Raw genomic sequence first — 70,691 nt, forward strand, 5'->3', positions numbered from 1 at the left:
GCACTACTGTAGCCCACTGTTGTACGCGTACCTACGCCCCAAACCCTGTCTTCCTAGCTCTATTTGCAGTGAAGCTATAGGCATTCTACGGTCCAGTGAGGCCCTTATTCAAAATTATTACACATCCCAACACTTGGGTACTACGTATCCACCAAACGTCAATTTTCTATGTTCACTTGCGGCCAATCTATAGGCCCTTTTCTATGCTGTCAGGGTGTAAGTGGCCCTTTTAATTAGGTTTAATGAACTATCCATGGAGCTAACTAAACATTTTCTTCACTCAACGTTATCCTCATTGTCCTATCTATCGTGCACAACTGTTAACTAGAACCATTACTATATTTTTATCCGAGATTTTTTTCCCGACTTCCGGTTCATGATGTCAGTGTGGAGTGCGCGCCCATTGGCGCAGGCTTTTGTACATCCGCCGGAGCAAATGCCGCGGACTTCTAAAGTGGTATTTCAGTTTATAACAAGATGCTTCCACCTAGGAGGCCAATGCGCTCCCTGTGGACGATTTTGGGGGCAAACGCCCGCTCTGATCACACGGAACCGACGCGTTGGATTTGGGCCCGCCAAAAGGTTAACGGCGCCACGAATACCATACTTTTGCTGATATACATATAGTTCTTATATTGCGGATCTCTCGATCCGCATGCATTCTCAGCGCATGTTGAGGCAGATTCACGAGATCATCAAACCACAGAACAAACGGACATGCACCAACTGACTTTGGGACACTAAAGTTTGAATCAGCTCAGACGGATAAATTATACTTCGAAAGCTCTACTGCCGTTGGTTTCACGATCGCACGTTTATCAATAGAAGATAATATAAAGGTAAAAAATTTCTTTTATAAATCTCGCGCGAAAGTCTCCATTGGTGACGTCACGGATTTGAAAATGTTTTCTGGCGGAACAATAAAGTTGTTATCATCATCATCATCATGTTTTTGAATGGTATGCTGAGTCTGTGGCCCACTCAGAAGGAAATTTACTTCCATTTTACCAATTAATTGGGCCATGTGTCAGTTAGAAACTACGTAGGCATCTAGTGTACGCAATTAAAAGCAGTGATGTCACGGAGATTTAAATGGCGGGAACTTCAAGTTGGCATTGGTGGCATCGCGCTGTCGCTGGCACATTTCCGTTTCTCACGTTTTCTCGCTTACTGAGCGTCTTCTCGCAGCAAGTGTGGGGACTTTGGTATTGTGAAAGAGTGATCTACTTGAGGAAAATAGTTTTTCTATTTGGTGTTCGTTCAAGCATTCGCGCCAAAAAAAAAAAAAAACTTATTATGACGTCACTTCCGCTTCTGATTATGACAGCAAACATTTTTGTTTATGTTTTGCTTCCTTTTTGTTATGTCTTGCTTTTCACAAATTGCCCAAAGTTTTGCCCCCCGACACTCGGAGACTCAGATTACACTAGTCTATTTCTGTGGAGCTTTCGTTAACCTTGTACACCCCTTGGAATCAAGCATACTAGGTGCTACGTGGGATTGTGCGGTAGGGGTGGTATATGAATTGCCACTGAGCTGTGGTAAATCTTACATCGGCCAAACGGGCAGGTGTTTAAACCAAACGGGCCCGTGTGCATGAGTTGACGCTCACAAATGATAAGGGGGCATCTTCCTGCGCACTGTGCTGTGTGTGGCTGTGTGCCTTTGTTTGCTGGTTTGAAGGTACTGGGACGAAGCAGAGAAACGGTTGCTCGCGAACTGTTTGAGGCGTTCTACATGAAAATGAAGGGCGCAGATTGCGTCAGCCAGACGTCATTGTGTTTGCGGAAGCGGGAATTTCAATTGCTTTGCCGAAATATGCAGTAGATTTTCTGATGATTCGCTTTGCGATGCGTGCGCAGGCGCGCTTGTGACGTACGCTCTGTATATTTTTCCCCAATTCTTTCGTAATAAAATCAGTTGGTAGAGAGCGCCCGTCCCGTCTTCTTGTCTCTTGTGTCCGATCTTTTTTGCGCTCTGCTTTTATTTTCAGACAATGCACCAACTCACCCAGCAACGCATTCTATTAAGCTTTCACTGGAAGGCTGGCCCTGGTTACGGCAGGCGCCAGTGGCATCGGTGAGACAGTCTGCAGCACCCTCGCCGCCGAAGGCAGCATCATAGTGGTCGCCGACAGGCAGTTACATGCAGCAAAGAAGTTTGCAGAGTCTTTACCAGGTGAGTTTAAAAGAGGTCATCCTAATCCTGTTGCTTGTTGCTTTCCTTTCCCTTGGTGTGCAATATATTGTACAATGAAATCCTATGTCTGCTTGGACTCCCCTCATCTCTTACCATAGTCTACTGTATTAACCGTAACGCAGAGAAGGAAGGTATTCACTGAGAGACAATCAAAGCGGTGGAAAGCATGAGAAGGGCAAGATCTTTCTTTGTTGCAGGTTCTCATAGAAATGGTCGAAACAAAACAATTGTGAAGAAATTTATCAAAACCAATTCGTAAGATGTGGAGGGTACGGTGAGTGATATCAGCAGAAGCATCAACATATAAAAAATACCAGAAAACTAGCCCAAAGAAGTCTTCTAGGGTCCCACCTGTTCATTTTGTTCACTTGGCAGTTAGAAGAAAATATACGTTTTAACGCCTTACAAGGTGTTTGCGTGCATACCTACTGGTCCCAGCTGTAAGTGATTTTGAAACTGCGTATAGCTGAAGGGGGCCACAGAGAGATCAAAAAGGAATAAAAGGATGCACGGTACTTATACGAGGGTGTTGTTTATGTGATGGGCTATCTTTTTTATTAATTGGCACATAGCAAAAAAAAAAAAAAAGAAACCCGAAAAACAGGGTAACTGAAACTATCACCTTGTATGCAAGTTCAGCCGTGTACAATATTGTTGGCAGCAGGTGACTTTTCTGCTGTGCACTTTGTGATATTCTGATTAAGCGGCTGCATTCCACATTATGGAATGCTCATTTAGGTATTACTCATTCGGCAGCTAGCAACAAATGGACGTCTAATGGTACTGCCGGACGTCAACAATTTACCACTCTGTACCTCCACTACTACCTTGCCTCTTCCCGTAAGTACCAGGTCGTGCAATCCTTGCAAGTGCGACAACGGAGAAACAGTTGCAACAGATATGCCTTGACTAGCGGATTACAACTTTCTCTTGTATATGGACCAGTCGATAGCTTTTATCCGAGTGACATCACAAATATTATCCTTACGGTAGCATAACACATGCGAAGAGCAGAAGCCTGGAAAGGATTTTTTTTTTTGCAAGTAATCAGAAGTATTACCAACTTGCTCAGCAGGGCACTCTTAGTTATCAGAAGTGGTTTAGGGAGCCATTTAGGTCATGAGAGTCTGTACTTAGCATTCTTTGCACAACACTTTCAAAGCGGCAGATGTATACAGGCGTGAGTGAAAGTATAGTGGCCACAGGTTCAATAAAAAATTGAATGAATTGATACAGTTCGGACCAGGGGAGGGGGCAGAAAGTGATGCTGGCTAGTACATTGGGAAGTGCATTAGGACAAGTTTGAACTAGAGTTCTAAATTTCAATTTACACAGATAGGTATAGTAGGCAATCGGTAGCAAACCAGAAGCTTCTCTTTCGGTTGACGTCCCTGCCTTTCCATATTTTTTTCTCTGTCTCTGCCGCCTTTAGGATGGTATTCCTAGTTCATATGTGTGCGCTCAGTGAAGTGGATTTCCGGGTGTATATTTTCTGTACGTCGCTGCGACTACAATCTCTTAGTACTGCCCATTTGACACCACACAACAATCATCATTGCATATTAGAGCCTAAGTTCTTACTGTTAGTCTTGCTACCATGCATTATCTGTTTACACGTGTAACTATGCAACAAACACCCAGATCGGGATTACAGTGCTGGACTTGCACAGCTTAACAGACTGTTTCACGCTTGCTGTGCAGGTGACGTCAAGAGCCGTTCATATTACGTGGACGTTGGTGATTCTTCGTCAGTGGAGCAGCTCTTCAGTGACATTCGGAACACATTCTCCGAACCGCTCAGCATGGTCGTCAACTCTGCCGGAATTTCGTGCAAGTGTTCCTTCATCGACTGCCATGATGAAACCTTCGATGACGTCATCGGGGTAAATCTCAAGGTGCGATGATGAGAGTTATGTCTTATCCCAGTGATACTGCGTAATTTATAGTAGAAAGAAATAATCCATTTACCCACTCTACTAAAGCCTATGGTCATGCAAAAAGTGCATACTTAGGCAGAGTACTGTCAAGCAACACTAAAGAGTGTTGTTGTTCTGGTGGCATGTGATGCCTTACATTTATACCTGACTCCCTCTGCATGCAGCATTCTTCCTGGGTGCTATTTCCCGAGGCTAATCCGTATCAATATGAGCAGCATACCTAGATAATAAGGACGAAACATCAATAACAATTTGTTTATGGCATGAGATGTAACTAATAATTGGCTAATTTTAACATTTATTTTTCGTGAAGGACAGATATTTCAAGGGTGAATTTCCACTTAAACTTGTAGTCTGGATGCTGGCATGTTGTGCAGTCACGGTAACTTGTGGTAGTCAGCGGTACACTAAGACGTGCAAGCATTGCTGGCCCGATGTATTGGGTGTCACAGTATCTCGTATCATGAAAAGTTTAACCTCTCTATTATTCCCACATTCTTTGTGTAATGCACTACTGATCTTTGCCTTATAATTGAATGTACGTACATAAATTTAATCAAGGTGTACATATTCACACGTTTGAAAATTTAAAATGAATGCGACAGCATAATCAACTTTTACAATGTGAAGATTTACTCAGATTCCATGCTTACTTTGTAATTTACCAATGAGAATGAGGAAAAACGCAACAGAGTAAGGCTATTGCATGAGGCACATATTTGCAAGAAGCCAGAATAATGTTCCGCTGCAAACATAACGCGTGCTTGCGAACAATTACAGCCATGTGACTTGAGAGGAGTGCCTTTGGAAATTGAAGTTGGCAAGGCCTACTGTGATCTAGGTAAGGCAGCATGTATGAATCAAAAGTCACGGTGAAAAGCATAAAATTTATTCTGACATCTTGGCCAGCGACAGGACTTTATCGAAGATGAGATTTGTACATTGGGATTGAATTTAAATGTACATTCCCGTAATACGTACACTGACACGCACACTGGAGCAATTTGTTCGAATATGAAAAAGGGCGGGGACAAAACAAACAAAATAAATAACAAATAAAGAGGACGAGGGATACGTCTACACACACACACACACATATGTGCGTATATATATATATATATATATATATATATATATATATATATATATATATATATATATATATATATATATATATATATATATATATATATATTGAACTACATAACACATTTATTTCCAGGCATATATGCATTTTCATTCATGAGAAGCGATACATTACTATTTCTGAAAACTTCATTTGTGACACAGGCCAAACACTGACGCAAAAGCGCATATTGAGCAAGAACTTTATTCGAATGCTTAGAGTGGTGTACACTCCTTTCTTGCTTATCAATCAATAACTACTTATTGATTATCGGTAACTGTAGAGTTCTTTTTTTCCAGATCTTCATTTTCCCGTTTTCTCATCCATGCTTTGTAGCGAGCTGTCAAACAAACGAGAGAAACGAGAGATACACCTAACAGTAATATCTGGTATCTGCAGTTTCGTCTAAACGAAATGCTATAACCACATGCTTGTTGTATTTTTCTTGTAGTTGCATATATCTGCGCAGGCCACTTTCCTGATGACACGTCAAGCAGGAGCTCTCACACGTTTCACTTAAGTCAGGCGATTCCAGAGGCAGGCTCAGCTACCGTGAATGTCACGAGTATCATTGGCAAAAGTGGCCAAGAAAATGTAGATGCATACTCCAAATCCAAGGGTAGTCTTGTAGCACTCGATGTACATGGCGTCGCAGGAACTCGATGTACATTGGCGTCGCAGGAACTGGTGCCTGACGGTATTCACTGCAGTGCGTTAATTCATGGCTTGACTGAGACCCAGGCTCCTGCAGACATGAAAGCAGCATCAAGAAACCATCAAATTTCTGTGCTCGCCAATGTTGAGCTCTTTTGTCATGAGTGCCACACTCTAAGTCGCAGGTTGTTGCGCATGTGATCTCCCAGCTTGTTTTTGTTTCTGCACAAAACAGGTGGGAACATTTATCATACGGTCTCAGTACCTGGGACTGTCGTGCCCGTACCTGTACAGATGCCAAATAAAGTTCTTTTCGTTTTTTTCCCAGTGAATGATTGGCAGCCAGAAAAAAAAAACATTAATGAAAATTGCATGTGCGTACAACTGGCGTCATGCCCATTATACAGCTCCGGAGAAGAACGATGTAGGATAAATTACGCAAAGAGGATAATTCATGCGCATAACGTGCACAAACCACGCTATTACGCACATGTATTGAATTGAAGCCTTTTTCTGTTAATGCCTCCCACCAAGTAATATCCTCCTTGAGGGCCTTTAAAGGTATACTGAATAAATCAAAACATTTAGCTGATACCAAGTGCCTTGGAGATATATCGAGAGCATTCTTATATATGGTTTGTAATTCACAGGAGGTCGAAGTACACCCGTGAGCGAAATAATGCGGACCACGGAAGCACGAGCCTAAATAGCTGTCTACGCCGTCTAGTCTCGAGCCGTCTGCTGTCGAGAGCATTGCTTTGTCGGAATAGCTGTCGAGAGCATTGTTGTGCCAGAGCACCTGACCGAACGTCGAAGCAGGGATCAGCCCCTGCATGCTTTGTCTGCAATCCGGGGAAAACGGCGTCTTCACCCAGCCGGTCCCGACAACTGACGCCAGTCGTTCTTCAAAGCTGCCCAGCTATGGAAAGGCTGCTCAACATACAAAAAGGAGCCAACACCTGCGGCCGGCGGACGCTCAACAGATTAGAAGAACGTCAACACCTGCGGCCGGCGGACGGTCAAGAGACTAGAAGACCGTCAACACCTGCGGCCGGCGGACGGTCAAGAGACTAGAAGACCGTCAACACCTGCGGCCGGCGGACGGTCAAGAGACTAGAAGAACGTCAACACCTGCGACCGGCGGACCGTCAGCTGGACAATGGACGGCTAGGGGATTTAAGGCCGTGCCGGTCCATCGATCGGAGATGGGAGAAGGAGAACGACTCGAACGGAGTCGAACCAGCCGACGTGGTCGGGCTGGCAGTCATGTTGCCTGGTAGCAAAAATATGTAAATAGCCTGTATATAAAATCTTTTCCTTCTTCACCTTGCCCTTACTAACTACTCCGAGCACGATACACACCCGTGTTCGCACCGGCCACGCAACCCGAGTCCCAACAGCGGTTCCAGAGGAGGGATGCAACGACGCGTATTCCCAGCAGCGAACCTGAGGGACGACATCGGAACCCAAAGGTGGCGGTAGCGATGGGCCACGATACCTCATTCCTAACAGTGGTGGCAGCGGTGGGATGCCACGACCTCGTATCCTACGCCGCGCACCCCAGGGGCCCTACCCCAGTCGTAACAGCATTGACGGAATTTGTCAGAGAAATGCTCTCGACAGAAAAATGCTCGCCACTAGACGGCGCAGACTGCAAAGGCATACGGACGGCAGTGGTCCGTATACCTTTGCTCACGGGTGTACATCTTGTAGTTCAAACATCCTCCTTGAAGTACATTATACGTGTGTATAGCCAGGTGGTACACCATAATATGAACAGGCTACATCAACAAATTAATTGGTATGGGTCGTCTGGTGCAATACTAGATGCAGAAACCGTGTCAGCAAAGTTCATTAATTGTACACAAATAAGAGTACTGTGATTAACGCTAAGTATCTATACTTAGCGCAGTCGTAGCCCACTAAATAGCTCATTCATGCACCAGCCACATCACTATGATGCATTCCAGTGACCTCCACTCTGTGATGTGAAAAGAATTGACACCAATGTCAAGTTGCTGAAAGGTCGGGCTACCTGAAGGATCTGAGTAAACAAGAAATTACTAGCAGAAGAAACCATATACCGATGTTTTTCAATCACTTCGAGTAGCCCTGCCTGTGGCCTATAAACTTGGAAATAGTGTGTTTCTTTATTTCTGGATGTTTCAGAATTCGTCAACCGAGTGGTGGGCCGCGCCACGAATCCCGAGGACCTCGGCGAGCCCCTGACCTCCTATCACGAAATAGCCCAGCACTGTCGCCTCGCGCGTCGAACGAAACCACCGCCGCATCCCAAACTCACGAAACCACAAGAGATCGCGTGGCGTCGCCTCCAAACGAACTTCTTCCCGTGCCCACAGGTTTGCGCACACATTTACCCCGATCTGTTCAGTCCACACTGCTCGCAGTGTGGCTCCGTCGCCTCCCTCTATCACATATTATGGGAGTGCAGCGAGGATCCACCCCCGCCTGATCTCTTGACCACTCCCTCGCCCGAGGCGTGGGAAAGTGTACTGCGCTGTACGAGCCTCGAAGTACAGCTCCGGGCCATACAATGAGCCGAGGAGGTGGCGGCCAGGCACGGCCTGACCGCCATCCCTCTGTGAAAATATTTTCACTTCAATAAATTCGCTTCTCTCTCTCAACTTCATAAAACTATTTGTGGGTGCACTTCCGACCAAAAAGGTAAGGAAATCTCGTATTTTTTATGTCGGAATATTTCGTCGCAATCAAATAAATTTAATTGTGGGTGCATTTCTGATCAAAAAGGTAAGCCTATAATAGCCTTAGGAAATCTCATATTTTTGGATTTATCACCCATGGTAACGCTAAAATTTTGTCTGACGTCGCAACTTGCAACGATGCACCTAGTAGGCGTATTTTCAGAGCCATAGTTTCCCTGATGCGCATGCTTCGCTGCATAGACGTCGGAAAGCAGTAAAAAAAGTTGAGGCCCTTATCACCCATGATAAGGCTCAACTTTTTGTCTGACGTCACACCTTGCAATAATGCACCTAGTAGGCGTATTTTCAGAGCCATAGTTCCCCTGATGCACATGCTTCGCTGCGTAGACGCCAAAAAGCAGTAAAAAAAGTTGAGGCCCTTATCACCCATGATAAGGCTCAACTTTTTGTCTGACGTCACACTTTGCAACCATGCACCTAGTAGGCGTATTTTCAGAGCCATAGTTCCCCTGATGCGCATGCTTCGCTGCATAGACGTCGGAAAGCAGTAAAAAAAGCTGAAGCCCTTATCACCCATGATAAGGTTCAACTTTTTGTCTGTGTCACACCTTGCAACGATGCACCTAGTAGGCGTATTTTCAGAGCGATAGTTCCCCTGATGCACATGCTTCGCTGCGTAGACGTCAAAAAGCAGTAAAAAAAGTTGAGGCCCTTATCACCCATGATAAGGCTCAACTTTTTGTCTGACGTCACACCTTGCAACGATGCACCTAGTAGGCGTATTTTCAGAGCCATAGTTCCCCTGATGCACATGCTTCGCTGCATATACGTCGGAAAGCAGTAAAAAAAGCTGAAGCCCTTATCACCCATGATAAGGCTCAACTTTTTGTCTGTGTCACACCTTGCAACGATGCACCTAGTAGGCGTATTTTCAGAGCCATAGTTCCCCTGATGCGCATGCTTCGCTGCATAGACGTCAAAAAGCAGTAAAAAAAGTTGAGGCCCTTATCACCCATGATAAGGCTCAACTTTTTGTCTGTGTCACGCCTTGCAACGATGCACCTAGTAGGCGTATTTTCAGAGCCATAGTTCCCCTGATGCGCATGCTTCGCTGCATAGACGTCAAAAAGCAGTAGAAAAAGTTGAGGCCCTTATCACCCATGATAAGGCTCAACTTTTTGTCTGTGTCACGCCTTGCAACGATGCACCTAGTAGGCGTATTTTCAGAGCCATAGTTCCCCTGATGCGCATGCTTCGCTGCATAGACGTCAAAAAGCAGTAAAAAAAGTTGAGGCCCTTATCACCCATGATAAGGCTCAACTTTTTGTCTGTGTCACGCCTTGCAACGATGCACCTAGTAGGCGTATTTTCAGAGCCATAATTCCCCTGATGCGCATGCTTCTCTGCATAGACGTCAAAAAGCAGTAAAAAAAGTTGAGGCCCTTATCACCCATGATAAGGCTCAACTTTTTGTCTGTGTCACGCCTTGCAACGATGCACCTAGTAGGCGTATTTTCAGAGCCATAGTTCCCCTGATGCGCATGCTTCGCTGCATAGACGTCAAAAAGCAGTAGAAAAAGTTGAGGCCCTTATCACCCATGATAAGGCTCAACTTTTTGTCTGTGTCACACCTTGCAACGATGCACCTAGTAGGCGTATTTTCAGAGCCATAGTTCCCCTGATGCGCATGCTTCGCTGCATAGACGTCAAAAAGCAGTAGAAAAAGTTGAGGCCCTTATCACCCATGATAAGGCTCAACTTTTTGTCTGTGTCACACCTTGCAACGATGCACCTAGTAGGCGTATTTTCAGAGCCATAGTTCCACTGATGCGCATGCTTCGCTGCATAGACGTCAAAAAGCAGTAAAAAAAGTTGAGGCCCTTATCACCCATGATAAGGCTCAACTTTTTGTCTGTGTCACGCCTTGCAACGATGCACCTAGTAGGCGTATTTTCAGAGCCATAGTTTCCCTGATGAGCATGCTTCGCCGCATAGACGTCTAAAAGCTGCAAAAACAGTTGAGGCCCTTATCACCCATGATAAGGCTCAACTATTTGTCTGACGTCACACCTTGCAAAGCTGCACCTAGTATGCGTATTTTCAGAGCCATAGTTTCCCTGATGAGCATGCTTCGCCGCATAGACGTCTAAAAGCTGCAAAAACAGTTGAGGCCCTTATCACCCATGATAAGGCTCAACTATTTGTCTGACGTCACACCTTGCAAAGCTGCACCTAGTATGCGTATTTTCAGAGCCATAGTTTCCCTGATGAGCATGCTTCGCCGCATAGACGTCTAAAAGCTGCAAAAACAGTTGAGGCCCTTATCACCCATGATAAGGCTCAACTTTTTGTCTGTGTCACGCCTTGCAACGATGCACCTAGTAGGCGTATTTTCAGAGCCATAGTTCCCCTGATGCGCATGCTTCGCTGCATAGACGTCAAAAAGCAGTAGAAAAAGTTGAGGCCCTTATCACCCATGATAAGGCTCAACTTTTTGTCTGTGTCACACCTTGCAACGATGCACCTAGTAGGCGTATTTTCAGAGCCATAGTTCCCCTGATGCGCATGTTTCGCTGCATAGACGTCAAAAAGCAGTAGAAAAAGTTGAGGCCCTTATCACCCATGATAAGGCTCAACTTTTTGTCTGTGTCACGCCTTGCAACGATGCACCTAGTAGGCGTATTTTCAGAGCCATAGTTCCCCTGATGCGCATGCTTCGTTGCATAGACGTCAAAAAGCAGTAAAAAAAGTTGAGGCCCTTATCACCCATGATAAGGCTCAACTTTTTGTCTGTGTCACGCCTTGCAACGATGCACCTAGTAGGCGTATTTTCAGAGCCATAGTTCCCCTGATGCGCATGCTTCGCTGCATGGACGTCAAAAAGCAGTAGAAAAAGTTGAGGCCCTTATCACCCATGATAAGGCTCAACTTTTTGTCTGTGTCACACCTTGCAACGATGCACCTAGTAGGCGTATTTTCAGAGCCATAGTTCCTCTGATGCGCATGCTTCGCTGCATAGACGTCAAAAAGCAGTAGAAAAAGTTGAGGCCCTTATCACCCATGATAAGGCTCAACTTTTTGTCTGTGTCACACCTTGCAACGATGCACCTAGTAGGCGTATTTTCAGAGCCATAGTTCCCCTGATGCGCATGCTTCGCTGCATAGACGTCAAAAAGCAGTAAAAAAAGTTGAGGCCCTTATCACCCATGATAAGGCTCAACTTTTTGTCTGTGTCACGCCTTGCAACGATGCACCTAGTAGGCGTATTTTCAGAGCCATAGTTCCCCTGATGCGCATGCTTCGCTGCATAGACGTCAAAAAGCAGTAGAAAAAGTTGAGGCCCTTATCACCCATGATAAGGCTCAACTTTTTGTCTGTGTCACGCCTTGCAACGATGCACCTAGTAGGCGTATTTTCAGAGCCATAGTTCCCCTGATGCGCATGCTTCGCTGCATAGACGTCAAAAAGCAGTAAAAAAAGTTGAGGCCCTTATCACCCATGATAAGGCTCAACTTTTTGTCTGTGTCACGCCTTGCAACGATGCACCTAGTAGGCGTATTTTCAGAGCCATAGTTCCCCTGATGCGCATGCTTCGCTGCATAGACGTCAAAAAGCAGTAGAAAAAGTTGAGGCCCTTATCACCGATGATAAGGCTCAACTATTTGTCTGACGTCACACCTTGCAAAGCTGCACCTAGTATGCGTATTTTCAAAGCCATAGTTTCCCTGATGAGCATGCTTCGCCGCATAGACGTCTAAAAGCTGCAAAAACAGTTGAGGCCCTTATCACCCATGATAAGGCTCAACTATTTGTCTGACGTCACACCTTGCAAAGCTGCACCTAGTATGCGTATTTTCAGAGCCATAGTTTCCCTGATGAGCATGCTTCGCCGCATAGACGTCTAAAAGCTGCAAAAACAGTTGAGGCCCTTATCACCCATGATAAGGCTCAACTATTTGTCTGATGTCACACCTTGCAAAGCTGCACCTAGTAGGCGTATTTTCAGAGCCATAGTTCCCCTGATGCGCATGCTTCGCTGCATAGACGTCAAAAAGCAGTAGAAAAAGTTGAGGCCCTTATCACCGATGATAAGGCTCAACTATTTGTCTGACGTCACACCTTGCAAAGCTGCACCTAGTATGCGTATTTTCAGAGCCATAGTTTCCCTGATGAGCATGCTTCGCCGCATAGACGTCTAAAAGCTGCAAAAACAGTTGAGGCCCTTATCACCCATGATAAGGCTCAACTATTTGTCTGACGTCACACCTTGCAAAGCTGCACCTAGTATGCGTATTTTCAGAGCCATAGTTTCCCTGATGAGCATGCTTCGCCGCATAGACGTCTAAAAGCTGCAAAAACAGTTGAGGCCCTTATCACCCATGATAAGGCTCAACTATTTGTCTGACGTCACACCTTGCAAAGCTGCACCTAGTATGCGTATTTTCAGAGCCATAGTTTCCCTGATGAGCATGCTTCGCCGCATAGACGTCTAAAAGCTGCAAAAACAGTTGAGGCCCTTATCACCCACGATAAGGCTCAACTATTTGTCTGATGTCACACCTTGCAAAGCTGCACCTAGTAGGCGTATTTTCAGAGCCATAGTTCCCCTGATGCGCATGCTTCGCTGCATAGACGTCAAAAAGCAGTAGAAAAAGTTGAGGCCCTTATCACCGATGATAAGGCTCAACTATTTGTCTGACGTCACACCTTGCAAAGCTGCACCTAGTATGCGTATTTTCAGAGCCATAGTTTCCCTGATGAGCATGCTTCGCCGCATAGACGTCTAAAAGCTGCAAAAACAGTTGAGGCCCTTATCACCCATGATAAGGCTCAACTATTTGTCTGATGTCACACCTTGCAAAGCTGCACCTAGTATGCGTATTTTCAGAGCCTTAGTTCCCCTGATGCGCATGCTGGGCCGCTGCTGGCCAGGCCGCTGCTGGCCGCCAAAGTTGCATGGAAAGCCGCAACCATTGTTTCCTATCAACACAACACGCCGCTTACGCGTTACTTAGAGTACTCCCAAAAAAGGCTTGCTGTGAATTTTTAAATGCGTAAGCATTTCTATACCGACTGAACAACAGATCTGTGCGTCGGTCCGTCTCTCTGTAACGTAAGACGAATCACTATAAAGAAAAAAATATATATAACAATATTATTTTCGCGGTGCTGGGGATCGAACCTGCAACCTAAAGCTCAGAACTGAGCGTCTTGACCATTGGACTAAACAACCTTTTCTTTTACAGCGAAAGCTGTTATGGGATCATTTCACCGGCCGTTTTTGGCGCCGTAGTTGTCCGCCGCCGCCGCTGTCGTCGCCGTCGCCGCCGGTGTCCGTAACCAGTGTCACTCGACATAAGAAAAAAAAAAAAACGAAATAAATTCCAGGATGGAACGAGGTTCGAACCTGGGCCCTCTGCGTGGGAGCCCAGTATTCAACCTCTGAGCGATGCCGGTGCATGAAACTGCTTTGCAAAAAGGTCCTATACAGGCTTCATGTCGGGAAGGAACCACATTAGCATATGCAGTGTAGTGTGGTAGAAGAGTAAAATAAGCACCAAGCGTCGCACAACGCGAATTCTGTAACCAGACGTCACACAATGCGAATTGCGCAACGAGTAGGTTGTTGAATGCTTCCAACCCATTACAAAGGGATCTGCCATAATTCTTCGTTGTCATCAGGCACAGCATCAACAAAGTGCGCATAATGCCTTACATGCGTTAAGCAGGTACCACGGCTCTCCGTAGAGTGACGAAAAATGGCACAGTGCCTGCTGCCGTACTTCTAAAAAATTACAATGATTTATAGCGTAGTGGGTTCCTGGCAAGTGCACTTGTATTGGTTGCCAAGGAAGCCCATAAGCGCATGATCCATTTCCTCGGGGTCTCAGTAAAATTACAATGATTTATAGCGTAGTGGGTTCCTCGCAAGTGCACTTGCATTGGTTGCCAAGGAAGCCCATAAGCGCATTATCCATTTCCTCGGGGTCTCAGTAAAGTTCTTCGCCCCCCCTCCTCCCCCGTCTCTCTCCCACGTCAACGTATGTTATACAGCATGCCGGGAGAGGGAAATAGCGACCGGGCGTCACCCAATGCAAATTACATAACTGGTGGGCCGTTTAAAACTTCCAACCCATTACAAAGGGCTGAGCCATAATTCTTCATCGTCATCAGTCGTCGCGTCAACAAAGTGCACATAATGCCTTACAGACGTGTAGCTGGTGCCTCACTTCTCCGCAGAATGACGAATAATGGCTTAGCAGGTGCTTCCCGACTTCACAAAAATTGTGATTTATGGCGTAGTGGGTACCTTTCTAGTGTACTTGTATTCTAGCCCCAAGAGAGCTTACAACGGGCTCTAGAAACGCCGCTCTTCCAGCTTTCGCTGCGACTGTGCTGCGGTTTCAGCGCAGGCCTGGCGTTTTTTCTCGCCCCCTCAGAACGTTAATATATCTGACCTATAAATGCGTTTTACCAACGGCAAAAAAAAAATTAAGAGGAGAACAATTGCTATGAAGGCTTTGTTGAAATAATTCGAGATCGTGGAATAACCGCCCTCTCTAAGACAACACGTAAAGCCGACATGGAAGATTGTATACGCAATAGAAAAATTACGACTTTGCAAAAATTTAATCCAAAACGCGCGTTTCGGTGTTCGCAGGATACGCATTCCCTTGGGCCGGCGGAAAGAGCTTTAAAAAGCAGCGGAAACGGCGAAAATGGCGGAAAGAACTTAAAGGGGCCCTGCAACACTTTTGCAACATGGTCTGAAAACACGGCCGATCGGTAGACCGTAGTCGAGGCTCCTGAGAACACGCGAGCCAAACATTATAGCGCAGCACGTGGCCTGGAATTTACAATTAATTCTCAAGGTCAGCTAGAAATCGTTCCCTCATCTCTCGACAAATGATGTTATATACCCAAATGACCGCGCATATACCCCAATTCACGGCCATTGGCTGATTTGAGCATCGTGAGCTCATAGTTACCACGACCGCCGCGGAAGGGCGCCTTGTGCCCACGCTCGAGTTCACATTGAAAGTAAGCTGTGCGTTCGAAGAAAAAAAAAAACGTATGGCAGCTCCATTACTGTGAAACCCGAGGAAGTGCGTCGCACGGGCACCCAGCGGTCTCCATTCATAGAGTTCCCACTGCTCCGTTTAACAAAGCGTCAAGGACGCCAATGTTTGAGGTAAGCATGTAGAGTTTCCTCGGAACGAGTAGAATATTGTTAGGCAGATTCGCAAACTCGGTGTGCGACATGTGCGTTACTTTTTGCTGCGCTTTATCGACTTCCTGCTTGTTACGGCAGTTGAGGTACGCGTCGTCTGCAGCCAGTTCCTTCAGTTTGTTTCCCCCATCAGATGTAGTCAATGTAGTCACGTAGCGAAGCAGCGCCGACGCAGAGACGGCGCAGGGAGAGGGGCATTCGCTCGCTTGGCGAGGCGGTGGCGCCCTCTCTTGCGCCCAGCCGGAGTCAGCTCCATGTTTCCGCAACGGTTTAGCGATTTTAAGTTAATTAATGCGATCACTTTTTGCTTATTTCTGTTAATTATAGTATTTTAGACCTTGTTCGTTCACTTTAACCCGTGTTTGAGCATTGCTAGCCTTGTTATGGCATGTATTGAGCGCTTTACTGTGAGCGGGATTACGCCACATGAGATGGATGGAGGACAAACCGGGCCCCTAAAGTGCTCCGCATTTAAAAAAAAATCACAGCATATCCACGGAGTGAATGATGATGAGTGGGCGAAGCTGCGGAGGTTCATCGGTAAACCGTGAATCTTCCGTGAATTCTGCCCCAGTACATCATCACCGACGTGAGATCGGGCGCGTTTATACTAAAGGTTCGATGAGTTATGACGACTTGCAGCTCACTTTAATTTTACATGTACGCTGTGAATTTTCATTGTTTAGAAAACCACTGCTTTAGAAAACATCTGGCGTCTTTCGTTAAGCAGCTGGCGTCTTTTCGTTTTGCTTTAGAAACATCTAGCATTCTTTCGTTTTGCTTTTAGAAAACATCTGGCGTCTTTCGTTGGTTTATTTCATCAATCAACGGCGTTTTGAACAAAATTTTTATTGTTTAATCACGAACAGGAGAAATCTCACCAGGCACTACCCTGGAGGTAAACAATGGCTGCTAATGGGAATGAGAGACAGAAGAAGTCGACTTTTAGCTAACACTTACACTTCTACTTCTAATAACGTTTACTACTGGAACGTGCCAATGGCTGCTAATGGGGAATGAGAGACAGAAGAATTCGGCTTTTAGTTAACGCGCACGCTGCGAATTCTTTATTGTTCAACAACGCACAGGAAAAATCTCCACCCGGCACCACCTTGGAGGTCAAGATCTGGTACTAGCGTTACGACTGGTTACGCACTACGACTACAACTACGAGGGACGAACGGGTGCCGCCTTAAGGAGCTTCGCCCCTAAAAGAAAAAGTGCTCAATATCATGACGCGCAATGTCATGACGAGTAAGAAATTACTGAGTGCGACAAATCTCTGTGACTCCGCTCGTACTTGACGGGTTCTTAAAATTTTTACGGTGGTCGATTCGTGAGGCAATAAACCCCTTTAGTGTTGGTTACTATAGGAAAAGTGATTCAGGGCCCCTTCAAAGAGACCGTGCTGATACCACCCGACAGGAAGGTTTCATATTATCAGCGAAGCTGTTTAAGCTGTCGGTCACTTGTGCTCCGTCGTATAAAACTCCTCAGGTCGGTATGCGCCACAGGAACTGGGCAAGCCCCACTACCGTGTACAGCAGGTGCGAGTGTCAAACGAAAACGAACACGTTAAAAAGATGGATGGAAAGAAAGACGAAGAGAAAAATAGAGAGAAATAAAGGGAATAAAGACATGAAAAGATAAAAAGACAGAAAGACACAGACAGAGAGAGAAACAGAGAGAAGCAAAGAAAGAGAGAGAAAGAAAGAGATAAATAAAGAGATAGAGAGAAAAAGAAAGAGAAGAAGGAGAAAGAAATATACTTGTAGAAAGAGCAAGAAAGAGAAACAAATACATAGAGAGGGAAAGAAATAGATAGAAACACAATACAAAAAAAGAAACAATAAACAGAGAGGAAGAAAGAAAGAAAGAAAGAAAGAAAGAAAGAAAGAAAGAAAGAAAGAAAGAAAGAAAGAAAGAAAGAAAGAAAGAAAGAAAGAAAGAAAGAAAGAAAGAAAGAAAGAAAGAAAGAAAGTATATAAAGCAAAAACGCCCGAAAAAAAAAAAAACTTTTGTAAACAGGTGGCCAAATCAAACAAGCAGACAGTCGAATGATTTGAATCAGTTAACATAGATAAATGAACACAAACATACAAGAAAAATAAGTGGTGGGGAAAGCAAACTGCACATTCAAAAACGTAACCCGCTGTTGCGACTGGACGCTCGTTTAATGGCAGGGAACGGCGAGTGTAAAATAAGGTATTCCAGAGTTGTATTGTACGTTGAATAATGCTGTATTTGAAGGTGTTAGTGTGAGCAAAAAAGAAAGAAAAAGGATTGGGGGAGGGGGGGGGGCGTTTGATTCAAAGCATGTGAACTGCGATCACACTTTCCTTTATCACGTGTGATTTGAGTCCTGTTACAAAAATCCAGATACATAATTAATGACGTGGCGTAGAAACTTCAACTGTTCAATTATAGAACACGTACTGCAATAGGCGTCTACTGGTTCAGGGACTGCAGTGCCTCTGTTGGTTAAAAACTGCGACTGTAAAACGGCACGTGGAACGAATATACTTTCTTTGCACAGGTTCAGGTGGCCTTATTTCACAGTGTTTTTATCGGTCCACATCAACGGAGATGTAGTGAGGAACAGAGCAAACTAATGTTTGTCATTAAAGCAGCTTAGGCTCGCATGCGGCCTTATTTAAACTGCGGCGGACGTATCTTCTTTGCCTTTTTACTTCACGAGAAGGTTGTAAAGTCAGCCATCAAAATTGTATATGTGTCAGCTGCGTAATGTTTTGCAGTATTGCCGGGGAAGCGTTCACTGCGCGGAGATGCCACCCGTCGGTCCTGTAAAACTACAGGTTTTCCCGCTCACTTTAATCCAAGCGCCAGCTAAAATAATCCGCACGGCACAGAAATAATCTGAGTGCCAAACCATTTAATCCATGTGCCAAACATTTAATCCCAGCGCCAACATATTTAATCCAAGCGCCAGCACGATTAGGCCGCGTGCCAGTGAGTTTAATCCAAGTGCCACCATGTTTAATCCAATCGCCAACAACTTTAATTCAAGTGCCAGTCAGTTTAATCCATACACAAGAAACAGACGGTTTGCCAATTTATATAGTCTAAATGTCGGAAGAAGGTAAACATGAAGCGAGAGGAATAGTTATTTTTGCCAATGCATGGTCGCGTTTAGGAAATAAGGTACTACGGTATTTTTCCCGAACGTTTTGGTGTCATTTATCTTAGAATTCAAAAAGCAGTATGGTTAAATTATATATGTTAGGGTACTAAATCTATGCGCTCATTATAAGCACGTGGTAAAAGTTTAAGCATCGAGACAGTTTATGCTTCACCGCTACTGCAGAATTTTGGGTAATCACGTACTCCGTTGATCGCATCTGGGAGAGATTCACGTCGTCTGCTAGTAGACGGCACTAAGGCTACGTTTCTGCAAAAGCGTTCGCAGTCGTCTGTTCGGCTCGATGAGAGCGATGGTGACTTACAGACGATATTCACCCATTCCTGAAATCAAAGAATAACCATTTAAAACAAGTAACAGTGCATTTATTTGGGTTTATATGCAACGGAGTTTTATGTAAAAGCGTCAAACAAGATGGCCATGTTCATGTAACAGACGACGATGTGTTCCTGAAGCGTCGTCGCTTGTAACACGCTTGTTTTCGGAGGGAAATATTTCCAGACGAGTAGAGAGCTTTGCTTGAAATCATGGCTGGACGCAAGCGAGCGCCACGTTTCAAAGATCCAGATGAACCTCGTCGAAAAAACAGCAGGGTGTCGGTGCTCGACAGAGCGAGCATTGCGGACATCTACAGGCGGTGGTGGCGACCTAAGGCAACTGGCGGAGGCCCTGGACATCAACATAAAAACAGCAAGATCGATTGCAGCTACCGACAGACAAACATCATTGCGTGGTGGCGGTTCTAAAAACAGTTTGGAGATGACGTCGTGAGTACATTGAGGCGAATTGCGAACGAAAACTGTACATTTACTCTAATACACATAAAGGCGGCCCTGGAGGAACAAATGCCTGGAGTGACGATCAGCACAAGCACAGTTGATCGCTTGCTGGACGCCTATTCGGTGAAGCTGGTGACGCAGAGGCTCGCAGACCGCAACCGTGACGACGTCAAGCACAGCCGTAAGCTGTACGCCCAGTGGCTGCAGTTCGATGGACCACGTGTGTGATGGTTCTACTTGGACGAGACAAACTACAATATCTGGTGTTCCAGGAATTTTGGCAGGGCAGCTAAAGGGCAACCAGCTGTCCACACGACCACGACGACAAAAGGAGCCAATTTGAACATCATGGCATGTATATCAGAAAATGGCGTTATTCACTGGACTGCAGTGGACAAAGTTCGTTGGGCTGTTTTCAACGATTTCCTCAGCGATGTTTCGGCCCGTGTGGAAAGCGAGGAGCCAAACACAGAAGCTGTGTTCATTTTTGATGGCGCACCTGCTCATGCTCGGGCAGAACAGGCAGCTTTGGCTAACTCAATGCACTCTATCAAGAGCCTGCCAGCGTCCCTTCTTCAACCCAATAGAAGTGTTCTCGAAATTCAAGTCGCACGTGAAGGCCTACCTAAGCGAACGTCCTGATTTAGTGCTGGCGACACCGCAAGGTATGACGAAAAAGGAGCACAGGCGTTCTTTGCTGCTGGACGCAGCTGGGCACTCCATGCAGCAGATAGAGCGCGTGGACTGCGCGGCCTTTGAGCGGCACAATTTTTCTTTTGTGCCTGCAGCATTGCGTGAAGATGACTTGTGAACGTCCGTTTCCAAGCCCTAGGAGACAGCGCTATTCTAATAAATACTTATTATAACCTGCGCTTATGTTGCATTTCTCGAGTGATCTGGAGTGTGCAAAAATATGGTTCTCTTTCGTTTTACCTATAATCCCGTTTTGCCCCCTCTCATTGACTAAATTATATATATATGTGTTTGTGAGTGTACACGTTAGATATAAAAAATTGATCCAATAAATTTATCATTCCGCTGACATCCGTAAGATTCAAATGCTCGCTGAGATGCATAATGCAGCGCGGAAAAACGAGTATAAAGTAAAGAGAAGGAGCAAGGACCACCGCTCGTCCGTGTGCCTTAAGTTTTCTCTGCGTATGTTTTCTCGCACTGCGTTAAATATGTCGCAGTGCGAACTAGGCCAACAGTTAATACTGTTCAAATCATCGGACACATTTTGTTTTAAGAAAAAGATAAAAACTAACACGAATATAAAATATAACTTCCGTTCTCCACATATCGTAATCAGCAGTCTATGTTTTAGTACACTGCGGAACGAGAAGCTCTTCGAATTAGGCTTCCTCCAATTTGCCCTGCCCTGCGCGAGCCTGATAATTTTTTAATTCCGTACTCCATTAGACCCATTGCCGCCCTCGGCTAGGTATTCCACATCTTGGTAGCCATTGCGTCACTTTAACTGAGCATAGATTGTCTTTCCTTCGCATTACACGACCTGTCTTGGAGCTGCTGCTCTTTTGTGTGCCAAAACCAAAATCCAATTATGAGCTCTAGTGAGTAAAACTTAATTTTGCTGAACTACAAAATATTCGTTAACATGTTTGTAATGAGCGGCACGCAGATGCCTTACTTTCGTTCCCATTAATATGATCGCACCCGTGCCAAACATTGCCCTACAAACTGATGCATAGCAAAGTATAAGCCCTCTCAACACGGCTCAAGCAAACTATGGCAGTCAGTTTTTTTTTTTCCGGTGAATAATAGCGGCGAATACAAATATTAGTGAAGTCTTCTGCTTTCCGGCTATCGTATTTCATATTGTAGCAACTGTATTTCAATTGCACTGCCGTTTTCATGCCCCGTATTTCTGTTTATTGTGTGTAGATTAAATTGACTAGCACTTGAATTAAAGTTGTTGGCGCTTGGATTAAACATGGTGGCACTTGGATTAAATTCACTGGCACGCGGCCTAATCGTGCTGGCGCTTGGATTAAATATGTTGGCGCTAGAATTAAATGTTTGGCACATGGATTAAATAGTATGGCGCTCAGATTATTTCAGTGGCGTGCGAATTATTTTAGCTGGCACTTGGATTAAAGTGAGTGGGAAAACCTAGTTCTTTTTTCCGTTTTTTCACAACGCCACGTTGCCGCGCTGCCAACTATACGCTATTTTCGTGTCAATGGGACGGCAGTTGGAGAACTCGATACCGCTGTTTCCTGCGTACATTCAACTCCCCTAGAGTCCTCACATTCTACTTTTTTTTTTTTTTTGTAAGCGCCGGCACGTTTTTATCGCGCTCATCTGCGGCAGCTGCGAGCCTCTATCTCGGAGTGTCTGCATCCGCTGTATAGTCGCGCCCTATTTGAAGCTGCAGTAAGAACCCCGTCGTTCACTGCACACAACAATTGAGAGGAAGATGGCCGCTGCAGACGCAGCTTTCACCGGAAGGCTGGCCCTGGTTACGGGAGGTGCCGGCGGAATCGGCCAGGCAGTGTGCCGCACATTGGCTGCCGAAGGCTGCATCGTAGTGGTCGCTGACAGGCAGTTCGACGCAGCGAAGAAGGTTGCGGAGTCTCTTCCAGGTGAGTTGAACAGAGATCAACGAAGTCACGTCTACTTACTCGACGTGAAGCACATGGCGTGGCCAAGAGGGGTTCGAACCCCCTATCTCCCAAAATATTTAAGTTTTGCATGTGTAATACGCACACTTTAGAACGCACGCACGAACATACATAACTGGTGGTTGCACCCCCCACCACCCCAAAAGAAATTTTGGCTACCTCCGTGACGTGCAAGGAATTGTGCGATGAAATGTTATCCTTACCTGGTCTTTTCTATTGTCCTAATCTGGTCTGTTAAGTCTAATGTGAGCGAGAGAGAGACAACTATTCTAGCAAACTGGGAGCAAGTCAACCAGAATATGGGAGAATATGAAGGCACCTAGTGAAAGAAAGTAAAACGCATGGCGAAGGCAAGACAAAAATAAAAATAAAAGAATAACGTTTGTTTCAGGTACATAGAGAAATCGCCGGAATGTACAAATTGTTGCAAAGTTTATGGAAATGAAGTTGGAAGGTATGGATGGTGCGTTGAGTGATATGTTAAGCGACACAATAGTAAAATATTGTGAAAAAAGAAGCTCTATGGAACCTTCTTGATTCTCGCCTACATGATTGGCTGTTTACAAAAGGAAATAAAAAGAACAGTACGTTATAGTTTCACTCTGTGCGACGTTTTTAACACGTTTGCATTCGCACTTACTCAATCTGATCATAGATGATTTTGAACATTATAAGTTTGATGCTCTGCACAGGCGTAGGGGGCCATAGAGAGATGAGAAAAACGAAACCGGCTTATTAATAGGATGAGAAAAACAGGTTTTATTAAGAATTTCTATAGTGAGCGTGTCTGTTTAACGCAACACGTCAGCTATACGCACTGGAGCCCAAATTCGCTCTGATAGTTATGTTATCATGCAGTATCCATTTTGACAAGCAAATGGCGATAAATATTCATGTCGGGATTACAACGCTAGTATTACTTTTAATTTAATTTTATTTATTAAAAACCTTCAGGGCCAAAGGCATTAAAGAGGAGGAGTGGTTACAGCAAACGATAGACAAAAACATAAAATCAGATAGAACGTTTCAGTACAGAGGATACTGATCATACATTTTTGACTGGAGTTATCAAAGTCACATAACGTCACCCCAGAAAAGTGATAAAAAATGCACGAAGGTTGCAAATATGTACGTAGTAAGAAAACAAGGCTCGGATAACAGAATGCATTCAGGTTACACACACAAAGTAAAAAACAACAACAGAAGGCCTCGATTATACACTGTTAGCTAACGCTGCTCGAAATAAATTGTTATCGTGAATTGATACGATATCTTCAGGGAGGTGGTTCCATTCCGTGGATGATCGAATTATCAATGACTGAAAGGAAGCTTTAGTGCGACACGTTTCGAGACCAACTTTATAACGATGATCGATTCGAGGCAATATGTACTGTGGCTGAGAAATGAGTTCATTGGGTAGTGTTGATCGATGGTATAGTTTGTGAGAAAGAGCCAAGCGTGCGGTTTTACGACGGGAAGACGACGGGAACACTATAGTGAAAGAGTGGTTTTACACTTGCAGTTCGATTGCAGAGCGTTATACGGTATACGTACTGTTTCGCGGCTGCTGCGCAGGTAACGCCAAGCACCTGGCCTTTTACGTGGACGTTGGCGATTCTTCGTCCGTGGAGCGGCTCTTCGGTGACATCAGGAAAACATTCTCGGAGCCCCTCAGCATAGTCGTCAACGCGGCGGGAATTTTGCGCAAGTGTTCCCTGGTTGATTGCACCGATGATACATTCGATGACGTCATCCGGGTAAACCTCAAGGTGCGGGGGCTAGAGTTATACTTCTTTTGCAGGGAAACTGCCGAATTTATAGCAATAAGGAATGACCAACACACACTATTTTTGCATAGTAATACAGATGGCGCGCAACTATATGCGCAGTACGGCTGAGCAAAACTAAAACGGCTTTAGCTTTGTGATGCGTCCTACGGTGCAGTGATAGAGTTAAAAAATATGTCTTTCGTGGGGACGTTTGAGCATCCAAAACACTGGTGTGACCAGTTAACCCCCCCCCCTCCCGATATGTTTCAGTCTTGCATGTGTACTACACGTCCACATACAAACGCACACACGAACATACATAAAGGATAGTTGAACCCACTCCCCCCCACCCTCTCCTCCCGAAAAAAAAAATCACAGCATATCCACGGAGTGAATGATGATGAGTGGGCGAAGCTATGGAGGTTCATCGGTAAACCGTGAATCTTCCGTGAATTCTGCCCAGTACATCATCACCGACGTGAGATCGGGCGCGTTTATACTAAAGGTTCGATGAGTTATGACGACTTGCAGCTCACTTTAATTTTACATGTACGCTGTGAATTTTCATTGTTTAGAAAACCATTGCTTTAGAAACATCTGGCGTTCTTTCGTTTTGCTTTTACAAAACATCTGGCGTCTTTCGTTGGTTTATTTCATCAATCAACGGCGTTTTGAACAAAATTTTTATTGTTTAATCACGCACAGGAGAAATCTCACCAGGCACTACCTTGGAGGTAAAGAATGGCTGCTAATGGGAATGAGAGTCAGAAGAAGTCGGCTTTTAGCTAACACTTACACTTCTACTTCTACTAACGTTTCCTACTGGAACATGCCAATGGCTGCTAATGGGGAATGAGAGACAGAAGAATTCGGCTTTTAGTTAACGCGCACGCTGCGAATTCTTTATTGTTCAACAACGCACAGGAAAAATCTCCCACCGGCACCACCTTGGAGGTCAAAGCGTAAGACTGGTTACGCACTACGACTACTACGACTACGACTACGACTACGAGGGACGAACGGGTGCCGCTTTAAGGAGCTTCGCCCCTAAAAAAATTCTGGCTACGCCACTGATGCAAAACCTTACCGCGTAAGAGCGATCGACAACATCAGTTATCACTGTTATAGCACAGCTCCATCGTTTGTCACGCTAGAGCGTAGAAACAAGTCACTCGTACAAGCTCGCGTCGGCTCATTCACAGAGTAGCTGAAATGCAACCCCTCGGATATCGCACCTTGTTATGTCAGTACAGCAGCTGTGTACTGACGTCCGCGGTGTTTCCTCCGTTTACAGGGCACCTTCTTGGTGAATCGTGCCGCTAGCCGCGACATGCTCCGATCCGGCATACCGTTGCCCAAAGGTGGTGCCGTCATCGTCAACATATCCAGCATCGAGGCCAAGAACGGCTCGTGGTCGTCGGCGGCGTACTCCGCTTCCAAAGCTGGCATCGTGGCCCTCACCAAGTCGGCGGCAACGGAGCTCGCGGGACATGGCATCCGCTGCAACGCCGTGCTTCCTGGCTGGACGGACACTCCCATGGCAGAAGGTGGTGACGATGCTGTCAAGGCTCAGGCGCTGGCACTGATGCCCATCAAGAGGCCCGCTGAGCCCCGTGAGATCGCGGAAGCCATCAAGTTCCTCTGCTCACCGACTGCCAGTTCCTATGTCAACGGCGCGGCTCTTGAAGTCACTGGAGGCTTCTGCATGTGAATTCACTACGTGCGCATCACCTATAGGCTTTCTGATACGACTGTAGACCGACACATTTCCTACCAACGCATGGATTTAACGCATTTAAAGTTTACTAATAAGAAAATCGACAATTACGCTTTTGCCTTCATCAGCTTCACCGCGTTACTGTTTTGTAGAACGGTGAAACATTCTAAAAATGAATAAAGCCGTCGTGCAGAGATGCGTGTGCTCCCTGGGGCCTATACTCATTGAGATGACTTACCGGTAGATCGCGCTACTTCGTGATCTTCTACAGATTGCATACACTTGAGTTGTACACTATACTGAAAATAAGCAGAGATGGCGTACACATGTGTCTACAAAAGCTGTACTTTTGTAGGTAGAAGATATCGGGATTCGTCTCACTCTACTAATGAACCCAGCGCAGCACGACCGCACAAGGCCAGAGGTACAGGCAACACACACACACACACACACACACACACACACACACACACACACACACACACACACACACACACACACACACACACACACACACACACACCACACACACACACACCACACACACACACACACACCACACACCACACACACACACACACACACACACACACACACACACACACACACACACACACACACACACACACACACACACACACACCACACACACACACACACACACACACACACACACACACACACACACACACACACACACACCACACACACACACACACCACACACACACACACACACACACACACACACACACACACACACACACACACACACACACACAACCGCGCTCCCACACACACACACACACACACACACACACACACACACACACACACACACACACACACACACACACACACACACACACACACACACACACACACACAAACGAGTGCGCGCAGCTGTGCAGAATTTGCACAGGCTGGAATAGCGTTGTGCTGCTTTCATTACATATGCAAGCGCTCCGGAAAGTAACGAGTGCTTTTTTTAAAAAGAAGCGTAAAAAGAAGCGACCCGAGGTCGTGACAAAACTACAAATATCGCGAGATCAATTTTAACAAAAAAAAAAGGGCGGGTATATTGTGGTCAATGCTTTGGCGATGTAAGGTATACGTGTGAATGAACTACTCCTTTCGTAAAGATTTATTTTAAAGGGCTTTAAAGCTTGTTCCGTCCTGCAAGCAGAGTGTATTGGGACAGGGGAGTGCCCGGAACGAGCTTCGAAAAGTGAAGCCAAAACAGGATCAAGCCACTTGTGGCTCTGCGATCTTTTACCTTTTACCTGCGACACTGTTGAGAGGCACTGTTGAAAGCAGTAGAAAAATGCTTACAGGAGACGCACGTACCGGACAGCTGGCGAAAAAGTAGAATGAACTTAATCTATAAAGGCAAGGGAGAAAAGGTTAACTCGCTCGTATAGACCGCTAACCATTACATCGGTACTATACAGCTTGGCGATGCAGGCAGTAAAATTAAAAATAGAAACGTGGGCAGAACATACCGATATTTTTAGAGAACTTCAGAATGGATTTCGAGTCGACAGGTGGTTAGACGATAACCTATTTGTTCTTACTCAGTGTATAGAAATACCTAAAATAGAAAACAGGCCTTTGTACGTGGCTTTTCTAGACATCACTGGGGCGTATGACAATGTTAATTAGGAAATATTGTGGGATATATTGAAAGGAATGGGCACAGGCGACGACTGTACACAGCTTGTGAGGGAGATATACCGAGAAAATACAGTTTGCATAGAATGGGAAAGAATGAGTAGCAAAGAGAACGTTGAGATTAAAGGGGTCATGAAGCACCCCTTGGGTTGATTGAAAAAACACATCCTGCGGAAAGCTGACACGGCTATGAACTGCTCTGCCAAATATTACAGTCGTGCGCGCCGCGTAATGGCCACAAGCGGAGCGCGAAGTTGCCGTTTCCCCAGGCACCCTCTTTTCAAACAGAGGCCGGTTCTCACTCTCGTCGGTGGGCGGGGCGTCGGTCCGCTGTACGTCGCAAGAGACATAGCATGCTTATTGGCCGAGAGCCGACGTAAATCGAGAGCGGCGTTCGGATCAGATGCGCTTCTTGCCGCGGGGTGCCGCCACTTGCCGGCGCCGCACTCCTCAGTACACGGTAGCCGCACTCGCGCAAGCGAATCACAGCGGGAGAGCGATCGCGTTTCATGACGCGCGCTGGCGTAACTTCTTTCCCCCATGCCATCCCTCCCTGTCTATACTCCGCGACAACTTTTCTTGGCACCACTGTGGAAGCTACGGAGGCAAAGTGCCTGCATGCGCGCGCGCCAAGAAATAGTACCTATATTTATTTTCTAATTCGAAAAGTTACCTAGCTCAAATAAATGAAGATTTGTTCATTATAAAAAGAGAACGAGTATGGGAAGCCGTTCGTAAAAAAAAAGTTATTGTAAACTTAAATTTTGTTTCTGTCTTTTTTATTTCTTGGGCAGCACCGCGTTTTCCTCACGCCTGCTCTTTCAGTAAACATGGCGTCCGTGATGCCGGCTGAAGCGTGTGCGGCCGCAAACTCGCCGTTTCGTTCTCCGAAGAAGCTGTACACTAAATGTGACAAAAAGTGGCTATCAAAACAGACCAAGCAAGTTATCTGCAACGTCTACGCTGGAGTGAGGCGCCGTCAGCCTGACTTGTCTACAAATGCAGTGTGCCAGACTGTCGCCGAGCTCACCGGAGTGAGCGAGCGAACAGTTAAGCGGGTCAAGGCTGAAGCTCTGCGGGCCCCACTTGCCTCCCCAAAGCGCAAGAAATTGACTTTCTCGGGCCAAGCTGAGAAGCGCATCACTGGAAAGACGCGGCTCCTACGCTATGACACGTTTGCGTTGGCAGCACTGCGTCGCAAAGTGCACAGCTACTTCATGCGCAATGAAATACCTACGGCAGAGAAGCTACGCAACGACGTGATCAGCGACCCTGACATGGACATGCCGACCATCAGCACTCGTACGATCCAAAGAATGCTGAACGACTTGGGGTTCGCCTTCCGGAAAAGAACAAGGAATTCCGCGTTGCTAGAGAGAGACGATATCGTTGCTTGGCGTCGAAAGTACCTCCGCACCATCCGAGAAATGCGGAGGCAGCGACGGTAAGTTCTTACGTTCTTTTTATTTCTGCAAAATTTCTGTTCACGACGCCTGATTGTTGGTAAAAAAGTTGACGCAAGTGGTGAGCATGCGTGTGTGCCTACTGGTTAGCGAAAACAATAGGTGTGCTTTGCATTTGTGATCGCCAAACGTGTGCTATTGACGTGAGTGATCGAAAGCCTTACATAATCCTGACTTAAGTCGCAGCGAAATTCCCCATTAAGATAGGGTGGCTGTTCATGCTTGCGCTTGTACGGTAAATAATAGTATTCGCCGAGGATTCCGTTGCATGTGGTGTAGATTTAACTCAGCGTTGTGTATTGCAGCATTTCCCGTAGCATCGTTTGAGAAGACTTACTGCCGTTTTTCCGCGTAGGGGCAAGGAATCTCAATGGCTTGGAGAAAGGAATAGCTAGTGATGGTTCTCGGAATTGTAGATGTTATTGAGCGAATACGCTACGCACGTAATTGGGGATTGGGTACGTGGTAGCATCAGCTTTGATGTACAGCCTGCAGGGGCGTAGGCAGAAATTTTTTACGGGGGGGAGGGGCACCACTTTCGTCTGAGCTGGGGGCCGGGCCGGACTATGTGGTCGAGTGTCATTTTGTGCTCTGTATTCCGTGGAAGAAAAAAAATTAGGAGGGGAAGGGGGGCACAGGCCCGGAGTGCTGCCCTCTGGCTACGCTTCTGGCAGCCTGAAACATGTTTCCTAAACATTGGTTTCAGTCTTTCACAGAGAGAGTTTTGCCAGCTTATCTATGTTATATGTATTCACATAGGTTTTGTCAGTGCACATTTTTTTGCCCTTAAACAAAGGCATAACCTCGGATGAAGGCTGCCTGCTTTGTTAATGGGCTCCTAGTAGTGAAAGTGCGCTGTTAACAATAAGACTGCTTTCTCTTTTACAGGACCATCTACTACCTTGATGAGACCTGGGTAAATGCCGGCCATACAAAGGGGAGAGTTTGGACAGACACCAGCGTGATGACTCGGCAAGACGCATTTCGTCAAGGGCTCTCAACTGGCCTCCGTGCACCCAGCGGTAAAGGAGGATGCCTAATCGTTTTGCATGCTGGAAGTGCAGAAGGCTTTGTTGATGGAGCCGCCCTAGTTTTCCGTGCCAAGAAGGGCGCTGGTGATTACCACACAGAAATGGATGCTTCGCGTTTCCAGAAATGGTTTGTTGAACAGCTGCTACCTAACATCAAGCCACACAGTGTGATCGTGATGGATAATGCGCCATATCACAGTGCTCAGGTTGAAAAGCTACCAAGCTCATCATCCAGAAAAGCGGAAATCCAGTCCTGGTTGATATCGAAAAATATTCCTTTTTCGGATGACCAACTGAAAAGTGAACTGCTGCAGCTCGTTGAGCAGAATAAGCATCTTTTCCTTGCTTACCAGGTTGACAAACTTGCCAGTGCTGCCGGGCATGAGGTTGTGCGCTTGCCTCCTTACCACTGTGAGCTAAATCCTATAGAGCTTGTATGGAGCCAAGTCAAAGGCTATGTTGCTTCAAGGAACACAGACTTCAAGATTGAATCTGTCGAGAAGCTGCTGCAGGAAGGAATCGCAAGTGTGACCCAACAGAACTGGCTCCATGACTGCACTCACGTGATGAGGCTTGAGGATGAGGCATGGGAGCGTGATGGCATTATAGACAGCCAAACAGACAGTCTCATCATATCTTTGTGCACAGACTCAAGTTCTTCAGATGAGTCGAGCAGCTCCGACATGAGTGGAATTGATGAACTGCCGTGACATCTCTATGTGTGCCTTGCAAATGCTTCGAGCAAATGATTGCACATGTACCTAACCAGAAACTGCGATATTGTTTCCGAGGACTACCGGTCACTGCAGTTTCTTTACATTTTTATCGCTTATTCAATTCATTGTGATTTTATCTGCTGATCTCTTTTGTTGCACTTCGTGCATGTTCTGGTTACGTTATCGTGATGTGATAATGACTGTGGGGATTTTGTGCGCCAAAACCACGTTGTGATTATGAGGCATGCTGTGCTTGATGTTGTTCTACAGATCTCGACCTCTGAGTTTGTTTAATGTGCACCCAAATATAAGTACACGGGCGTCTGGCATTTCCCGTTCACTGAAATGCAACACACTCAAACATGAGCCTTTTGTGTCAGCGGCCAGGTAATGTAAGCACAGTACCGTCACGGTGGCTGGGATGTGATTATCTTGGACGTGAATGTTAATGTTATATGCTGCATCAGCGAGATCTACATTGCTTAGTTGAGACTTGAAATGTTCGAAATAAGGCTCCGTTTTCTTTTGATCTCATGTCAATGGCGCCTGCTGCCTTGTTTCATTTCTGTCACAATGGGACCTGAAATTGTGATACCACTAGGCATTTTTGTGTTTTATTTACTCTTTTACTGAGTTTTCTACCCTGGCTTTCCATGTTATCAATGTGTTCCTACTCTTGCGTATTTAGATTTGTTTATTAGAAGTGGTTATTCTGCCGAGCAATACCGGTGACCATTGTGATAATTTTGATGCATCAGTGGAGCATCTCCTTATAGCATGCCCGAAATATGAAGAACAGCATTTTCGACTTAGTGATCAACTCAAGAGACTTGACAAACGACCACTCTCAATTTGCAAGGTTTGGAGTATCGCCAAATCCTGGCAATCAAAGACGGGCTATGAGTGCTCTTTGGGATTTTTGAATTGATACAGACCTAATGAACTGCTTACGATTGTCATGGTTCTTTACTATCATAGCATTGTATTATTGATAATACTTTCTAGTCATGTCATATGTCCTTGTATGGGAGACTGGCTGTGTGGACTGCATGCGAGGTGTTATGTGACACGTACAACCGTCTATGTGCTAGACTCTGCCCTTGGACTCTGCAAGTGCGAAGTTGTATGACGCATGTTGCATATCTGCATAGTTCAGCTGATTGTTTTTCTTTTTCTATTTTTTATTTGTTTCCATTTTTCTTGTGATGGCCTCTTTCTTCTTGTTGGTGAGATAGCCGGCTCTAATGTAGCCTACCTTCTGATGTTATTTTTTTTTCTATTTAAATAAAAAAAGTTTGAGCTCGAGTGAGTCTGGTCGGAAAAGGTTTAGATAGTCCGGATGAGGGAAATTTGGGGAGCCTGAGTCACAGTGAGCTCTCGGAGCAAAATATTTTTCTTGAGTAAGTGAGCTCCAGTTTTTTTTTTTTTTTTGCCGACCTATGGTCACAAGCGCAAAATCTCAGTTGCCATGGATTTCCAGCTGAACGTTGTTATGGTTATGTTTTGTGTCGTGACTCACACGTGTAAAATGTCATGTTGACATCGAGTGCCAGCAAAAGATTGTAATGGTTATCATGTTCTATGTCACAAGTGCACTAGTGTTATCAGTGTCCGCAAAAAGTTGGTATGGTTATCACGTTCTGTGCCATAAGTGCAAAACAATATGTTGACACAGAGTGCCCAAAATATTGTATTCTCCACCGCGGAAAAGCTTTCTTATTTGCGCTTGAAAGCCTATGTGGAAATGCTTTTGTTGTCGGATATAATGATTAATTTGAAAAAATGTAAAGCGATTTGTGAATTAGAAAAGACTGATTTGTTAACGAAGGTTCTGGAAAATCCTGATTTAGAGCAACAAGAACTTTTGGTCTTTTTGTCCGCGATGTGCCTTCTTGTGCCGTAAAATATATTACTTGCCTTTTGCTTTCGCGCTCTTTCATATGACGCCTGGATGCAATGCAATAAAAGATATTAACGGTTTTTTATGCTTTATTTTTTTCTACCAGTGACAATCGAAATTATGGACAATACCTGTTACATACTGCATATACAGATGAAAAAACATCGGTGGCCGTTATGCTCTGTGAAGGTGTGTGACCAGCGAAGCTTGAAAAAATAATCTGCGTCACTCTCTTTTTAATTAAGCGTGAGCTCTCTTTAAATCTAAACTCAATTCAGCGGCATCATGGTACTTGCATTCCGTATTTATTCGAATGCAATGCGAGCTTTTTTTCCAAATTTCTGCTACTAAAGTCGCCCTCGCGTTACAATCGAGCAAACACCGTATTCAGGCTGCGGTGTGCGCTTGGCGGCGTTCATCATATAGCCATGCGTCCTATTTTGTTGTCTTCGGGCTTCACCCGCAAAGACTGTTTGGAATGCTCCGCGCAGACCGCGATGCGATGTTCCAGGAGCGTCACGATTGTTTTATATCTTTGCGTTAAGATTGCGCGCGGTACGCGAATAGTCTAGAGTTTACGTGGCCACCAGCGATAACGCTGGAACATTCGATAGAACATGTATAAAAGCCGACACGCTTTACCACTTGTCAAAATTATTGACGGACGACGCTCTGACTGACTCGTTTCCCGCCCACAAGTTCGGCCAAATAAAGATTGACCTTGTAAAGAGTTTCATCTTCGACACGCCCACTGCTGCCTTCGTTAAAGTAACAAACCCGTGACAATATACAGTACAGTAGGTAGGTTCATCTACGCACACTGATCACAATTTCACTATGGCCCCATTCTGCATGTATACATGCTGCTAAACGCTCTAGCGATGCGAGCAAGCGAAACCGAAACTGGAACTGGAACCGGCTGCAAGATGCCGAACTACTTGCGTAGTAACACAAATGTGCGGATGCCCCGCCTCCGTAGCCTTCGCTCCAATGCCAAGATAAGTTGTCGCCGAGTATAGCTTCCAGTGCGCTCGTCGGCACGAGAAAAGAGAGAAAGCGCTGGGAGCGTGCGCCAAACCCCCGTAACTCCGCTGATTCTTGACGGATTCGAGAAATTTTTGCGGCAATCGATTCGGGAGGCAGTACGCTCCGATACTGAGGCCATTAGATCATTACTTGGAAAAGTGGTTCATGACCCCTTTAACAAGGGGCTGAGACAGGGGCGTCCTTTGTCCCCGCTATTATTCATGCTGTGCATGGTGAGGATGGAAAAAGCGCTAGAAGGTAGCAACATTAGTTTTAATCTGTCACACAAACAGGGCGGCGTGATGGTTGAGCAGAAGCTTCCAGGTTTATTTTATGCTGACGATATTGTCTTAATTGCGGACAGTCGAGATGATATACAGCGGCTGGCGGATATATGCGGAAGGGAAGGTGCAGCTCTAGGACTAGGATTTAGCGTAACAAAATTCGAATTGATGGTATTCAGTGATTCCAATGATCACGCGGTGTCAATACAGGGCCAAGAAATGCCAAGGGTAAGCGAATACAAGCACCTCGGAGTATGGATAAATGAGGGTGATAGGTACATGGAGGTACAGGGAAAAGCCTCGGCAGCAAAGGGAAAGCGGAACGCTGCAATAATGAAGCACAGAGCTTTGTGGGGATACAATAGGTACGAGGTGCTTCGAGGTCTGTAGAAAGGTGTAATGGTTCCAAAGCTTACATTTGGGAACTCAGTGGTGTGCATGAGGTCAGAGGTACAATCGGGAATGGATGTGAATCAAAGGACTGTGGAACGCCTCGCATCGGGCACTCACGGGAAGACGACAAATGAGGCTGTAAAGGGCGATATGGGATGGGAAAACTTTGAGGTGAGGGAAGCTCAGAGCAAAATAAGGTTCGAAGAGAGGCTATAGGAATATGAAAGAGAGTAGATGGGTAGAAAAGGTGTTCCGTTATTTGTATAGGAAGAGCTTGACACACAGTGGAGAAAAAGAACTAGGAGGTTCACTAGTAAAAATACGGCTGGCAGTGTAACCGATATGGCAACAGAGAGACAGAGAGGCGGAAAGGATTTACTGGACGGGATTTACCAGATTTACGGTATCTCGGGGTCCGCACGACGCTGACGTCTCTCTGCGGCCTCGCGAGCTCTCACCGCAGGCTCTTGGCGGCGAGCCCGCAATGCTGCTGCCTTGCGAGCCCTCCGCTTCGCCGCCTTGTCTTCTTCGTTCATGTTATTAGTATCGAAGCGCACTGACTGACGACTGTGGAAAGAGAGAGGAAGCGCGCAGTTGTGGCCCTCTAGCGGTCTCCTATCAAACTAGAGCACGTGCCGGCGTGGAGCGAGCGCCGCATGCTACAGCTGGATATGCTATATGTGGTTTTGTCTGCGTTATGATCATCATCAAGGCGCTCGAAGAACAAGAGGAAGAAGACCTCTTTCGCGCGAGCTGCGCCTGTAGCGGTCGCCTTTGGAACTAAGGTTACGGCGCGGGACTTCGCCCCAGCTTAAAGGGCCCCTCACCAGGTTTGACAGTTTTGACCCGACGAGCGTAATGCATAGACTGGGTGTTCACGATTACGTTTGCCAAATTTTGCAACGCTACGCGGCTCGGAAACGGGTCAAATTTCAAGCTGAACTCTGCTTGTCCTTCTTCTCGCGGGCGCGCGAACAGAGAATGAGGGGATGACGTACACGATGGAATGGCCCTACGTAGACGGCAGTGCTGTGACGTCGGTCCTCTACGTTGACGAGTTTGTAGTTGCCGCCACAATATTTCTGTCTGTCGCGTGCTGAACACCGCGAACTCTGCACTTATTTTTCCCTGCCACATACCCGTCACCCAAGTGTCGCTTCTGCCCTGTCCAGATAGCAGGTCTCTCGCATATCATGTGGAAGTGTCCCATCAAATCTCCCGCCCGCACTCTCAAACCATTAATTAGTAGTGAGGAGCTATGGGAGATTGCCCTGCGCAGCTCCGATCCCACCCTCCAGGACCGAGTCCTGAGGTGGGCCGAGGAGGCAGCGGAGGCCTACCACGACTGGTGGTCTGACGTTATCCCACACGAAGTGGTGACGGACGCTTACTGGGACTGGATCAGAGACCTCCTTCTCTACCCTCCGGTTCCTGCCCTTTCTTAAAAAGGGAAATAAAGTTTCTTCACTCACTCACGTAGACGACTGTGCTCTGACGTCGCCAACAGTAGCACGTGACACTGCGATAATTATTTGACACGACGTGTAGTTTGTGTAATTTCTGCTTGAATAGATGAATAAAACTTGGGAGCAATAATAAAACACGCAAACTGAATGTGTGCGTTTTCTTTTGTAATTTTTACTGCGAATTGCAGCGAGATTCGAGACTAATCTACCTCCGTTTCGCACGCGTTCGTGTTCTCACGCTTTGCGCATCATGCAGACGCCACCCTTTACAATGGAAGTAATTGTCTACCGCGTTCCAGCGCTCATTAGGCTCATTTATCCTCCCGCGTCTAACTAGATGTTCATGCAGCGCATCGCTAGCCTCGCGTCCGTACAAATGGCGTAGCTTTCGTGCTCAGTAATAGTTTGAAAGCCAAGTGATCGGCGAAGGCGCATTCGGCCAATGCTGATTCGGCGTAACTTGCAGAGATGAAGCGCAAAGAACGCCGCCACAACATCGCTCGCGTCTCTGGGGCTCGGGCTGGTTCGGGCACGTAATGCGCTCGTGACATTGTGTGCGCATGACGTGTTCATGCGTATGCGTTATGTGATCCTCCCGCTCGCGTGCCGAAGAGGGCAGGGGAGGGATTGGCTTGCGACGGCTACACGGGGTGGGCGGCAAGGGTTTCACGCCCACCTCCTCGCATCATGGAACATTGGTTTTCTCAGCATCTAATGAGCCGATTAGAAGAATTCTTGCGGCATAATGTTCTTTATTGGGCGCGCAACAACTTCCAGTGTCTAACTAAAATTCGTTATGTAACCTGGTGAGGGGCCCTTCAAGAACCTGGCGAGCCAGCTCCTAAAACTGAAGGTAGTCGACATTCGGTCGGCGGGAAACGGCGAAGGTTGGAATACTGTAATAGCAGAGCGAAATCGTAGTGTGTCACGTTCAGCGATGAAATTCCTATTCCGGCAGTTGAATAGAAGGCGCGGGCTCGTGCGCTTACTGCATGCCGTCTTACTGCGCGCGCTTTATGTATTTGTTGAATACCGCGCGGTAGCGCTGCCAATAGTTATGCCAGTGTCAAATTTCTCAAGTTTTACTTGACACTTCGCGCTACTTTTTAAGACAATGCGTAGCAAATGAAGCTAGTTTTAAGAGACAAAGAAAAAGAAAATGAAACAAGTACAGCTGTAACAACTGGCAATAATAAATAGTAAAAACCCACCGTCTACACCTGCAATTCGAACCCGGGTCTTTTAAGTGGGAAGCGGTCGTTCTACCTCTGCACCACTTTGGTTGAGCCGCGATGACCGATCGCAGTGCCTTAAGAGGCTTTACCCTCTTCTGGCTTCACTTTCTGTGCACTGGTGCTGCGGCCGTTGCGAGCACTCCCCCTGTTCTAGTACACCGCAAGGCTGCACAAAGTCCTCTTTTTCGAGCGAAGCTCGTTATCAGTTAGAGATTTTGGTGGCGGCGTTGTCGTACGCGGAAAACCCAGCGTCTAAGCGTACAGAAGTGCGGTTCTCGAAGGTGCGCCCGCGGCCACATGCGCACTTGTATGCGCCGTTTTCCAATAATTGATGCTCTCTCGATCGTGGGCTTCTCGACCATGATCCACTTCTGATATGGCAATCTGATATTTTATCAAGGTCCCTTCTCATTTCATTGTTGCCTGGACATAAACGCATGACCTCACGTTCCGGCGCCGGCGGAACGAACGAACGAACGAAAGAAAGAAAGAAAGAAAGAAAGAAAGAAAGAAAGAAAGAAAGAAAGAAAGAAAGAAAGAAAGAAAGAAAGAAAGAAAGAAAGAAAGAAAGAAAGAAAGAAAGAAAGAAAGGAAGAAAGAAAAGTAGTATGTCGAGTACTCACACGGTAAGCTTCGCTAAGGCTTGAATTGTTCTTTAACTCTTTCATCCGTGCGATATTTTATGCCATATTTCTTGCGAGCTCTGATGCTCCATGGTCGTTTTGAGTCCACGCACGGAATAACAAAATCTTTATTCCGTACGCCTATCTTTATTCTGTACGGAATAAAGATAAGCGATTTCCACTGTATACTCACCCGTCTCCTAAATGCTGCTGCTTTTCAGGCAGCAACTGTGAAGCTCTCGGATATACGAATGACAGGTTTCCGGACCTTTCTGCCTTATTAAAATTCGATTCGAACTGGACTGGTGGCGAAAGTGTGCGCATAGTATTACTGGAACAAGATGGCATGCAGCAGCAGTGAAGCCTTTCGCCGGACGCCTGGCCCTGGTGACTGGAGGAGGCGGCGGAATTGGTGAGGCCGTGTGCACACTCCTGGCTGCCGAAGGTGCTATCGTGGTCGTCGCCGACGTACAGCTCGAAGCCACCAAGAAAGTGGCGGATTCTTTGCCCGGTGAGTCGTAGCACGTGTGTATGGTAGACACGTCGCGCACTTGTCAGTACTTTACCGACGCGAGTACCCCGAATTCCCTAGATGTTGGATGGACGGAAAAACTTTATTGAGGTCCATTAGGTGTCAAACTTCAAGCGGTCATATGAACCTTGGAATAGCCTTGCTGTACTATCATGAACGTAAATATTCTTTAACGCAAACGAGGAAAGGACAGAACAAAAGCCCATGAAAACGTGACCAGAGTTGACATGCAACTAGAAGTGGTATAGCGCATTACGAGGAAAGAAGACACGGCCGAGCAGACCGACACAAGAGGAAAGGTCCTCTTGTGTCGGTCTGCTCGGCCGTGTCTTCTTTCCTCGTAATGCGCTATACCACTTCAAGTACGACGAACCAACTCGCCCAATCTTCAACACTAGTGGACATACAACTAAATCAATGTTTGTTGATTTGAGATTACGTACATGATGATGATGATATTGATGTGAGGGCGCCCTTCTGCCATATATGAATATTTAACAATACCGCCTGTGACACACTTTAACGGACACTGTTTGAAAGTACTACCTGCGCGCTTTGTGGTACGATACCGGAGCTTTACCAGAACGTTAAGATGTTTTCTTTATATTTACACAGACGTGTCAGTCAATTTTAACAGTTATGCTTTGTTCCTCAGATGCAGTGGCGTAGCAAGGGGGGGGGGGGGAAGAACACTGGGTCCGTGCACCCCCCCCCTCAAATTTTTTTATGCCTTGTGTTGCAGAGCACGAAATGACACTCGACCACACTTACGTGCCCGGAGCCCACGTCAGATCAAGGGCGTGCACCTCCCCCCCCCCCCCCCCCCCGCGCCCCCGCCGAAAAAAATTTCTGCCTACGCCACTGCTCAGACGTTATTGTTTTCCACTTGTTTCCCATTCCAATGCTGCAGGGCGCGCGGCCGCCTCCTAAAGATGGCTTGACATGCGCATGTCCCAAAGTACATAATACTGTCGTGAAGTAAAACACACATAAAGGGAGCAGCACAACGACAGGACGTTACATCCCAAAGTACATCCGTCAATGATCGCGAGAGCACGCATATATGGTTAAAGCGTTCTCTATTCTAATGTGCCGTCAATGGTAACTTTACCCGTGCCTAGAAATTTCCTAGTCGCGACTGCTTCATTGAAGCGATTTCTGGCTTCTGTGCAGGCGACGCGAAACATGAAGCCATGCACGTGGACGTTGGTGACTCTTCGTCCGTGCAGACACTCTTCAAGGGTATCGGGGACGCGTATTCTGAGTCGCTAAGCATAGTCGTGAACGCGGCCGGAATACTGCGCCCGGTTCCGATCCTCGAGTGTACCGACGAGTTGTTCGATGACACCATCAGGGTTAACCTGAGGGTAGGCCTTTACGCTTGCTTTGGAAGACTGCGCTCGGTACTACTTCGAGCATCGACTCTATGCCGGGTTGTCCGATGCACGATTTAATATAAACATCAGAGCTTTAATCTCACCAGCTCTCTCTCGAGGAGACAAGTCCCTTTGCCGAAATGTCGGCTTCAGCTTGACACATTACTTGGTTGAACATTGTTTATCACTCCGTTTATTAGGGCCAAAACCTTAGATGCCTAATCAAACGAAGATTGACCATCGGCGTCGACGGCGTCAACACGAGTGATGAAAAAAATCATCACGAGATGACGTAATTATGACGTCACAAATAGTCACAATGTGACGTCACTATGACGTCAGGGGACGACGACATCACATGATATCGTCGCTTGACCAACGGTGGGCCGATCACGGAGGCATTGCAAAACGACGTTATGTGCAGAAAGCTGTCGGGGATTGCCGGGACAGGATCTGCACATCGACTGAGAAGAAAAAGATGGCTTGCGCCTTCGAGTCGTCTTAGTTGAACCCGTAAGCGACCTTGTGAGTTTTTTTTTAGAGAACTTAATTAAAGTGAACATCTCTCTTGTTTGGAACATCTCTCTGTTTGGAGGGGGGCAGCAGGGAGGGGGGCGCCTCCCCCTAGTTATGTGAAGGGGCCGCCAATTCTGCCCCATACCTTTTTGACTCAACCATCGGGGGAGGGGGGGGGGGCGCTGCGCCCACCTATGGACCTATCCATTCTGTTTCTATGAACGGCAGAAAGTACTCATACAACGCAGATCAACTACAAAAATTGCAGTTTCTCTTTCAGGCAAGTGTACTGATGCAGTTATGTATTGCAGATGCTAACTACTTCTCTCTTGCAAGTTTTATCTGAGCGTGGGAACCGTGAAACTTTTATCTCAGTGGCTATGTGGCTTCGCAGCTAGCTAATGTCTACAACTTTGTGCAAATCTGCGGAGCTCTAGAACGCTTGCACAGATAATTTATCGCAAAGACCGTAATTAACCCATGCAGCTTGAACATCACCCGTCATCCATAGCCCGACCCCTGTCTTTAAGGAATAAAACCGGCTTGGCTTCTTCAGTTAATCTAAGCTTTAATTAAAGGAAGCTCGTGCAATACGTGAAAATAGCGAGAAAACGATGGTTCTTCCCACAGTCACTGGCACACGGTAAAGAGTTTCGGCTTTGTGCAATTTGCCCTCTCTTGACTTAGATTCCCAGCAGGGGGACACAAAATATGGAGATTATAAAGAAGAAAACATCTTATTCTATGCCACGACCGGCTTACAAGTGAGGATTGTATATAAAAGAAATTAGCGCAGCTTGCACCAAGGTTCGCAAAGCTGGGTCACAGCAGAGCTGCGGGGCACGCTTCAGTTTCTCGTGTTAACCATCTGTACAGAATGCTTGGGCGGTGATTGAGCGCGTGCCGGTTACGATGATAATTTTCTAATACACACACCAAACCTCAACCATAACAGCTCTGTGTATGTTAAGTATGAATTTTCGAAAAGTACCCGCATTGCTTGCCGCAGGAAGCAGCACCTGGCTTTTACGGGAACTTTTATGTATAATACGAGAACTCCACTCTACGCATCAATGATAAAAAGAGTACAACAAATGCAGTCGAAGGGGATCTCTCGAGGAACTTTTTATTTTTATTGTTTCGTGGCGAATGTTTGAAAATGAGAACAGCTGTGCACACCTGAAATGAAACTGAGCTACAGAATATTTGACACAGCTGTGAGTAAAATGATTCAGCTAAATTAGAGCGAGCAAGCCTGCATCCTAACATGCTCGCCGAGTTCTCGTCAGTGCACAGAATCTTTTTTTCAACCTTTTTTTTTTAATGGATGAACTGGATGAGGTGTCCTTGCCATATGAAGCCAGCCTTCGTTCGTAACTAGAGTACACAGCGATAAGCTACGATAAGCTCAGAGTGAGTTACTGCACATGGAAGGTCTTCGGTCACGTGGTTTCCACACGCGCAGGACAAAAAACATGGACCATCTGTACAGATGTAGTCAGTGAGAGCTATCGTTTTTAACATTGTGCTGCTATATAAGCCGAACGAGAGAAAGAAAAAAAAACTGCAGAGTTGGTACTTGCTTCAGCCGGGGGCCTCTTCAGACGACGCCTATATTCAATGCACGTAAAAAGCGAAAATGCTTTTATTAGGCAATAGCTCGACCGAATTCAATGATATTTGCTGCAGCTGAGAAACAAAGCAAAATGCTAGTGTCTACATTAAGCAGAATTATGAATTAGAGCATTTATTTTTTAAAGAAAAATATGCCGAGATGTGGTAAATATAAAAAATAGAAGCTAATGTTTGCAAAGCCACAACTCTGCACAAAAATGAAAAAAAAATCACAGGGTCATTTAAAACTCACAGGGTCAAGGCGACTCGAAGGCGAAAGCCATCTGCTTTTTCTTCTCCCCCGCACTCTTCCGAAAGCGTTCTGCACCTAATGTGGCTTTGCACTGCCTTCGTGATCGGCACACTCTTGATCTAACGGCGATGTCACCTGATAACGTCATCTGTGACGTCACTTTATATGAGGCCACGATGACGTCACAAATTTAGGGGATCTATGACGTCACCAAGTGATGATTTTGTGCACCGCTCGTGTTGACGCCACTGAGGCGGGGCGCCGATGCCGCCGCCGTGAATTCTCTCTCTCTCTCTCTCTCTATATATATATATATATATATATATATATATATATATATATATATATATATATATATAAATATATATATATATAAATATATATATATATAAATATATATATATATAATATATATATATATATAAATATATATATATATATATATATATATATATATATATATATATATATATTGTCATGGCATACAGAGCACAAAAAAACATCATTCGACCACATCTGCCTGCCCGATCCCCACGTCAGATCAAGGAGGTATCTCCCCAAAAAAAATTTCTGCCTACGCCCCTGATCTAACGCTTTCCCCTTAAAAGGTGATCGAAGTTCCGTAAACCGCATCCAATGGCGAATATAAAGTGGATAAATTTAATTCACGAAATAACAGCGTACGTGAATTTGCCATAGTGGTTGCAAAGATTTTTCAACAGCCCCACTCACTAATTAGCGTTACGTTCCAAATGGGTCTACAATTCGTCATTATTTTTCTGCTTCGTATCATTATGTGCAGTTCAGAAAATTTTCAAACCATGTTTACTTGTGGAGTTACAAAACTGCAAGCGTGAGATTTTTGTTTAAATTTAGCAACATCGAACAACTATAAAAAATGGACAGCATATACAGCATATATACAGAATTCGCTTCCTGCCGTCACCAGATTTCCAACTTTTGTTTGAAATACAATAAATCTCGGTGGTGGAACTTGTAGTTGCACCAAGTCCTGAGAAATATTGATTTCTACTTTCCCATGTATTTAGAATAATGCGCTTGAGCTAAAGCGTGCTCTTCAAAGAACATAATTGCTGCTATGCAATTATGCTCATAGGAACACACAAAAGGGAAAGCGCAGACAACGACGTTAGGTGCATCGCATCCTTATCTCCATATACACGCCCTATCACCGGAAGTTACGTCCTTGAAGCAAAACGCAGCTGTGCGAGTACGTTGTAGTTCGATAGCTCCGACGGTGACTACGAGTTCGCTGTACTTCTACACACCATATTGCCAAGGGCGTTTCTTATTATCACTTTTGCTGTATTCGTTTTTCGCCCACAAAGACTGTCAGCAACGCTCAGCGCAAACCCCGCCTCATTGTTCGAAATGCTTCGCGATTATTGTAGATCGTTTTGTTAAGATTGCGCGCAAGACGCGAACACTCGAGCTTATTCTAGAACTTGCGCGACAACCAGCGATAACGCTGGAATATTCGACGGCACATGTATAAATACCGACGCGCTTCAACGTTTGTCAGTTGATCGACGGTCGACGCTCTGTTCGCCGCTATCAGTTTATTGCTGTAGCTTGATTTCAGTTTCCCGGCCACAAGTTCGGCCTAATAAAGAGTTTCATCTCGGACGTGCTGACTGCTGCCTTCGTCGACGTCACGACCACGTGACATATAATAATAATAATAATATCTGGGGTTTAACGTCCCAAAACCACGCTATGATTATGAGAGACGCCGTAGTGGAGGGCTCCGGAAATTTCGACCACCTGGGGTTCTTTAACGTGCACCTAAATCTAAGTACACGGGTCTCAAACATTTCCGCCTCCATCGAAAATGCAGCCGCCGCGGCCGGGATTCGATCCCGCGACCTTCGGGTCAGCAGCCGAGCGCCATAACCACTAGACCACCGTGGCGGGGCTCGACCACGTGACAATATGTACTGTACTGGCGAAGTAACGTACCTTTTTTTTTTTCACTAAAACAAAGGGAAATTAGAGGAAAAGGCTTCTCAAATATCACGATTTATGCGGCAGTTGGACGCGACAAGTGTGTGCTGTAGAGGTTTTGTCTCTTTAGTGACAATATTTACCGTAACAAATAAACATTTGCCAGCACGTAACCATTTTTTCAAAAAGAACACACGTGTCATCAGGGCCAAGGTCCCAGGCTCTGTCTCTGTCATACCAAGATACAGAGGTGTTGCTGGCACGAATATTTGATTCAGGCTGTGCGCATTCGAAGTGGTTTTCATTGCAAGCAGTGCCGTTACACGCAGCATCAGGCATCGTACGGTAGGAAGGCCGGCATCACTGTGTAAGTTTTGAGCCACTCACTCACTCACTCACTCACTCACTCACTCACTCACTCACTCACTCACTCACTCACTCACTCACTCACTCACTCACTCACTCACTCACTCACTCACTCACTCACTCACTCACTCACTCACTCACTCACTCACTCACTCACTCACTCACTCACTCACTGTCTGTCTGTCTGTCTGTCTGTCTGTCTGTCTGTCTGTCTGTCTGTTTGTCTGTCTGTCTGTCTGTCTGTCTGTCTGTCTGTCTGTCTGTCTGTCTGTCTGTCTGTCTGTCTGTCTGTCTGTCTGTCTGTCTGTCTGTCTGTCTGTCTGTCTGTCTGTCTGTGTTCCTTAACCCTCATGAAGTGTACAGAAAATAATATCCACAATGTTTTGACCAAAGTATTACATGTGGTACTTGGTCCGTTCCCAGGGTACCTTTCTGGTCACTCGAGAAGCAAGCCCCTACATGCTACGGTCCGGCGTACCGCTACACAAAGGCGGAGCAGCCGTCGTGAACATAGCCAGCATCGCGGCCAAGATCGGCTCTGCAACGTCCGCCGCGTACCCTGCTTCCAAGGCGGAAGTAGTAGCCTTCAAGTCGGCAGCACAGGAACTGGCACCTCACGGCATTCGCAGCAACGTCGTGCTGCCCGCTTTCACGGACACGAGCATGTTGGCCAATGCTCCTCCCGACCGAATCGATGCGTGCCTGTCGATTACCCCTCTGAAGAGGATCGCTCAGGCGCGAGAGGTCGCAGAGGCAATCAAGTTTCTTTGCTCGCCAACTGCCAGCTCCTACATCACCGGCGCAGCACTCGAAGTCAATGGAGGGTTCTACATGTGACGTGAGCCATTTGGATTACAGCATATGGCAGAAAGCAGGGGCTTTAGTATTAGAAAGAAATGGTTGGTTTGGTAAAATAAAGCAGCAACGGCACTTACCCGTCATATTTTCCCGAGATCGCTCAAGAAGGGTCTCATACGCGCACAGCCATAGGCGTGATCTAAAGGGGGAGGGCGCGAATTCTGCCCAATACCACTACTCATTGGACCTTCGTCAGTTTTTAATGCGGAAGGTTATGGCTGCTCATGTTTTTTTGAGCTAATGGCTGCCGAGGAACCATGATGTTGAATTCAAAGAAGTGTTTACTTCCCGTCTTTACCCCTGAAAGCCGTCATCGCTTCATTTTCACGTTTCCATCTACTACGAAATTTCCATCTTTCGGACTCGACCAACACGGAGGAGGGGGGGGGGAGGGGGAGGCTGTAGGGAAACTTTATTGCTTTCTTGCTTGTTGGCTTTTTTTTTGTACACACGCTGGCTTTTTGCCACGTGACCCTTCTCACGAGACATATCACGCCTTAATAAAGAAAAGAAACTGCAGAGTAGTTCATCTCACATGTCAATATACTCGTTTTCTAGTCGAAAGAGGAAGTTCCGCGTTGAAGTGGAGACTTTGTAGAAAACAAAGTTTTGCACGTCAGCTGTACTATAGTGAACTATATCTGTATGTTTAAAAAACTATTATTGCACTCTTTCATTGATGCGTACGTGTCTTTTTTTGTATATTCATTGCTATTATTTATTTATTTATTCTTTTTATTGGCATCAGCATTGAATACTCAAAATATTAAAAAAAATTGTAAGACAACTTCTTGGCCAATCCCCCTGAGTGGGTATGAGCCATGCAGTAGAGGACACTACTACTACTACTACCTTTACATATGTCAGCTGACACATGCCTCCCAAGCACACAAGCCTCTGAATAGAACGCATGCAATCTAACAGTTGAGCGTATGACATATCGTGCCGGAAACTATATGAAATGTGAAACTATAGTGAACTATACCGACGTGGGAGCGGCCCGCTACGTGCTAGTTCACGCCCCGACGGACCTAAATAAAGTTTTTCCATACCATACCATATACCTTTACATATGTCAACTGACACATGCCTCCCAAGCACACAAATCTCTGAATAGAACGCATGCAATAACAGTTGAGCGTATGACATATCGTGCCGGAAACTATACGAAATGTTTATATGCCGCCTCGTAGCAGAGCACTGCATCAAGTTGTACGTTGCGCAAAATGAATCGCAACTAGTATACACCATTAAAAAAATCTTAAGCTTTGCTTCACTTTGAATCATATAGCAACATTTGCGTTGACTTGCATACCTAAATATTGCAAACAATTTAGGTATACATGACCGTCTATTATACGATAGAAATTTATGTGTACGTACAGGGTCGACGACATCTGATGATGATGATGACCTCTTCCTGGAGGCGGTAACTTCAAAGGGGGGTGTATAAGTGAAGACCTCGTTAGTACTCAAGCCGGTAAAACTAGAACGTTTATTCCACTTTACGAGGGAAATGCCCGCATATGATGTTTAATTAAGGTGTTGATAAACAATAATTTTACAAATTGTGTATTACAAGCTTCTACGGCCTTGAATACCTTAGATGTGGACGACCCTGTACATCATAAAGGTAATATAACGTCTAAAAATAATCGATACCACGAAACACTTTTCGCGCGTCAACGCTATCACTCAAGCCGCGATACTCGACGTAGACTACCTATAGCATGTAAAGTAGATAATCGAAAGGAAAAACGCCACATCATGTCTTGGCCGTGCGAATAAACACTATCCACAGTCAATCAGCATCGGTATAAATAGGTAAGGTATCTCTAATTCGTACTCATGCACATTCATTCCCGCCTTAAGGGCGTCGCTACCACTTATGGTGACTGATGTGAAAATATCAGCATATAATCATTGGACCACAAGGAGACTGGCTTTCTTTTACTCCTTAAGATTGTGGCAGTGGCTCCTGGTCGGACGCTGGGGCCGCCGTTATCGCGTGGTACCGGAACTCGGCGAAGCCCACCTCGACGAGGCGTTCGCGATAGAGGATTCGGTATTTGGCCTCAGCCGGGCCCCAGTCACTCTCGGGCTGCACGGCTCGGCGCCAACTGAATCCACACTGGGCCAACTTGACTACGGCAATGATGATGATTGGCGCGAGTCCCACCAGTGCCAAAGTCCAGCCGAACAGGTCGGCCCACAGCGGGAGGATGTAATCGCCCACGTTACTCCGCGGAAATTCGTACAGGCTGTAGAACAGGAAGGAGCCCAAGGCCACCGGCGCGCAGTACTTGAATGCAATGAGCACGAAGTAGCTGGGACAGCTACCCGTCATGAAGGTCACGTCGAAGAAGAAGCGGTTGATGCCGTATATCCACGCCACTATGATGGCTTCGCCCAAGCAAGTGAACAAGACGATCAGAGCGCCCAAGTAATTATCCAGGATCGTTAGGACGTACAAGCCAGCCTGCGTGTCCGAGGAGGGCCAGCAGAAAAATAGGTTAAGGACGGTACTTTTCCCGAGTACTCGCTGCTTTTCTTTCGCTTTATGCACTGCAACGGACGATATGGCTACCAAAATCGGTTATTTGAATGAGCTGGACACAGCTTACTCTGTATAAGAAGATAATGTTCAGTCAAGAGAAAGAATCTCTTCCTGGAAATCTGGTTTCTAACCTGATGTTCCTCACGGGAGTAAGGGGAAAAGGGAGAGACAGAGGTAGAGGGAGGAATGACGACAGGTGACTATGGTATAGTACAATTAGTCACTGTGCGCACACTGCCCTGCACAGGGACGCGTACTACGCGCGAAAGTATGCCATAGCACATGCTCTAAAGACGAGCATCTGAACCAATCTCGCTTAGGAACCTTAATAGGCACTTTAAACTGCGTTGGTTGTGGTCTACATGTTTCCAACCAACCAAAAGCTCTCCCGAAAAGAGCCTGTATAACTCCCACAAGCAATCCTCACCTGCGTGGTGAGGGCCAATCCGATGAGGAAGCAGAACGAGCAGTACATGAATGCGGTCACGGTACGTTGTTTCGCGAACAAGGGAAACAGTTCCTGTATGGAATTGGTGAGGAACTCGCAGTTGCCCATCTGCGAGTCGATGCCTAGAAAGAAGAGCATGGCGAAGAACAGTACCGCCCATAGGTTGGGAAACGGAATCAGGGACAGGGCCTCAGGGTAGGTAACGAAGGCGAGGCCCGGTCCCGCGGCTACCACGTCCGCGATTGGGATGTCCAACGTGTACGCCATGTTTCCCAGAACCGAGAACACCACCAGGGAGGCGAATGCGCTGGTCAGGAGATCGACGAAGCAGATGAAGACGACGCTGGAGGACATGTCGTTGCGGAACGGCTGGTAGCCGCCGTACACCAGGAGACCCCCAGTGCCGATGCTGAGCGAGTAGAAGGTCTGCTCAGTGGCCGCGCGCCACACGTCCGGGCTCAGCAGCGTGTCCCACTGCGGCAGGAGTAGATAACGCAAGCCGATGCTGGCTCCGGGAAGCGTGATGCCGCGAATGAGCATGACGGTCAGAATGACGTATGGTACTGTGGCGGTCACGAGGACTACCTTACCAACCACCTGCAAGAATGGGCGAGAGGGAGAGACAGTTATTCCAGGAAACGCGCACCTCACTTATGTATGGAGAATGTTCGGGAGAGAACAGCGGCAACGCACTGTTTAAGCGCTTGTTTAAGCAACCTCTAGTGTCAGTATGTGTGCCGCCATCGATGGCGGAGCGTGGTAGCTCTGAATTGGCGACGTTTTTTTCTGGCACTTGTCTGCAATAAGGCTAGGCTTTGGCTTCCATGTTTAGCGACATATACAGTGTATGCGCCCTTGGCACGCTGCTGCGATGAATTTTTATATTTTGGACACCATTTCTAAGTGTCGACATAAAATGTAAAATAAAGAGAACATGTCCGTCGATAAATGCGCAGGAAACTCACTGGCACATAGCTACAGCATCGAAAAATATTCATTTTGGCAGATTCCGGGTCTTTAGGGGCTCAAAACCTGCTTGAAATTTTTTGGAGCACGTGGAGGATATCACCATCTAGCCTAGGAGGTGCGCGAGTGACCACCGATTTCTGTAAAACAAGGCTTACAGCACTTCAATCTACACCACAGAGCTCATATTCACAAAAACCTCTCACACTGCACTTGCCTGACGAAAAAAGTTCAGTCGATCCTGGGGCAGAATAAATGATCTTTTTTTCCGTGCACGTTAGAGCATAGCTTTGAACCTACCCGATATCATATCCACTCCACTGACCTTTATTCCTTTGAATATGGTAAGGAATATGATGATCCAACAGATGGCGTAACAGATGACCAGATTGGGCTGCACGACGCCGACCTTCTCGAAAGAAGACGACACGTTGAGCACCACTCGGTTGTAGAACATGTCGACCGACGAGGCGTTGGCGTCCACGCAGCCGGCGAAGCGGCTGTTGTACTCATCCTGCGACACAACTACACTGCTGCCCTTGTAGCTGACTACTACGGGCGACTCGGCCGTTGTGTCGTTGATGCCGGCGATGACGAGGCTCTTGCGGATGTTGCCGCACACGTGCTTCATTTTGAGGCGCGTGAAGCATCCTTCCAGGGGCACGCCCCACCACTCGAAGCAGTCGGTCCACGGCAGCGGATTCTTGAACGAGTGGAAGAAGTAGACCACCGCGTAGGTGATTATCATCTGGTAGTAGATGGTCGTAACGAAGGCGCCCCACATCATGCCGAATGCGTTGCCCTGCGAAGGGTGAGAAAAGAAAAATAAGGTCGCCTACACATATGCGAAACAGCGAAAGAATGCTGATCCCAAGTACTAAGTAACGTAGGCGTGCGCAGGGGCGGGCCAGGGGGGGGGGGGTAAAAGTCTGCCGTATACATTGACTTAATAGGGAGAGGGGCACTGCGATGAACCTTCTTCCGCCTTCGCACCCCCCCCCCACGTAGGATAACCCTACGCACGGCTATGATAAGTGATACATGTGAAACGTTGCATGTGCCTGAACATCGAGGACCATTCAAGGGTTTGGAACGCGTTACCGCGGGAGGTAACACGTTCGTACAAAGCAAGAAATTTGTGCAACGGCAGCGATAGGGCTATGGCAATGGCTAATGGCTCGTTTACTGCATGCAGGCAAAAATAGTGATACAAGATGTTCCGTTATGAGCTGCTCGAGCTCAACGGCAGTGCACCGGTTAAACTGAACCAATTTTTAGGTGGCCCAATGTCGCGCTACGCATGTGCCAACTACTCAAACAAGTGCTAGCTTGTAGTTGTAAACATCATGTGGACGGCATACCCAATTATGCATACACCTATGGCCTAGCTGTGGCGCAAACGAGGGGCCAAGGCGGCTCGGTCGACATTTAAATATTAACTTGACCCCCTTGTGGCACCGCAAAAGCTGACCCTACGGCTAGTTCACTCAGGTGCGCCCTTGTTCTATCGAGAGCACCTCTATCACTGTAGCTGGAGAATTTCGGTGGCCAAAAATGAGCTGTGTTTTGCGAGAAACTTCTTAATCCTCTGACATCTGTGGCCTATTCACGCTTGACGAGGTACTTACCTGGAACATGGGCGACAAGCGGAAAGCACCCAGGGGTCCTTGGCCGCAAAACTGTCCCAGGAGAAGCTCTACGTAGTAGATCGGCCGGCCGATGACCAGGTTGATGACGATGTAGGGGATCAGGAAGGCGGAGCCCCCGTTCTGGTACGCCACGTACGGGAACCGCCACAGGTTGCCCAGCCCCACGGAGTAACCGATGCAGGAGCAGATGAACTCCAGGTTGGTCGCCCACTTTTCCTTATGGGTGCTCATGCCGACCTCAGCGAGTGGTTGGGATGGAGTAGACAAGGGCTATTACTGACGTATTAAAAGGAGCGCACAGAGACGGCCAACTAGGCGTTGCCCAATCGTTCGAATGGCTTCTGGATCATCACGCGCTTGAAGCACGAGAGCTCGCGGCGTGCGCTGATGATAATAATGATGATGATGGTTTGTTGGGTTAAATGGCACATAAACAACTAAGACTATCATGCACAACCCACAGGGTATAAGGTACTGATTATGATAATTGCCTACATGGATAATTGCCACATTGGGGGTTAGTCCAAGATTCGATTTGCCGAACTTTTAGTTTAGAGCTTGAATAATTACGTAATGATATAGCGGGAAAAAGAAACACTGAATAAGAACTGATAGCTGGGCCAGTTGGTGACAATACTTGAACATGTTTAACTTAGCGCAACGACGACGTGGACACAAGAGAAGAGAAGACAAACCACAGCGCTGTGGTTTGTCTCCTCTTCTCTTGTGTCCACGTCGTCGTTGCGCTAAGTTAAACAATTATATTGGATAAATTGTGAGTGTTGTGCAGTTGGGCAGTCAGGTACAGACGAACGGTTGACGTTTACGGAACAATTTAGTAGAACTCGCTGTCGGGCTAGTTGGTACATGTCTGAATTAAATAGTCAACTTCGCGCCAAATTCACATTCACACAGAAGAAGAAAAAAGAAAAAAGAAAAAAAAGAAAGAGCGCCCGTCCTGTCTTGTGTTTCTTCTTCTGTGTGAATGTGAATTTGGCGCGAAGTTGACTATTTAATTCGGAACAATTTAGTATACAGATTGCCGAACTTAACACGAAGAAAATGCGTAGCGCTAACGATAAGAATATCAAGTAAAACAGGAGGCAGTATTGTGTACGCTGGCGTTTCTTCTCCGTCATCGACGGCGGCATGGTCTCATTGCGTGGTAATGATGATTCCATATGTATTATCTCGTAACTGCAACAGTGGACTGGCGAAGAACGCGGCGCTAGAACAATAAGAGGCGGGGAGATAGTTTTAATAGAAGTAATATTAACAAGCCTGCTCAGTCAAAATCATTCATCTTATTATTGTTTGATATGGCATATTTAAGAATGAAAAATCCGGCAGATCCCACGCACTGTGGGAATAGATATAATGCGAAGCAGCCAGAAAAGAGCTGCATACATCGCCTTGTTTGCCTTTGAGGCAAATGAAGTCATCCATGTCATGACATCTAGTCCACTGTATGTCGCATGTTTGTCATGCATTCATGCATGCGCAATTTCTAATATAATGAACCGTATATTCTGGTATATGCAATGCATGAACTGTCGTTTATGTTCGTCACGCACTCATGTCATGCCATACCAATTTTGGTGTATATAGCCAGTTAACGAAACGGCCAGAAGCGCACCAAGACCGTGTCATGTAAATCGTGCCGTACATGACATGCATATGATGATTTGCGTGTAAGGCCCTGTCATTTATGTTCATCATACAGTCACGTCACTCAGTATCAGTTTTGGCGTAAATCAAGCTAGGGAAACGGCCGTAATCGCACCATGAGCGTGGCATGCATATCATGCTGTACATGAAATGCATGGCATGATGTTCATGTTGACACCTGTAATTTATATTCGTCATACAGTCACGTCACCAAATACCACTTTGGGGTTATACCAAGCTAGAGAACCGGCCGCGAGCGCACCATGAACGTGGCATGTAAATCATGCTGCACATGAAATGCATGTCATTATTGTCATGTTACCACCTGTCATTTATGTTTGTCATAGTCATGTCATGCAATACCAATTTTCGTTTATATCAAGCTAGCGAAACTGCCGCGAGAGCACCATGAGCATGGCATGTAAATCATGCCCTACACGACATGCATGTCATTCTTGTCATGTTACCACCTATCATTTATCTCCGTCGTACAGTCACGTCACGCAGTACCACAATAATAATAATAATAATAATAATAATAATAATAATAATAATAATAATAATATAATAATAATAATAATAATAATAATAATAATAATATCTGGGGTTTAACTCCCCAAAACCACGATTTGATTGTGAGAGACGTCGTAGTGGAGGGCTCCGGAAATTTCGACCACCTGGGGTTTTAACGTGCACCTAAATCTAAGTACACGGGCCTCAAAATCACGCAGTACCAGTTTTGGCGTACATCAAGCTAGAGAACCGGCCGCGAGCGCACCATGAGCGTGGCATGTAAATTATTCTGCACATGAAATGCATGTCATGATTGTCATGTTACCACTTGTGATTTATGTTCATACAGTCGCATCACGCAATACGAAATTTGGCACATGTCGAGATAGTGAAACGGCCGCAAGCACACCATGAGTGGGGCATGTATGTCATAGCGTACATAAAATGCATATCATAATTTCATGATTCCACCTGATATTTATGTTCGCCATACAGAAATGCGTCGTCTTACGAATTTTGGTATATATCCATATAATTAAACGGTCGCGAGCGCCCTGAGACAATGTCATGTAAATCATGCTGTACATGACATGCGTGTCACGATTTGCACAATAGGACCTGTCACTTATGTTTGTCAGTCAATCTTGCGATGTCATACCAATTTTGGTATATATCAAGTTAACCAAACGTCCGCAACAGTACGAAGGCCGAGGCATGTAAATCATGCCGTTAATGACATGCATATCATGATTTTCATGTTATGACCTATCATTAGTGTTCATCATACAGTCATGTTGTGCCATACCAGTTTTGGTATACGTCCTATTAACGAAACGGCCAGGAGAGCACAAAGTCGCAGATAGATAGATAGATAGATAGATAGATAGATAGATAGATAGATAGATAGATAGATAGATAGATAGATAGATAGATAGATAGATAGATAGATAGATAGATAGATAGATACTCTCAAAGTCGCAGAAGTACGCTAAGAAATGCTTCGCATTTAATAAGCGCGCACGTCACCGTATCAATCTCGTCTACTCGCCGTTACAAGACTGTTTTCATTCAATCGCAACGCAAATATTCGGCTGCGCACGAATTTTTAGGCTAGTGGTATACAATGTAGCATCAGGCGCCGCCGCCGCTTCGTATGTAGGCTTCAGCTATGACCCTTTCGTTTGCGATAACGAAACATATGCGCTGCACAGGGAGCAGCGAACCCGCGCGGGTAAGTATGCCAAGCGTGCCGTGATAGGAAAGCAATGCGAGGAAAAATTGCACCATCTCCCGCTAAAGGGGACCATGAGGCGATGCGAAGCCGGAGCACTTGCACGATCGCGTTCCGTTGGCGTTCGTTGGGCATGCTACCGACCTCGCGTCGTGGAACGCGAAGAGGGACGCTACGCGCGTCGTATCTTCCATCTAGCCTGGCCGTTAATTCTCACAGGGCGAGCGGGGAACGCGGTCGACAGGCGGGCGAGAGGGGGGCAGCGTAGGAGAGGAGAGAGAGGGGGAGGGGACGCGCATGCGCTCGAACTCATCGCGGCGGTGCGCAGGAGAGAATTTCGGCGTGTCTAGCCCGCGTTTCAGAGGAAGAGTGGAAAGGGGAGGGGAGAGGGGTATGGGAGAGGGGGAGGGGAGAGGGAAAGTGGAAAGAGGGAAAGTGGATAGGGGAAGGGGAGAGGGTGAGTGGAGAGGAGGTGTGTGGAGAGGGTATGCGCATGCGCTGTAAGGGTGGTCACGCTGCACACCACCGGATTGAGCTCGGCCTTAAGATACTTCGCATCTAAAACAAACTTCTCAATGAGGCCGCTTACACCGGCGGGGTCAGACAGCGGTTCACGTACAGCGGTTAGCATTTCTCGAACGGTGACAATGTCTTTCAGCGGACGCCTCGCGCTGGTCACAGGTGGTGCAAGTGGCATCGGTGCGGCCGTTTGTCGCTCGCTTTCTGCAGAAGGTGTGAGTGTTGTGGTGGCTGACAGACAGCTCGAGTCTGCACGCCAAGTGGCTGAGTCGCTGCGATCAGGTTAAGCTGGTGATTCAGTTACCGTAGGTGTCGTGCCGTTTTTCGCACAGCTATGGACATCACTGACTGGTAGAAAAAGAACACACACCCCGTCCTATTTCTTTTAGCTGCTCTGTGAACTAGCCTACATTAGTGATCACTTGCTCAATATTAACCAATAACAGCAAACAATAGCCAACGTCAAGGTAACATTAGGTAGCGCTAGAGGGCTGGTAATACGCGGGTAAATACGGTAGGCTAGGACGCCAACGCTCGCCGTTCACTGTTCACAAATCACGCAAACGCGCGCTAAGAGATAATCTCGCATGCGAAAACATCCTGAGGTCACTTCCTCGCATTAAAGGGACCGACAACTGCCCAGAATATGAAATGAGTTGACTCCACTGATGTAAAGATTGCCCGTCGCACTGACTCAAACCAACTCTGTTTTTTTTTCGTGAGAGATGGATTTATATTTTTATTTCTTAATTGAAAGTCGCGAAAAATGACCTGTGGCGCCTCTGGCGGCAAAAACGTCAATGATACGATGAAGACGGCCACGTGACCGTTGATATCTGTACGCGGTTGACGATTTTTTTTTGTTAGTATTGAAATATTGTTCGTTTCTTTATATTGAAAGGTATTACTCCATAATAATGTACATATAGGCCTGCGTTAGTAGTATGCATTAAAGTGGCACTGCCTTCGCGTGACGTAATGATCCCATGCTCGTCAGCACATCTTGAGCAGCTTTTCAGCGTGCTCATGCAACCATGCACGCAGTTTCTAGGTCGCTAAGATTTTGGAGCGACATAGTTTTGCTACCTACACTTCGTCTCAGAAATGACGCGCGCTGCTACTCGGTGCGGCCGTGCATATGCACAGTTACGTTTGCGATTACTTGGCTTGGCTCGTGTATCGAGAGAGTAACGACGCCGGGACAAGCCATCCATGACACAGGCGCAGGCAACCTTGGGCGCAAGCGCACACAACGCTGTACAAATACCGGGAAGGTGTATGAAGCCACACATCTCATTGTAACAGCTTGCTATTTTCAAAAATGGTTGGAAAGCTCAAAATAAAGGTGGTTAAGCATAGATACAGTAACTCCTGCGAAAGCAGAACAACGACAACTTTCACAAGGGCTAGCAGCATCGCTATCAATTTTCAGCATTACTGGAGCAAGCCTCCATGCGTGTTTGGAGCCTTTCAGATCGTAAAATACTGCTTACAAAATAACTACGTGCTTTTCGGATAAACCACTGCAGCTACAAACCCTACGAAGGGTGAGCTTACTGTCGCGCCGTAAAATCTGTGTCGAGAAAAATCAGTTGTCGGTCCTTTTAAAGCAGTACTGACTCGAAGTTTAAATATTTTCGGATGGTCGCTTTAAATAAAAACACTGGTGTCGAGAACCCTAAAACGAGTATTGTGGTGCCTAGGAATGCATCGAATATGTTTTAACACCGCTACGTTAAAGGAACACTTTCGGTTTCAATATCCAGGGGGCGGCTCTTTAGTAACGCAGTGTGACATTGCAGGGTGACGTCACGGGGAGACAGCAGCTCGCGACGTACTAACGGCAGATCCGTCATCTGCTCGCGGTGCACGTAAGCAGCGATGACTGAATTATCGTCTAGTGGCCCCGACAGTGATTTCTGCGATTTAGGCTGCATGCAGGACGCAAAGTTCGCAAACCCAGTGGAATTGTGTTGACTCGTTGGGATAATATCCATTGCGGTGTGGCTCACTTGCTGTTGCTCAACGACGAAAACTTTAAAATCAAAGTAAAATATTTTATGCGTGTTATCTGAGTCAGGCGTGGGGATAGCGTTAACACCGGGTGCCAAGGAAACGAAAAACGTCCCTTTCACGATGTCTCAAAATCGTGTCAGTACTCCTTCAACCTCATAAGTGTACCTGAGGCATCACCGCTTCAAATCGTTGGCCAAAGTGTGTTGGAGCGTTTCCAATATCGAGCGCACGGTCTACTTCTTTAAACATGGTTACCCACGAGCTGCTTTCTACACGGCCCAGATGGCCCGGGTTGCATAGTGTAGACTGGGTCAACGTAATGGGCCAAAATCTGCATCGCCAGCTGCAAGCTTAGCTCGTCAATAGGCTGTTGTGTAAATTGTTATTGAATAAAAGTAATCGAATTGCAACGAAAATTATCGACTAAACTAAACAGACTAACAGAAAATTGTTAAACAAGGCAATTCCTTTAAAATAATTTATTACATATGCGAACCTTTTTGAACGAGTCGCCCTCAACTGAAGCCGTGCTTTATAATTAGACTGTGCTTCACATAATTTGCGAGATGTAGAAGGGTCAACTTCACATTACTTCACGTAAGAAGTGTTTATGTGTCCGCTTTTCGCCGTATTATGTTAGGAATTATATTTTCTAATTATTGCGCAAGACACCCCATAGCCCTAACCGCGCACTAGAATATTACCTAACAATAATAACCGCAGGATTTCACAAATAGTCACAGCGGTAGAGGTTACCATGAAAAGCAGACAGACAAAATTTTCACGTTCTCTATACACTTGACTGCAGTAGAGGAAATGATTCATCACCAACTGCGCGATTTGAATAATACAACGACGTATTATGGCTCATTGCCCCGCCACGGTGGTCTAGTGGTTATGGCACTCGAGTGCTGACCCGAAGGTCGCGGGATCGAATCCCCGCCGCGGCGGCTGCATTTTCGATGGAGGCGAAAATGTCTGAGGCCCGTGTACTTAGATTTAGGTGCACGTTAAAGAACTCCAGGTGGTCGAAATTTCCGGAGTCCTCCACTACGGCGTCTCTCATAATCATATCGTGGCTTTGGGACGTTAAACCCCAGATATTATTATTATGGCTCATTTTCTCTTTAGAACCACTGATGTGAATTGCCCGGATATTCGCAATACGAAACAGGAAAACGATATTCTGCATAGGTGCACGCCTCTACATGTTCAGTCGCAGCACTGAAGTACGCACACGCGTACACACCCACACACGTACACACACGCGTACAGAGAGAGAGAGAGAGGGAGAGAGAAAGAGCAGGTGTGTATTCTTGATCGTACATACTTTATATTCCACTTATTATGTCATCGCTGTACATCCAGGATAGAAATTTATGAAATATTTGTTGCTTAAGGGTGAGTAGACATTATTTGAGCACGCTTACCATGACGTCCATTGCATGCTTGCATCTTGTGCTCTTAACGCGGCGAAACTACGCCAAAAGATTCATTCTTCAAAAGGCAACCACTTTTATAGAGCTAATCACACCGTGGTGGCCGGAAACGACAACAATCGAGGTACTGCAGTGTGGCTTATAGTGCAACGACTTTCTCCATAAAATTCGGCTAATTTACCCGCTTTAGTCCTTGTAAGACCATGAAAAGTTCCACAGCAACTGCCAGCCATTAAGTAACTGAAATTCAGTTACATCTTAACGACGGAATAATCTAAGAAGATGCAAGGAACATGTATTTTTTTGTTACTGGACAAATGAAATACGAATCATGAAAATTACTCGAAAAGAACATGTCGGGACAACTGAGTTTTAAGAAGGCAATTGCAACTGAAAGAGGCATGCCATTAGACGTCAGTGGCCGCAAGACTCGATGCATGTGACACGTCTGAATCTCTCGATAAAAGCTTGTGACAAGCATCTATCGAGCTAGGTGTTGATATCTCAATATCCGCTGATCCGTAGCATCCCATATACTACAAATAGTTACGGCAATAACGTAAGCGTACACACAAAAACAAGTTACAATGGCCGATGCAAAATGAATTGAATGTAAATTATTTGGCGTACCTCCACCATTAATGCCGGTATTTATGGTGCCCAGAAAAGAATAGTGATGCCTTACGAAGTGCCATTTAAATGGCAGTGCACGTTCGGTAGTTGAAGTCGCAGTTTTCCCACGTCAAATTGTGAAACCAAAATGTTCATGCTATTAGAGCTCAACTACTTGTTTAGATTATTTTAAACAGGCACGCACGAATGGCGTATCTCACGTTGTTGGCTGTTTCGACGCAGGCGAAGCCAAGCACCAAGCCATCTTCGTTGATGTCGGCGACAGGTTGTCCGTAGAGCATCTCTTCGACTTCATTAAGACTTGGTACCCTCAGCCACTTAGCATAGTCGTCAGCTGTGCCGGCATTCTTCACATGGCACTTCTCGGCGACACTACAGATGAGATGTTCGACGATGTCCTAAGGGTCAATCTAAAGGTGAGCTTGTGCCGTGGGGCTCCCAAACTATAGATCGTTTGTTCTCTGTTCATGCAGCTAGAATTTTTTAACGGATGTCGTTAATACGACACACTGGACTCATTTAGTTGTTGATATAGTGTAAAAAAATTGTGGCGAGACATTTTCAAAATATAGATCGGCGTGCTATGGAAATAATTTTGCGGTATATTACGAGATGCCATAACGTCAAGAGTCCAAGAGATGTTCCTTCGCACGATTCGACCATGCGGCGGAGGATGCCCGAGTCAGCAGCAAATGCAGAAAGCTCCTACAGGGCACTGACGCCTTCCAAAGAAGCTTGCCACTCTCCCTGTGCTTTCGTCGAAGCGTTGCGCGCTTGGAATATACACCCATAGCGTGTGTCAAACGGTTAGGCCTGCTCCGAAACGAAACCAAGACGGGTTTCTACAATAGCAGTCACAGACAGATACCTGGAAGGTACGACACTTGTGAGTAATTTTTAGCGGGAGGTAGGAAGGTGAAGATGACTTATATAATGCCTGCAAACCTTCATTCGAAGCAAAAAAGGAAAGCGTCAGTGAACATTGTAAATTCAGTGTTGTTTTTACTGTTTATGCAGGGTACGTTCCTAATCAACCGAGCTGCCGCTCGAGAGATGCTACGCCAGGAGAAGGCAATGCCCCATGGAGGCGCCGCCATCGTGAACGTGGCCAGTATCGCTGCCAAAGCTGGCGGATCATACTGCAGCGCTTACGCCGCTTCCAAAGCCGGAGTCGTGGCTCTGACGAAGTCGGCGGCTCAGGAACTGGCGAGCCACAGCATCCGCTGCAACGCAGTTCTTCCCGGTTGGACGGACACGCCCATGACGGCTGCACTAAGTCAAAAGCGCGCAAACACTCCCGTATCTCCAGCGCTCCACAGAAGACCAGCCCAGCCGCGGGAGATTGCCGAGGCTATCACATTTCTGTGTTCGCCAACTGCTAGCTCATTTGTAACTGGCACAGCGCTTGAAGTCAGCGGAGGATTCGATATGTGAACCTGCGATAATTCTGCACGCACGGTTTGCTTGTGCAATTGAAGTTAAAAAGACGTATCTTCTTGCGTTTAAAAGTATCCACTGGAAGCGAAAGCCATCATAGAAGCACTTGTAAGTTGCGGCGCCTCAAATAATAATTGTTGGGGTCTAACGTCCCAAAACCACGATATGATTAGGAGAGACGCCGTAGTGGAGGGCTCCTGAAATTTCGACCACCTGGTGTTTTTTAACGTGTGCCTAAGGCCTCAATCATTTCGCCTTCATCGAAATGCGAGTGCCGCGGCAGGAGTCGAACCCGTGACCTTCGGGTCATGGTTCGGGCAGCCAAGAACCTTAACCACTACACCACCGCGGCGGACGGCAATTGAATAAGGACAGTAATGATGACTGCTGGATACTTGAAGCTAAAAAAAAAAAAACAATGTGCCATCTTTATTGCTGTTATCATCTACGCTAGTGAAAATCTTATGTCCTTTGTCGAGGTCAAATGTCTTCAATAACGAACGAATAAACTTTAATTGATATAAGTGCGGCAGTTTCTTTCGCTCGGGGCGGGAGGAGAGGAGATTAACCCCTGTCCCGTCTCAACCTCCGTCGATGATGGTGGCGGTGCCTCAGGTGACGGCTCGAAGTCCTTGGACCCGGGCGGCACCTTCGGCCTGCCGGACAGCCCAAAGCTGGTCGGCCAGCTCATCGCTGGTGAGTGCCACCTCCCAGCGGCAGAGACGCCGACGGAGGCGATCCGCAGTAGCGACCGCAGTAAAAAATATTTATTTCAAGTGCGCAAAGCTTATGTCTTGCACTCCAGGAGCGAATGAATTGCCAAAGCTTCCTCGTACAGAATACCGTAATTTGATATAAGCGCCGCCACTGCTTCGAAGGCAGCAGCTGTGACAGCGTGCTCCGTATTCCACCGCGGTAGTGAAACATACGCGCCACCATCAGTGCAGCTGCATTGGTTACACGAGCGTAAGCAGGCAGACACTCGCGTACAGAGGTGAGCATTTCTCGTCGGAGATAATGTCTTTCAGGGGACGCCTCGCAATAGTCACGGGTGGCGCGAGTGGCATCGTTTGCTGCTCTCTGGCTGCAGAAGGTGTCACTGTGGTGGTGGCCGACAGGCAGCTTGAGGCGGCACGCCAGGTGGCCCAGTCCTTGCCAGGTTAGTGTTATATAGTATAAAGGGCTGCTGTTTCTGCATACTACGCTTGCGCTCAAGCCACCAATGGCTATGGCAGGCCTAACGACATGTACTGTTTCATTGAAAGATTATTATTATTTTTATTATTATTATTATTATTATTATTATTATTATTATTATTATTATTATTATTATTATTATTATTATTATTATTACGCAACACTGAAGGCCTCTTGACATTTTTGAGAACAACTTTCCAATTTCTCTTCATTCCTCTGTCAGGACTCCCCCCGCCCCTTGTTTTTTGAAGATTTAAGACCTCCAAATTTTGTAAATACCTGATGCCAGACCAGTATATGTTACAAGGAAAAGGAACCTATTTCGTCTACGATTTCTCTATTCAATAAAGTTACTGCTGTTTAAATGACGACCGCCTTTCTCATTCTTAAAAGCAATCCCATGGTTAGAGTCTTTAGGTGAACATGCAGCAGGCTGCAGCAAAGAAGATAGCTTTTCAAGACATCTGTGTTTAAAGTGCGGGCAAGGCCCCAGTGACTGTTGTGTGATCGCATTATACGAAGGACTGTTAGATGAACTCTTCGGCAAAGTGCGAACGTTTCCTGTGTGTCTTGTGTGGGAACATTGTTGTTGACACGTGGACACTATATATGCATGACGTGAGGACATTCCTTTTAAAAGGACATTGACGTGAGTGAGTATTACAATACTCTACTTTTATTTATAAGTTCGTGATGCTAATTAATAAGTAAGGGAAGAGGAGTAGCCGGAGCCATGTATAGCTCTCCTTAAACACATTTAATAATAAAAAAAGTCACAGTTTCGCCGCAACGGCGAAGCAATGATTGCGATAGCAATAAATTGTAATGTAACGCGAAGAACGGAAAGCAGCTCGAAATTGCCAGCGCATCGCTCCAGAGCAAAGGACGCACGAAAAGAACGCACACAGGACGAGCGCGAACTAATGCGTCGCAGCTCGACACTTGAAGCGCACTGCTCAAACATAAAGCAGGACGCACGAAACATACGAACAGGTACACACAAGACGAGCGTGAACTAATTGTCACAGTTGTTACTTATTTCTGTTTGAACAGCGCGCTCCTTTCGCAAACGCGGCCGCTGCAGCGAGCGAAGCGAAGCACCCCACCGGCCTTCTTTCCTTGAGATAAGCGCACGACAGCGACGTCGCCCTGTAGAGCCAACAGCAACGGCGTTCGCAGGGGCGGGGCGATGATCTTTAAAGCGCGCAACACGCGCGCACGTCGCGCCATCTATGTGGCCACTAAGAAAGCATGCTGAATTACATGGTGTATATAAATAGCTCGCCGTTAGCAGGCTGAGAGACGGTGCTGTCGTGGCCTAACGTCTAACGCGGCGGGCTGCAAAGCGAGAGGTCGCCCGTTCGATTCTGCGCGTCGGAAAGAATTTCTTAATTATTTTTCTTTGTGGCCTTTCTATATATATACATACTTACACATATACGGTGAATGACGGCGACGGGGACAGACATTTTCCAGCCGAGACTGTCCATATAATTGCTATCGCAATAATAAAAAATAGTACTTGAACTGGTATAGCGCATTACGGGGAAGAAGAAACGGCCGAGCAGACCGACACAAGAGGACATAGCGCTCTGTCCTCTTGTGCCGGTCTGCTCGGCCGTTTCTTCTTCCCCGTAATGCGCTATACCAGTTCAAGTACGACGAACCAACTCGCCCAATCTTCAACACTTGTGAATAAAAAATAGCTTATTTACCAGCTGCGTGGTTCGAGGATATGCGACTGCGTTTCGTAGCTTTTCTCTTTATGACCCTCGACCTGTAGAGACGGTACGCATAATGCGACGCAGGTGCACAGAGGACATTTCGAAACAAAGCAGGACTCGGTGAACCAATAGCGTACAGGTGGCTGGAAATCACGAAACGATAGAGGTGCTTTTGTGTGATTTACCGGGAAACAATTTGGTCATCAAAAAACCCAACTTTTCACATTCTTCTTTGTAACCCTATAGTTACAACACACGGTGTCAGTACAATGCCATTAACAGTATTCTAACGACAAAAACTGGGATCCCATTAGAAAACAGCGCAACACAACGAAGACAAGAAACACCAAACAGGACCAGCGCTGTCCTGTTTGGTCTTTCTTGCCTTCGTTGTGTTGCCTGTTTTCTAATGTGATCGCGTACCAACACGTTCAAGTTCATACGCCTTATGGGATCAAATTGTTTACGTGTGTAGTTCTCTTTGAAGCGCAACGATTTATCAAAGTTAGACAAAACAGGCAAGCTCAAGGAGTGTATCTTCGTGGGCTGCCTCGACGCAGGCGACGCCAAACACCGAGCCATGTACGTGGATGCCGGCGACACGTCATCAGTGGAACAGCTCTTCAACTGCACCAGGACTTCGTGCCCTCAGCCGCTTAGCATAGTAGTGAACTGTGCCGGCATTTATTACTCGGCACTTCTCGAAGACACCACTGACGAGATTTTCGACGACGTCATAAGGGTCAATCTGAAGGTGAGCTTATGCCGTGGGAAGCTGAAGCTGGTCGTTAGAATTCTTGACTAAAATCATTAAGGCGGTACCACTGCACAGGACACCGCCCCCCCCCCCCTATCTTGTTGATGTGGGAGCCAAAGTTACGGCAAAAAAAGCTTTATTGATATAGAGATTGTTTTGCGTTACTCTTCCTTTGCCAAGCTACAAAGAGACTAGACCAGACCAGACCAGACCAGACCAGACCGACCAGACTAGACTAGACTAGACTAGACTAGACTAGACCAGACCAGACCAGACCAGACCAGACCAGACCAGACCAGACCAGACCAGACCAGACCAGACTAGACCAGATAGATAGATAGATAGATAGATAGATAGATAGATAGATAGATAGATAGATAGATAGATAGATAGATAGATAGATAGATAGATAGATAGATAGATAGATAGATAGATAGATAGATAGATAGATAGATAGATAGATAGATAGATAGATAGATAGATAGATAGATAGATAGATAGATAGATAGATAGATAGATAGATAGATAGATAGATATTCCTTCATCTTGGAGCATGAAATATAAATTGCGTATGTCTCCTGTTTCCGCAGGGTACATTCCTGATTAACCGAGCGGCCGCTCGAGAGATATTACGTTCGGGGAAAGCATTGCCCGAAATAGGCGCCGCCATTGTGAATGTGGCCAGTATCTCAGCCAAAGGCGGTGCGTCCGGGTGCAGCGCGTACGCCGCTTCCAAAGCCGGCGTCGTGGCTCTGACGAAGTCTCTGGCTCAAGAACTGGCGAGCCACGGTATCCGCTGCCACGCAGTTCTTCCCGGTTGGACGGACACGCCCATGACAAACGTCCTGACTAAAAGGCAAAGAAACCTCCTAGTGTCTCTGACGCCTCTGAAGTGTGCAGCCCAGCCACGGGAGATAGCCGAGGCGATCAAATTTCTGTGCTCACCCACTGCAAGCTCATTTGTGACGGGCGCAGAGCTTGAAGTCACCGGAGGATTCAAGATGTGAATCTTTGTGACGGGCGCAGAGCTTGAAGTCACCGGAGGATTCAAGATGTGAATCGACAATAATGCCACACATTCGCGCGTAGCATAAAATATAGAAGTACGCTTTCTGTTGCATATTGTATACGCCTTTTGTTGTACCAACACTGGCAGTGCTGTTATAGCATATTCCAGCAGACGGGTGAGACGCGGGGACACGACGCACACAAGGCCCGGAATACATAATTTACGCGCTTGGTACGCTGTACGTAATTGGTATTCTGCACAAAAAACTTCAACGATCTAAACGTTTTAAATACACATTATTAGTGAAAGAAAACAATCTCAAACATTATAAGCGAAAGCGCAAGAAACATGAAAATTGTAAACTTGACACCGCAGCATCAGCTAGCACGAAAAGTCTTGCGTGACAAAGAAAAATAAGATAGAAGCATCACGTATGCTAACATCCCATTTCCAGGACGTCCATGGTTAAACGGGACACTGACGGTGCGTCGTGGGTGGAGCATTGCCGCGAAGTCTTTGACGTACATTACGGGTACATTGATCGCAAGGTTGGCTTCTGACAGCGACTCCCTAGGGCAGCGCTTGTAACTACCAAATATATATAAAAATTACGCGTGAGAAAGCCTCCAAAGGCTCTAGGCGGGCTTCACGGTGTAGACTCAGACGAATTTAACACTTTCACAGCGGAGGAAAAGCTCAGCGCACTGAATCATACAAAGGGCTTCAGCGGCGCGTCACTCGCGTTCTTCAAGTATACGTCACCAAAACAGTCTAAGAAACTTCGTATGTTCGATAATGTCTTTTTTTCCCACGGAATGGTGTAAACTGCCATGGCCCATAGAAGTTCAGCCATCAATTGACAGAGAACGGCCATACTGAGGATGCGAAGGTAGGTCAAACCTGGAAAGTTGAAGTTGTACCAGAATGCCGACACTATGGTGTAGAGGTGATTGATCACAAGTACATCACTGCACAGAAATATTTTCTTGGCTATTATAGTCGACGCACGTGCAATGGTTAGAAACGTAAGCGCGGCCTCTGAGCAGGGTTCTTGGCTAAGTCTGCCGTGGCCTTTGGAACGGGTATGGATGTGTTGCTCGAATTCACCAGTGTCCATAGGGCCCCGTTTCTGAAGAATGCTCGCGCCTTATCGAAATCTTCGGATTCAATGAGAGCTCCCGTCATCAGCTGTTCGTGCACGGCGCCTTTGATGGTATCAAATACAGTTTTTGCCACCACTTCCTTGTCGGGACTAATGAGGATTTCTGTTTGGAACAAATTGCAGAGTTTCTGCATCTTGAACAGGCTGTTGGCACAGGTATCAAAGACTTGCGGCGAATATTCACTACCGTACACTCTTAGAAGAAAGGGCATCGGGGCACTCCCTTTGTGAGAGTTTTGGCTTGTCCCGCTGGGCACTCCCTTTTCCGGGGTGAAACAACTCCCTCTAGACAGGGAGTGATTCAACGCCTCCTCATGGAGTACAGCACTCCGTCTGCGATAGAGTGAAAGCACTCCTCCGAGGGAGTAAAGCTATCACGTTGAAACAGCTTTGAAATAAAATTAATCGAGCACAGAAAATGGCACATTCATACGCGCACACATTCACGCAACCAAAACACGTAGAGCGCTCGCAACCGAAACGCATACATTAGAGGATTTTAGTCTGTCCGGCACCGGAATACCGGGTGTGAACTGCGCATACGCACGCCCGGTAAACATGGCCGCGCCGCTGAAAGCGATTGCCGTCCACCTCGAATCTATCAAGTGGTCGTCGCGCGCTCTGTCGCTCGTTATCTCCGAACTGATGCTTTTATTTGCTTTAGGTTCACGTCCTGAAGCTTCGACAGCAAGGTATTCGTGTCGATTCGGCACCGTTTTCGAGAGCCATACTCAAATAATCAACGATGCAGGCTTAGCGAGCGACAATCCCGGAATCTCGAAGGTCATACATTATGTATCGGTTAGTTGTTTTTATCCTCCATAGATGGCGCAACTTGACGTGGCGGCAGCTACGGCACACAAAGCGGCTGCGAAAAAGAAAAATTTGGCACTCGAACAACGTTTCACGGAATAATTTCTGCAATGCTTATCTCTAGGGGTAATCAGAAAATGGACATCAATGTAAACACGCACATATGACAACACATACAAATCGCACACGACACAGGAATCGAACTCATGACCACAAGCACCGAAAGCAGACACTCTAACTACTACGCCACAGAGCCACCGCGTGCTTGGTTGACTTTTCACGGCCTTATATAATTACCAAGTGGTTTGCAACGAGAGGGCGGAGCTTGCTACTTCTTTTTTTGCATCATCGGCGTGTGTTTGCGCGTGGATTAGGTTAGTAAATAGTTAGCGCGGCGCCATGAACTCACGAAGGCCACCGTTAGCACCTTCAGCTCCGACTTCTGTTCGTCGTTTGTCGAGCCGCAAGAGAAATGATAAACGTGTGTTTTTTGTGTGTTCACCATACATCGTGGATGTCTCGCTCGCCCAAAAATTTGCCCATACCGGCGTGAAAAGTACCTTTAGATAGCGAAACTCACGTATGTGTATTCTACGAGCGTGTGCTGTGGGAGCAGTTTTAGTTATTTTTGCCGCAAGCTGCAAGTGTCGGCAGTGCGTTCTCAGCTGTTCGAAGACCATCATATGTCGCATATTTTTGTTACATACGTCGATGTCAGAGTTCCAAGGGTATTTTAGCGTACACCTATACAAGCATGTGCATTTATTGCGCGTGTAGGTGCTGTTGCGATCTGCACGCAGGGTCAGCGGCACCTCTGAGCAGTTAGACGAATATTTGCGTGATGAGCACTTACGCGCGTTGAAGCACGACATACAGTGCTTCTGAATTAGTCATAGTCAGTATTTATTTGCTTTTATACTCGGAGACTAGCTACCTTTTACTAAGCAACCCTTACTCTTCTGTATCACGCCGTCGTTCAAATGTATGTCGAAGGCGTCCACCAAGGTTAAGCACGATGTCCATTAATTCGCGAGTGACATGTCTCCCTTAAAATAGAAAAGATAATACTGTTGCGCCTCTGTATTGCGAACGTCCGCGTGTAGTTGGCACTACTCCTGAAGAGATTGTGCAGTACCTATTAAAAAAAAAGGCATTATTGTATGCCTCAGTGAAACAGCTGTTCTTCAGAAAATAAGGTGTCATTTTAATTAGAATATTTTTGTCACGGTAGGACACAACTTGACTTTTTCGTGATTCAGGATTACCCATAGCACGAACATGAGTGCAGCAGATAAATAAAAACTGAAAAAAGTGGGTGCCATGTGCACCCCTACTACCTCGTGTACCTGTAGTTGATTCCAAATCTACAAATTATGCGACCATTGATAAATGATCAACCCATCAATGTTCGATCACAGTTGATCTGTTTCCGTTTACTGCCTGTCGCTTATTTGCACGATGCTTATTTGCAGATAACGCAAGCATTATCTATAGCATGCAGTGGTTCTAAAGCGGGGGGGGGGGGGGGGGGGGTCAGCGAAGCCATTTCTGGGGGTCCGCGAAACGCATCTTCGAACAAAAAAGAAAATACGCCTTTTTTGAAGAAACAATATGTCCAATGACAGCGGCCCCCACTATTTTTTGTTTTGCTTCACCGCATAACGGTTATGCATTGCGGCAGAGCTGACTTATGCTTTCCATGAGATGGCTGTAAAGCTTTTACTGCAATTTTCTACCACATGTGCTTTTCCAGGCTTGCATATTTGAAGAGAAAGCGTAGCGAGAAACAGCTGAAATGTGGCGGCAGATCGCACAACTTAGTGACAAGCTGTTGAGATTGAATTGGCGTGGCACTTTAGTTTGACCATTCTTTGCCACGGAGAAACGCAAGGCACCTGTTTCACGCTGCATGTTGTGCTAATTTATAAGCCCTCACCCCCCCCCCCTCCTTACTTCTCACTGCAAGGGGTCCCTCATCACTTCCACCAGTCCACAAGGGGTCTCCAAAACATCCATGGCTGAGAACCAGGACCTATATATCAGAGCCTGAACAATTTCTTTTACATGTACAAGGACTTTTTTGTTTGAATGCATTACAAATTCTTAAAACTTCAAATGATACAATAAATGCTGGTTGTAGCACTTTATTAGAATCAAAACAATAACATTCACAATGTCAATGTAAATTATACATTTTCATCTACCACAGAACCTATGCTCATTATTGAAGAGATGAAACAACATACACAATGCAACCTGAGCACTAATTCACAGCAGTAAAATATTATGAAAGTATAGTTCGAAAATTCATCACAAAGCAAGACACATACACTTCGAAATGCCAGTATGCAAGTACAATCCAAAGAGATGGCATGCACAGCAGTGGCGTAGCCAGGGGGGCACACCACCGGGCATCCCCCCCCCTCGAAATGTTTTTTTGCTATGGCATACAGAGCCCAAAATGACAACTGAACACATCTGCCTGCCCGGCTCCCACTTCAAATCAAGGAGACGACCCCCCCCCCCCCCGAAAAAAATTTCTGCCTATGCCTCTGATGCACAGAGAACTAGGTGTCTGCTTACACATGAAGGCAACTCGATAAGTAATAAAGGCTTGCAACAATTAGGCATGGTGGTGTACCATTTTTCTTATATATAGCATTAGTTTGCCCTCAGGCATGAAAACATGTTACGCATGATTGTGCAGTTCAATGTTTTGTATAAAGACCTGTGGTGTCGACCATAGATCCATCTGCCAAGGTTTGTAAACACAGTCGCCTTTATTCACATATTTTTAAGAAATAATGTAAATTTATAAAGTTAAGCTTGGGAACATGGCATTATTTCGCAACCCTATTCACCCGCATTATTATGCATAAATAGTAGACCAATGGTTACAATATTTACATGCCCGCTAGTGCCATGAAATGCGACCGGAAAATTGGTTCCTCGTCACCTTCAACAGCTCAATTTATGGCTCATGCAGAAGTGCCACATTGAAAATGAATCCGCGAATACCGTGACAGGAAAGTTACCTCGGAGTTAGGCAATAACATGCTTTGAATTAAAAATTGCCCATCAATACTGGTGGTGGCTTGGCACATTAGAGCCAAGGACTGGACATGCCATGAGGTTGAATAAAAATTGACCAGGGAATAAATAACGGCTGTAAAACAGTAAAGAACCATGCTTAGTAAGTTAAATGAGTTTACATTCAGCATCTTTTCAAGCCATGTAAAATTTTCAAATGCATACTGTTATTGGAAAGTTTGGACTCAGCACCGTGCATAACACAGTGCAGCAGTCCAAGTGCTGACAATCCTAAATACTGAGAGATGTACAAGATCATCAGTATAGTATACTGTAAGGCACAGGAGTGTTCACAGAAGAGACCGTCTTGTAGACAAACAGGTGGGCCAGGACTGTTGCTGCTTTGCCAAAAGTGTTCAGTCTTCCTGAAAAAGATATCAAGCAAAGAAGTCTTAAGCTTTCTGCATCCATACAAAATACCCACTTGTCTTCTCTTACTGCAGACTTTTCCAAAAAAACAGAAAAATACAAAATTAAGAAGCTGCCAAGTATTTTCTTGTGAGATATGCAGAGTGTGCAGCACACTTTCATTCTTGTAATATCTAGAAAGACGCAGCATTATAATACAGAAAGACGAGGCTCAATTGCTTGTCCATGTTTTGCTGCCATGTTTTTATACACCTAGCAAAAGAACAAGGTACAATAGCTAGTGTGCAGTGTTGCTTGTTGTTTTGT

The 70,691-nt window shown here is 46.1% G+C and overlaps 6 protein-coding genes across 6 annotated transcripts; 5 read left to right on the forward strand and 1 right to left on the reverse strand.

The window, feature by feature from the left end:
• The first annotated feature begins 1,022 nt into the window (after positions 1–1,022).
• On the forward strand, positions 1,023–19,998 carry LOC119393531 (3-oxoacyl-[acyl-carrier-protein] reductase FabG-like). Its single transcript, XM_049415870.1, has 4 exons — positions 1,023–1,026; positions 2,032–2,178; positions 3,901–4,094; positions 19,819–19,998. The coding sequence occupies exons 1-4, from the start codon at positions 1,023–1,025 to the stop codon at positions 19,996–19,998; spliced, it is 525 nt and encodes a 174-aa protein (XP_049271827.1).
• A 2,063-nt stretch (positions 19,999–22,061) lies between these two features.
• On the forward strand, positions 22,062–26,197 carry LOC119392776 (estradiol 17-beta-dehydrogenase 8). Its single transcript, XM_037659730.2, has 3 exons — positions 22,062–22,376; positions 23,991–24,184; positions 25,479–26,197. The coding sequence occupies exons 1-3, from the start codon at positions 22,211–22,213 to the stop codon at positions 25,893–25,895; spliced, it is 777 nt and encodes a 258-aa protein (XP_037515658.1). The 5' UTR covers positions 22,062–22,210; the 3' UTR covers positions 25,896–26,197.
• A 9,380-nt stretch (positions 26,198–35,577) lies between these two features.
• LOC119393554 ((3R)-3-hydroxyacyl-CoA dehydrogenase) lies at positions 35,578–45,167 on the forward strand. Its single transcript, XM_037660646.1, has 5 exons — positions 35,578–35,811; positions 37,930–37,966; positions 38,061–38,219; positions 39,414–39,607; positions 44,754–45,167. Exons 1-5 carry the CDS (start codon positions 35,578–35,580, stop codon positions 45,165–45,167), a joined length of 1,038 nt encoding a protein of 345 aa, XP_037516574.1.
• Positions 45,168–47,000: 1,833 nt separating this feature from the next.
• Positions 47,001–51,124, reverse strand: LOC119392777 (sodium-dependent proline transporter). Its single transcript, XM_037659732.2, has 4 exons — positions 50,788–51,124; positions 49,485–49,961; positions 48,173–48,790; positions 47,001–47,667 (listed from the first exon to the last, which is right to left on the reverse strand). The coding sequence occupies exons 1-4, from the start codon at positions 51,037–51,039 to the stop codon at positions 47,146–47,148; spliced, it is 1,869 nt and encodes a 622-aa protein (XP_037515660.1). The 5' UTR covers positions 51,040–51,124; the 3' UTR covers positions 47,001–47,145.
• Positions 51,125–51,303: 179 nt separating this feature from the next.
• Positions 51,304–60,261, forward strand: LOC119393556 (estradiol 17-beta-dehydrogenase 8). The gene is made up of 3 exons (XM_037660648.1): positions 51,304–51,325; positions 59,050–59,243; positions 59,845–60,261. The coding sequence occupies exons 1-3, from the start codon at positions 51,304–51,306 to the stop codon at positions 60,259–60,261; spliced, it is 633 nt and encodes a 210-aa protein (XP_037516576.1).
• Positions 60,262–61,281: 1,020 nt separating this feature from the next.
• On the forward strand, positions 61,282–64,949 carry LOC119393560 (estradiol 17-beta-dehydrogenase 8). The gene is made up of 3 exons (XM_049415871.1): positions 61,282–61,423; positions 63,704–63,939; positions 64,533–64,949. Exons 1-3 carry the CDS (start codon positions 61,282–61,284, stop codon positions 64,947–64,949), a joined length of 795 nt encoding a protein of 264 aa, XP_049271828.1.
• Positions 64,950–70,691: the final 5,742 nt, after the last annotated feature.

Source organism: Rhipicephalus sanguineus, chromosome 5 (genome assembly GCF_013339695.2).
Source record: "Rhipicephalus sanguineus isolate Rsan-2018 chromosome 5, BIME_Rsan_1.4, whole genome shotgun sequence".
Classification (NCBI taxonomy): Eukaryota; Metazoa; Arthropoda; class Arachnida; order Ixodida; family Ixodidae; genus Rhipicephalus; species Rhipicephalus sanguineus.

Bases quoted from the DNA above. Each gene is read 5' to 3' on its own strand.
- LOC119393531 (XM_049415870.1), top strand. The intron at 2,179-3,900 runs GTGAGTTTAAAA...CTTGCTGTGCAG, and splicing joins GTTTGCAGAGTCTTTACCAG to GTGACGTCAAGAGCCGTTCA. The intron at 4,095-19,818 runs GTGCGATGATGA...ATACACATAAAG, and splicing joins TCATCGGGGTAAATCTCAAG to GCGGCCCTGGAGGAACAAAT.
- LOC119392776 (XM_037659730.2), top strand. From the start codon at position 22,211: ATGGCCGCTGCAGACGCAGCTTTCACCGGAAGGCTGGCCCTGGTTACG. The intron at 22,377-23,990 runs GTGAGTTGAACA...GCTGCTGCGCAG, and splicing joins GGTTGCGGAGTCTCTTCCAG to GTAACGCCAAGCACCTGGCC. The intron at 24,185-25,478 runs GTGCGGGGGCTA...CTCCGTTTACAG, and splicing joins TCATCCGGGTAAACCTCAAG to GGCACCTTCTTGGTGAATCG.
- LOC119393554 (XM_037660646.1), top strand. From the start codon at position 35,578: ATGTGGAAGTGTCCCATCAAATCTCCCGCCCGCACTCTCAAACCATTA. The intron at 35,812-37,929 runs GTTCCTGCCCTT...GCTGCTTTTCAG, and splicing joins ACCTCCTTCTCTACCCTCCG to GCAGCAACTGTGAAGCTCTC. The intron at 39,608-44,753 runs GTAGGCCTTTAC...GTCCGTTCCCAG, and splicing joins CCATCAGGGTTAACCTGAGG to GGTACCTTTCTGGTCACTCG.
- LOC119392777 (XM_037659732.2), bottom strand. From the start codon at position 51,039: ATGAGCACCCATAAGGAAAAGTGGGCGACCAACCTGGAGTTCATCTGC. The intron at 49,962-50,787 runs GTAAGTACCTCG...CACCCTTCGCAG, and splicing joins GCTTGTCGCCCATGTTCCAG to GGCAACGCATTCGGCATGAT. The intron at 48,791-49,484 runs GTCAGTGGAGTG...CCATTCTTGCAG, and splicing joins CCATATTCAAAGGAATAAAG to GTGGTTGGTAAGGTAGTCCT.
- LOC119393556 (XM_037660648.1), top strand. From the start codon at position 51,304: ATGGATAATTGCCACATTGGGG. The intron at 51,326-59,049 runs GTTAGTCCAAGA...GTTTCGACGCAG, and splicing joins GGATAATTGCCACATTGGGG to GCGAAGCCAAGCACCAAGCC. The intron at 59,244-59,844 runs GTGAGCTTGTGC...CTGTTTATGCAG, and splicing joins TCCTAAGGGTCAATCTAAAG to GGTACGTTCCTAATCAACCG.
- LOC119393560 (XM_049415871.1), top strand. From the start codon at position 61,282: ATGTCTTTCAGGGGACGCCTCGCAATAGTCACGGGTGGCGCGAGTGGC. The intron at 61,424-63,703 runs GTTAGTGTTATA...TAGACAAAACAG, and splicing joins GGTGGCCCAGTCCTTGCCAG to GCAAGCTCAAGGAGTGTATC. The intron at 63,940-64,532 runs GTGAGCTTATGC...CTGTTTCCGCAG, and splicing joins TCATAAGGGTCAATCTGAAG to GGTACATTCCTGATTAACCG.